This window comes from Aquarana catesbeiana, linkage group LG05 (genome assembly GCF_042186555.1).
Source record: "Aquarana catesbeiana isolate 2022-GZ linkage group LG05, ASM4218655v1, whole genome shotgun sequence".
Classification (NCBI taxonomy): Eukaryota; Metazoa; Chordata; class Amphibia; order Anura; family Ranidae; genus Aquarana; species Aquarana catesbeiana.
The window spans coordinates 633,686,689-633,758,777 of NC_133328.1; the positions used below are offsets into that span (position 1 = coordinate 633,686,689).

The 72,089-nt window shown below is 44.6% G+C and overlaps 1 protein-coding gene across 1 annotated transcript; it reads right to left on the reverse strand.

Annotated features, from left to right (window-relative positions):
• Window positions 1-36,360: 36,360 nt before the first annotated feature.
• LOC141146106 (forkhead activin signal transducer 3-like) lies at window positions 36,361-42,374 on the reverse strand. The gene is made up of 4 exons (XM_073632860.1): window positions 42,096-42,374; window positions 40,441-40,545; window positions 39,587-40,208; window positions 36,361-36,410 (listed from the first exon to the last, which is right to left on the reverse strand). Exons 1-4 carry the CDS (start codon window positions 42,372-42,374, stop codon window positions 36,361-36,363), a joined length of 1,056 nt encoding a protein of 351 aa, XP_073488961.1.
• Between the last annotated feature and the right edge of the window lie 29,715 nt (window positions 42,375-72,089).

Below are 72,089 nucleotides of genomic sequence, written 5' to 3' on the forward strand. Positions count from 1 at the left end.
CCATTGGCGTGGAGAAAAAAAAGCAGAGGTGCCCTGAGCCTGTCCTTGTGCCGTACTCACACAGGTACTTATTGGCAGCCCTCTGCTGCATGTGCAGCCACTGCATCATTGGCAAAGTTGAGTTCCACCTGGTGGGCATGTTTATGCGGTTTATGAACAGGTGGTTTATGGACAGGTGGAATTCCCACTGAATTTCAGCCAACCAAACACTGGCTGTGTATGACCCCCTGAAATGGCTACAGGCTCCTCTGGCCTGCTTTAGAAGATCTTGCAAACCTGGGTAACTGTTTAAGAAACAATGCACCACCTAATGGAGGACATGTGCCAGGCATGGCACATGTGTCAAATGTCCATGTCGCAGGGCGAACAGAAGGTTAGTGCCATTATCTCACACCACCATTCCTGGCTCAAGCTTCCGTGGCGTGGACCACTTCTGGGCCTGCCCCTGCAGAGCTGAAAGAATCTGTGCTCTGGTGTGGCTCCTGTCCCCTAAACACACCAGCTGAGGCACTGCATGGCATCTTTTAGCCTGACTCATTGAATGGCCCCTTGAACGCTTAGGGGTTACTGGTTGTTCATAGGACAATCCAGCATAGGAGGGCATGGAGGAGAAGGAGTGGGTGGAGCTGACAGATCTTGCATCATCACCACCAGCTGTATGGAGATGTGGCGGAAAAACAAGCTCCAGCACTTAGCCCTGTCCTGCTTCCTTCCTTAAACTGGTGGTCAGTGCAGAAGTGTCCCCTTACATTGGTGGTGAGTGCAGAAGTGTCCCCTTACATTGGTGGTCAGTGCAGAAGTGTCCCCTTACATTTGATTTGATTTGATTTGATATGGGATTTGTTATGCGCTGAATGTGCTCCGTTAGGAGCACGTCTAGGTGCACCAAGACCCTAAAATCAAGTAAGATTTCCAAAAGAACGTTAAAAAAGGAGCCTAGGGTGCCCAGTAGGAAAGAGATAGAGTAAAAACAGAGAAGAACCAGGGGGGGGGACTAACCCTCCAGATGGGGGAGGAAAAATGAGCATTCAAAATCCATGTTTTTGTATGATTTCTATTCTTCATCAGATTATCCGTAGGCCTGAATAAAGAGGAAGGTTTTTAAACCCTTCCTGAAACTCAGGAGGGAGGGTAAGGACTTTAGAGACGCTGGAAGGGAGTTCCACAGCTCATTGCCCTTTGTAACCAGGCTTCTGTTGCCAGTAAATTTTAGTCTGTTCATTGTCGGTTCTGTGAGAAGTAAGTTAGCTGATCGGAGTGGTCTTGACGGTACATGGTGAGGGGCCCATTCAGACAAATAAATTGGGCCCAGTTTCCTATTAGGGATGAGCCGAACACCCCCCTGTTCGGTTCGCACCAGAACATGCGAACAGGAAAAAAGTTCGTTCGAACATGCGAACACCGTTAAAGTCTATGGGACACGAACATGAATAATCAAAAGTGCTAATTTTAAAGGCTTATATGCAAGTTATTGTCATAAAAAGTGTTTGGGGACCTGGGTCTTGCCCCAGGGGACATGGATCAATGCAAAAAAAAGTTTTAAAAACGGCCGTTTTTTCAGGAGCAGTGATTTTAATAATGCTTAAAGTCAAACAATAAAAGTGTAATATCCCTTTAAATTTCGTACCTGGGGGGTGTCTATAGTATGCCTGTAAAGGGGCGCATGTTTCCTGTGTTTAGAACAGTCTGACAGCAAAATGACATTTTGAAGGAAAAAACTCATTTAAAACTACCCGCGGCTATTGCATTGCCGACAATACACATAGAAGTTCATTGATAAAAACGGCATGGGAGTTCCCCAAAGGGGAACCCCGAACCAAAATTTAAAAAAAAAAATGACGTGGGAGTCCTCCTAAATTCCATACCAGGCCCTTCAGGTCTGGTATGGATATTAAGGGGAACCCCGGCCAAAATTTAAAAAAAAAATGACGTGGGGTTCCCCCTAAATTCCATACCAGACCCTTCAGATCTGGTATGGATTTTAAGGGGAACCCCGCGCCAAAAAAAAAAAAAAAAACGGCGTGGGGTCCCCCCAAAAATCCATACCAGACCCTTATCCGAGCACGCAACCTGGCAGGCCGCAGGAAAAGAGGGGGGGACGAGAGTGCGGCCCCCCTCCCTCCTGAACCGTACCAGGCCACATGCCCTCAACATTGGGAGGGTGCTTTGGGGTAGCCCCCCAAAACACCTTGTCCCCATGTTGATGAGGACAAGGGCCTCATCCCCACAACCCTGGCCGGTGGTTGTGGGGGTCTGCGGGTGGGGGGCTTATCGGAATCTGGAAGCCCCCTTTAACAAGGTGACCCCCAGATCCCGGCCCCCCCCTGTGTGAAATGGTAAGGGGGTACAAAAGTACCCCTACCATTTCACGAAAAAAGTGTCAAAAATGTTAAAAATGACAAGAGACAGTTTTTGACAATTCCTTTATTTAAATGCTTCTTCTTTCTTCTATCTTCCTTCATCTTCTGGTTCTTCTGGTTCTTCTGGCTCTTCTGGTTCTTCCTCCGGCATTCTCGTCCAGCATCTCCTCCGCGGCGTCTTCTATCTTCTTCTCCTCGGGCCGCTCTGCACCCATGGCATGGGGGGGAGGCTCCCGCTCTTCTCTTCTTCTTTTCTTCTCTTCCTTATTTTCTTCTCCGGGCCGCTCCGCAATCCATGCTGGCATGGAGGGAGGCTCCCGCTGTGTGACGGCGCTCCTCGTCTGACAGTTCTTAAATAACGGGGGGCGGGGCCACCCGGTGACCCCGCCCCCTCTGACGCACGGTGACTTGACGGGACTTCCCTGTGACGTCACGGGGAATGCCACAGGGAAGTCCCGTCAAGTCACCATGCGTCAGAGGGGGGCGGGGTCACCGGGTGGCCCCGCCCCCCGTTATTTAAGAACTGTCAGACGAGGAGCTCCGTCACACAGCGGGAGCCTCCCTCCATGCCAGCATGGATTGCGGAGCGGCCCGGAGAAGAAAATGAAGAAGAGAAGAAAAGAAGAAGAGAAGAGCGGGAGCCTCCCCCCCATGCCATGGGTGCGGAGCGGCCCGAGGAGAAGAAGATAGAAGACACCGCGGAGGAGATGCTGGACGAGAACGCCGGAGGAAGAACCAGAAGAGCCAGAAAAACCAGAAGAACCAGAAGATGAAGGAAGATAGAAGAAAGAAGAAGCATTTAAATAAAGGAATTGTCAAAAACTGTCTCTTGTCATTTTTAACATTTTTGACACTTTTTTCGTGAAATGGTAGGGGTACTTATGTACCCCCTTACCATTTCACACAGGGGGGGGGCGGGATCTGGGGGTCACCTTGTTAAAGGGGGCTTCCAGATTCCGATAAGCCCCCAACCCGCAGACCCCCACAACCACCGGCCAGGGTTGTGGGGATGAGGCCCTTGTCCTCATCAACATGGGGACAAGGTGTTTTGGGGGGCTACCCCAAAGCACCCTCCCAATGTTGAGGGCATGTGGCCTGGTATGGTTCAGGAGGGAGGGGGGCCGCACTCTCACCCCCCCCTCTTTTCCTGCGGCCTGCCAGGTTGCGTGCTCGGATAAGGGTCTGGTATGGATTTTTGGGGGGACCCCACGCCGTTTTTTTTTTTTTTTTTGGCGCGGGGTTCCCCTTAAAATCCCTACCAGACCTGAAGGGTCTGGTATGGAATTTAGGGGGAACCCCACGTCATTTTTTTTTTTAAATTTTGGACGGGGTTCCCCTTAATATCCATACCAGACCTGAAGGGCCTGGTATGGAATTTAGGGGGACTCCCACGTCATTTTTTTTTTTTTTTTTTGGTTCGGGGTTCCCCTTTGGGGAATTCCCATGCCGTTTTTATCAATGAACTTCTATGTGTATTGTCGGCAATGCAATAGCCCCGGGTAGTTTTAAATGAGTTTTTTCCTTCAAAATGTCATTTTGCTGTCAGACTGTTCTAAACACAGGAAACATGCGCCCCTTTACAGGCACACTATAGACACCCCCCAGGTACGAAATTTAAAGGGATATTACACTTTTATTGATTGACTTTAAGCATTATTAAAATCACTGCTCCTGAAAAAACGGCCGTTTTTAAAACTTTTTTTTGCATTGATCCATGTCCCCTGGGGCAGGACCCAGGTCCCCAAACACTTTTTATGACAATAACTTGCATATTAGCCTTTAAAATTAGCACTTTTGATTTCTCCCATAGACTTTTAAAGGGTGTTCCGCGGCATTCGAATTTGCCGCGAACACCCCAAATTGTTCGCTGTTCGGTGAACTTGCGAACAGCCAATGTTCGAGTCGAACATGAGTTCGACTCGAACTCGAAGCTCATCCCTATTTCCTATACATATAGCACATTGCCTTGAATAGTACTCGCTTGGCAATAGGGAGCCAGTGCAGTTTTTCCAGCACGGGAGAGATGTGGTCTGTTCTAGCCCATCCGGAGACCAGGTAAGCAGCTTGATTCTGAATTGCTTGCCATACTTTTTGCCACTTCAATGGAAGTCCAAGAAAAAAGATGTTAGAGCAATCCAACCGGGAATGCACAAGGCCCTGTACAAGAGTTAGCCGGTTTTCGTGCGAAAATAGATCTTTAATTTTCAGGAGTCTCTGTATATAAAAGTTGGAGTTTTTTATACAGAGTTTTGCATGAGGTATAAATGATAGGCAGGGATCAAAGATGATACCTAGGTTCCTGACCTGTTTTGCCGGCATTGGGATGGGGCAGAATGAAGTGGGCCAGGCCAACAGAAAATTGGTGGTTGATTGAGGACCCATCATCATCACCTTGGTCTTCGCTTCATTGAGGCCTAGCTTGTTGTCGGCCATCCATTTTTGTATGTGAAGGAGGCCATTTTTCAGTTGTAGGTGCATATTTGGCCCATTGTCAGCATCAGCCAGGATCTGCATGTCATCTGCGTAGATCTGGCATGCTAATTTGTTGTGTAGCAATAATATCAGCGAGTGGGCCCATATAGCAGTTGAATAGCAGGGGCGACAAGGACTCCATAGAGAAGTGGTTCCATTGACGAGCTGCAAGCGTTCATCCGCACTTGATGGGTCCTATCCGTGAGAAAGGAGTTGATCCAACGGAGGACAGTGCCACTACATCCAAAAAGGTATTCCATGTGATCTCCCAGGATTTGATGGTCGATAGTGTCAAAGGCTGCGGAGAGGTTGAGTAGCACCAAGGCTGCCCACCTCGCCGCATCCTTTACCCTTAACAGGCGTTCGCATATGTCGAGTGCGGACAGTTCAGTGCTACGTCCCGGCCTAAATCCCGACTGGGAGTCATGGAACAGGTCGTTACCTTCAAAGAAGCTTTGCATTTGTTGAAAGACGACCTGTTCCAGGATCTTTGCCAGAAAGGGAAGATGAGATATAATTTCAGATATCTCTGAAATTAGTGAGCAAAGAAGGGTCGAGTGTGCTCTTCTTCAACAAGGGGGAGACAATGGCATGCTTCAGTCATGTTGGAACGGCCCCTATTGATAGATTCACTGTCCTTGTAATTTCTGTGGCCAATGTATCTGCATTTTTCTTCATAAACCATGCAGGACAGATGTCATTCGGAGAGCTTGACGGTTTAAGCTTGGACAAAATATTGGATATCTCTGCCACTGCAGTGGATGCAAATGAGCTAAAAGCTGGAGGAGTTCTTATTAGTGCCGGAGGGTCAAAGTCATCAGGCAAGATTTTGTCCTGGTTACGGATTTTTAAAAATTTTTTTCCCCAAAGGAAGACTGAAGCGAAGAGCATAATTCCATAGGTGGGACAGTCTTAGAATAAAATTTTTCCGGTTCAAATATGTCCCTAACCAATGAGAATAATTCCCGAGGCTTGTTCGAGGCTTGCATTATTTGATCGTTATAATAGGATCTTTTATGGCGTTTTACAGCCTTTGTGTAGCCTCCACAATAGACCACGATACGCCATTTTGTCCCGGGGCAGATTTGACTTAAGCCACTTTCTTTACAACATTCATCTTTTATTCTTAAGTAAGTTGAGACTAGGGGCGTACCAAGGGCTTGACTTAGAAAGTCTTGGGCGCCTATTTACTGTTGTCAATGGGGCCAAAATGTCCAGACTTGCCTTGATTCTTAATTCAAATTCATCATGGGATCTTTCCAGCCTTTCAATCTCGGTTTCTAAATCCGGAATTCCAATTTCTCTCTCTTCATTTACTAGGAGTGGCTGTCCCTGATGGTAGTCGTAGCATGTTTTAAAGTCTTCGACTGTTGTATTTTTTAGTTTCCGAAATGGATCAGATTTTGTCATACAATTTCCTTTGGGGATTTTTATTGGTGCAGTCAGTGTATAAGTGCCCATTATTACATTGGAGGACAGTGTAGAGGTGACCCCTTAACATTGGTGATCCGTGTAGAAGTGACCCCTTAACACTGGTGGTCAGTGTAGAAGAACCCCCTTACATTGGTGGTCAGTGTAGAAGTGACCCCTTACATTGGTGATCGGTGTAGAGGTGACACCCTTACATTGGTGGTCAGTATAGAAGTGACCCCGTACATTGGTGGTTATTGTAGAAGAACCCCCTTACATTGGTGATCGGTGTAGAGGTGAAACTCTTACATTGGTGGTCGGTATAGAAGTGACCCCTTACATTGGTGGTCAATGTAGAAGAGTCCCCTTGCATTAGTGGTCAGTGTAGAAGTGACCCCTTACATTGGTGGTCAGTGTAGAAGTGACCCCTTACATTGGTGGTCAGTGTAGAAGTGACCTCTTACATTGGTGGTCAGTGTAGAAGTGACCCCCTACATTGGTGGTCAGTGTAGAAATGTCCCCTAACATTGGTGGTCAGTGTAGAAGTGACCCCTTACATTGGTGGTCAGAGTAGAAGTGACCCCTTACATTGGTGGTCAGTGTAGAAGTGACCCTTAACATTGTTGGTCAGAGTAGAAGTGACCCCTTACATTGGTGGTCAGTGTAGAAGTGACCCCTTACATTGGTGGTCAGTGTAGAAGTGACCCCTTACATTTGTGATCCGTGTAGAAGTGCCCCTTAACATTGGTGGTCAGTGTAGAAGTGACCCCTTACATTGGTGGTCATTGTAGAAGAACCCCCTTACATTGGTGATTGGTGTAGAGGTGACACCCTTACATTGGTGGTCGGTATAGAAGTGACCCCTTACATTGGTGGTCAATGTAGAAGAGTCCCCTTACATTAGTGGTCAGTGTAGAAGTGACCCCTTTCATTGGTGGTCAGTGTAGAAGTGACCCCTTACATTGGTGGTCAGTGTAGAAGTGACACCTTACATTTGTGGTCAGTGTAGAAGTGTCCCCTTACATTGGTCAACATAGAAGTGTCTCCTTACATTGGTGGTCAGGGTAGAAGTGACCCCTTACATTGGTGGTCAGTGTAGTAGAACCCCCTACATTGATGTTCATGTGGGGGTGACCCCTTATATTGGTGGTCAGTGTAGAAGTGACCCTTTACATTGGTGGTCAACATTGACATGTCCGCTTACATTCGTGGTTAGTGTAGAGGTGACCCCTTACATTGGTGGTCATTGTAGAAGTGTCCCCTTACATTGGTGGTCGGTGTAGAAGTGACCCCTTACATTGGTGATCAGTGTAGAAGTGTCCCCTTACATTGGTGGTGAGTGTAGAAGACCCCCCTACATTGATGTTCGTGTGGGGGTGACCCCTTACATTGGTGGTCAGTGTAGAAGCGACCTTTTACATTGGTGGTCAACATAGACATGTCCGCTTACATTGGTGGTCAGTGTAGAGGTGTCCCCTTACATTGGTGGTCGGTATAGAAGTGACCCCTTACATTTGTGGTCAATGTAGAAGAGTCCCCTTACATTAGTGGTCAGTGTAAAAGTGACTACTTACATTGGTGGTCAGTGTAGAAGTGACCCTTTACATTGGTGGTCAACATAGACATGTCCACTTACATTCGTGGTTAGTGTGGAGGTGACCCCTTACATTGGTGGTCAGTGTAAAAGTGACCCCTTACATTGGTGATCAGTGTAGAAGTGTCTCCTTACATTGGTGGTTAGTGTAGAAGTGTTCCCTTACATTGGTGGTCAGTGTAGAAGTGACCCCTAACATTGGTGGTCAGTGTAGAAATGACCCCTAACATTGGTGGTCAGTGTAGAAGTGTCCCCTTACATTGGTGGTCAGTGTAGAAGTGTCCCCATACATTGATGGTTAGTGTAGAAGTGTTCCCTTACATTGGTGGTCAGTGTAGACGTGACCCCTAACATTGGTGGTCAGTGTAGAAGTGACCCCTAACATTGGTGGTCAGTGTAGAAGTGACCCTTTACATCGGTGGTCAACATAGACATGTCCGCTTACATTGGTGGTCAGTGTAGAGGTGACCCTTTACATTGGTGGTCAACATAGACATGTCCACTTACATTCGTGGTTAGTGTGGAGGTGACCCCTTACATTGGTGGTCAGTGTAAAAGTGACTCCTTACATTGGTGATCAGTGAAGAAGTGTCTCCTTACATTGGTGGTTTGTGTAGAAGTGTTCCCTTACATTGGTGGTCAGTGTAGAAAAGACCCCTAACATTGGTGGTCAGTGTAGAAGTGACCCCTAACATTGGTGGTCAGTGTAGAAGTGTCCCCTTACATTGGTGGTCAGTGTAGAAGTGTCCCCATACATTGATGGTTAGTGTAGAAGTTTTCCCTTACATTGGTGGTCAGTGTAGATGTGACCCCTAACATTGGTGGTCAGTGTAGAAGTGACCCCTAACATTGGTGGTCAGTGTAGAAGTGACCCTTTACATTGGTGGTCAACATAGACATGTCCGCTTACATTGGTGGTCAGTGTAGAGGTGACCCCCTTACATTGGTGGTCAATGTAGAAGTGACCCCTTTCATTGGTGGTCAGTGTAGAAGTGACCCCTTACATTGGTGGTCGGTGAAGAAGTGACCCCTAACATTGGTGGTCAGTGTAGAAGTGACCCCTTACATTGGTAGTCAGTGTAGTAGTGACCATTTACATCAGTGGTCAGTGTAGAAGTGACCCCTTACATTGGTGGTCAGTGTAGAAGTGACCCCTTACATTGGTCAACATAGAAGTGTCTCCTTACATTGGTGGTCAGTGTAGAAGTGTCACCTTACATTGGTGGTCAGAGTAGAAGTGACCTCTTACATTGGTGGTCGGTGTAGAAGTGACCCCTAACATTGGTGGTCAGTGTAGAAGTGACCCCTAACATTGGTGGTCAGTGTAGAAGTGACCCCTAACATTGGTGGTCAGTGTAGAAGTGTCCCCTTACATTGGTGGTCAGTGTAGAAGTGTCCCCATACATTGATGGTTAGTGTAGAAGTGTTCCCTTACATTGGTGGTCAGTGTAGACGTGACCCCTAAAATTGGTGGTCAGTGTAGAAGTGACCCCTAACATTGGTGGTCAGTGTAGAAGTGACCCTTTACATTGGTGGTCAACATAGACATGTCTGCTTACATTGGTGGTCAGTGTAGAGGTGACCCTTTACATTGGTGGTCAACATAGACATGTCCACTTACATTCATGGTTAGTGTGGAGGTGACCCCTTACATTGGTGGTCAGTGTAAAAGTGACCCCTTACATTGGTGATCAGTGTAGAAGTGTCTCCTTACATTGGTGGTTAGTGTAGAAGTGTTCCCTTACATTGGTGGTCAGTGTAGAAGTGACCCCTAACATTGGTGGTCAGTGTAGAAGTGACCCCTAACATTGGTGGTCAGTGTAAAAGTGACCCCTTACATTGGTGATCAGTGTAGAAGTGACCCTTTACATTGGTGTTCAACATAGACATGTCCGCTGACATTGGTGGTCAGTGTAGAGGTGACCCCTTACATTGGTGGTCAATGTAGAAGTGACCCCTTTCATTGGTGGTCAGTGTAGAAGTGACCCCTTACATTGGTGGTCGGTGTAGAAGTGACCCCTAACAATGGTGGTCAGTGTAGAAGTGACCCCTTACATTGGTAGTCAGTGTAGTAGTGACCATTTACATCGGTGGTCAGTGTAGAAGTGACCCCTTACATTGGTGGTCAGTGTAGAAGTGACCCCTTACATTGGTCAACATAGAAGTGTCTCCTTACATTGGTGGTCAGTGTAGAAGTGTCACCTTACATTGGTGGTCAGAGTAGAAGTGACCCCTTACATTGGTGGTCGGTGTAGAAGTGAGCCCTAACATTGGTGGTCAGTGTAGAAGTGACCCCTTACATTGGTAGTCAGTGTAGTAGTGACCATTTACATCGGTGGTCAGTGTAGAATTGACCCCTTACATTGGTGGTCAGTGTAGAAGTGACCCCTTACATTGGTGGTCAGTGTAGAAGTGACCCTTTACATTGGTGGTCAACATAGACATGTCTGCTTACATTTGTGGTCAGTGTAGAAGTGACCCCTTACATTGGTGATCAGTGTAGAAGTGTCCCCTTACATTGGTGGTCAGTGTAGAAGTGACCCCTTACATTTGTGGTCGATGTAGAAGTGACTCCTAACTTTGGTGGTCAGTGTAGAAGTGACCCCTAACATTGGTGGTCAGTGTAGAAGTGACCCTTTACATTGGTGGTCAACATAGACATGTCTGCTTACATTTGTGGTCAGTGTAGAAGTGACCCCTTACATTGGTGATCAGTGTAGAAGTGTCCCCTTACATTGGTGGTCAGTGTAGAAGTGACCCCTTACATTTGTGGTCGATGTAGAAGTGACTCCTAACTTTGGTGGTCAGTGTAGAAGTGACCCCTAACATTGGTGGTCAGTGTAGAAGTGACCCTTTACATTGGTGGTCAACATAGACATGTCTGCTTACATTGGTGGTCAGTGTAGAAGTGTCCCCTTGCATTGCTCAATATAGAAGTGTCTCCTTACATTGGTGGTCAGTGTAGAAGACCCCCCTACATTAATGTTCGATTGAGGGTAACCGCTTATATTGGTGGTCAGTTTAGAAGTGACCCTTTACATTGGTGGTCAACATAGACATGTCCGCTTACATTGGTGGTCAGGGTAGAGGTGACTCCTTACATTGGTGGTCAGTGTAGAAGTGACCCTTTACATTGGTGGTCAACATAGATATGTCCGCTTACATTCGTGGTTAGTGTAGAAGTGTCCCCTTACATTGGTGGTCAGTGTAGAAGTGTCCCCTTACATTGGTGGTCAGTGTAGAAGTGACCCCTTACATTTGTGGTCGGTGTAAAAGTGACCCCTAACATTGGTGGTCAGTGTAGAAGTGTCCCTTTACATTGGTGGTCAACATAGACATGACCGCTTACATTGGTGGTTAGTGTAGAGGTGACCCCTTACATTGGTGGTCAGTGTAGAAGTGACCCCTTACATTGGTGGTCATTGTAGAAGAACCCCCTTACATTGGTGATCGGTGTAGAGGTGACACCCTTACATTGGTGGTCAGTGTAGAGGTGTCCCCTTACATTGGTGGTCGGTATAGAAGTGACCCCTTACATTGGTGGTCAGTGTAAAAGTGACCCCTTACATTGGTGGTCGGTGTAGAAGTGACCCCTTACATTGGTGGTCAGTGTAGAAGTGACCCCTTACATTGGTGGTCAGTGTAGAAGTGACCCCTTACATTGGTGAGCAGTGTAGAAGACCCCCCTACATTGATGTTTGTGTGGGGGTGTTCCCTTACATTTGTGGTCAGTGTAGAAGCGACTTTTTACATTGGTGGTCAACATAGACATGTCCGCTTACATTGGTGGTAAGTGAAGAGGTGACCCCTTACATTGGTGGTCATTGTAGAAGAACCCCCCTACATTGGCGATCGGTGTAGAGATGACACCCTTACATTGGTGGTCAGTGTAGAGGTGACCCCTTATATTGGTGGTCAATGTAGAAAAGTTCCCTTACATTAGTGGTCAGTGTAGAAGTGTCCCCTAACATTGGTGGTCGGTGTAGAAGTGACCCCTTACATTGGTGGTCAGTGTAGAAGTGACCCCTTATATTGGTGATCAGTGTAGAAATGTCCCCTTACATTGGTGGCCAGTGTAGAAGTGTCCCCTTACATTAATGGTCATGTAGAAGTGACCCCTTACATTGGTGGCCAGTGTAGAAGTGACCCCTTACATTGGTGGTCCATGTAGAAGTGACCCCTTACATTGGAGGTCAGTGTAGAAGTGACCCCTTACATTGGTGGTCGGTGTAGAAGTGACCCCTTACATTGGTGGTTGGTGTAGAAGTGACCCCTTACATTGGTGGTCAGTGTAGAAGTGACCCCTTACATTGGTGGTCGTGTAGAAGTGACCCCTTACATTGGTGGTCGGTGTAGAAGTGTCCCCTTACATTGGTCAACATAGAAGTGTCTCCTTACATTGGTGGTCAGAGTAGAAGTGACCCCTTACATTGGTGATCACTGTAGAAGTGACCCCTTACATTGGTGATTGGTGTAGTAGTGACCCCTTACATTGGTGGTCAGTAGGGATGAGCCGAACACCCCCCGGTTCGGTTCGCACCAGAACCCGCGAACGGACCGAAAGTTCGCACGAACGTTAGAACCCCATTGACGTCTATGGGACTCGAATGTTCGAAATCAAAAGTGCTCATTTTAAAGGCTAATTTGCATGGTATTGTCCTAAAAAGGGTTTGGGGACCTGGGTCCTACCCCAGGGGACATGTATCAATGCAAAAAAAACTTTTAAAAACGGCCGTTTTTTCGGGAGCAGTGATTTTAATGATGCTTAAAGTAAAAAAAAAAAGTGAAATATTCCTTTAAATATCGTACCTGGGGGGTGTCTATAGTATGCCTGTAAAGTGACGCGTGTTTCCCATGTTTAGAACAGTCCCTGCACCAAATGTCATTTTTAAAGGAAAAAATCTCATTTAAAACTGCTTGCGGGTTTAATGTCATGTCGGGTCATGGCAATATGGATGAAAATCAGTGAGACAAACGGCATGGGTACCCCCCAGTCCATTACCAGGCCCTTTGGGTCTTGTATGGATATTAAGGGGAACCCCGCACCCAAATTAAAATAAGGAAAGGTGTGGGGCCACCAGGCCCTATATACTCTGAACAGCAGTATACAGGCGGTGCAAACAAGACAGGGACTGTAGGTTTGTTGTTAAGTAGAATCTGTTTGTAATTTTGAACATTTTTAACGTGTTTAGCTCCAGCCAAAAAATCTTTTCTAAGCTTTTTGGAAAACATAGGGAAGGGTTATCACCCCTGTGACATTTGTTTTGCTGTCTTTCCTCCTCTTCAGAAGATTTCACCTCACTTTTTTGTCCCAATGAAAAATGTTTTTTGAAAATTTGGGTTTTTTTGTGGAACAAGGATTGGAAAGCATCAGTGGAAAGGAGAAATTGTTTTCCCATATTAACTCTTACAGGAGAGAATTTCCCTTCCTAGGGGTAGATTTCATCTCACTTCCTGTTGTCTCCTTCCGTTTGCAAGTAGGAGTCGTTTGTAAGTTAGATGTTTGAAAGTAGGGTCCTGCCCTATATACTCAGCAGAAATTTGGGCCTTAGGTATTGCTGTGGCCACAACACTGTAAGCCCTCACAGGGCCCTGCTGTGAAATATTAGATCAAGAATTGTAATTACATGCCCCTGTTGAACAGGAGCTGAAAAATTAGGCCTTAGGCACTGGTGCTGGTGCCACAACACTGCAACCCCTCACAGACACTCTAGTTGGAACGCAGGAACGAGCCCTGCTGCAAAGTATTGCTTCAAAAATTGTAATTACACGCCCCTGTTAGACAGGGGCAGAAAAATTGGGCCTTAGGCACTGGTGCTGGTGCCACAACACTGCAACCCCTCACAGACACTCTAGTTGGAACGCAGGAACGAGCCCTGCTGCAAAGTATTGCTTCAAAAATTGTAATTACACGCCCCTGTTAGACAGGGGCAGAAAAATTGGGCCTTAGGCACTGGTGCTAGTGCCACAACACTGCAACCCCTCACAGACACTCTAGTTGGAACGCAGGAACGAGCCCTGCTGCAAAGTATTGCATCAAAAATTGTAATTACACGCCCCTGTTAGACGGGGCAGAAAAATTGGGCCTTAGGCACTGGTGCTGGTGCCACAACACTGCAACCCCTCACAGACACTCTAGTTGGAATGCAGGAACGAGCCCTGCTGCAAAGTATTACATCAAAAATTGTAATTACACGCCCCTGTTAAACAGGGGCTGAAAAATTGTGCCTTAGGCACTGGTGGTGGCGCCCAGAACCAAAAATGTTCTTACAAGCTATCAGCGTGATGATTGAGGAGGAAGAGGATAATTACTCAGGGATAGTCACTCAGCATCAGCATAGGCAGTCTTTGAAGGGATCTGAGATTTCAAAAAAAATTATTCGGTTACATCAGCATCAGGTGCTTGGTAGCTGGTGGTGATCCAAGACTCATTCATTTTTATGAAGGTCAGCCGATCGACCGAGTCGGTGGACAGACGCACCCTGTGATCGGTTACCACGCCTCCAGCAGCACTGAATGTGCGTTCTGAAAGAACGCTGGATGCAGGACAGGCCAGTAGCTCAATTGCATACTGTGCAAGCTCTGGCCAGTGATCCATCCTCAAGACCCAGTAACCCAGAGGATTTTCGGTGGGAAAGGTGTCCAAGTCTGATCTTGCCCCTAGGTATTCCTGCACCATGTAAAACAGACGCTGGCGATGGTTGCTGGAACCGATCATACCTTGGGGCTGCGGACCAAAAAATTGTCTGAACGCATCGGTCAGACGGCCACCTTCTCCACCGCTCCTTCTTTGACTGACCGAAGCCTCAGCAACACGTTGTCCAGAAACAGGTGTTTGTAACCTCCCAGTCTCTGGGAACGCGTTGCACAGACCTTTCTGCAAGGCCTCCCGAAGATGTTTCATCCTCTGCTCCCTCTGCGATGGCAAGATAAGGTCCGCAACCTTACCCTTGTAACGTGGATCAAGGAGGGTTGCCAGCCAGTATTGGTCCTTCTCCTTGATACCACGAATACGAGGATCCTTACGCAGGCTTTGCAGGATCAGGGAGGCCATGCAGCGTAGGTTTGCTGAGGCATTCGGTCCGGAGTCCTCTGGGTCACTAAGGACAACAACGTCCGCAGCCACCTCCTCCCAGCCACGTACAAGTCCATGTGTTCCTTGGGACTGATCCCTTAAAGACTGCTGCTGATGCTGAGTGCCAGGCTCCACCTCCATACTGACACAATCTTCCTCCTCCTCCTCCTCCTCCTCGTCCTCTTCCTGTGTGATCGGCGGGCATGCAGGAACACTGTCTGGATAAAGGGGGCCTTGAGAGCTAAGGAAGTCCTCCTCTTCCTGCCTCTGTTCTGCCTCAAGTGCCCTGTCCATTATTCCACGCAGCGTGTGCTCCAACAGGTGGACAAGGGGGACAGTGTCACTGATGCATGCACTGTCAGTGCTCACCATCCTCGTGGCCTCCTCGAATGGTGACAGGACAGTGCATGCATCCCTGATCATGGCCCACTGGCGTGGGGAAAAAAAACCAAGCTCCCCTGACCCTGTCCTGGTGCCATAGTCGCACAGGTACTCATTGATGGCCCTCTGCTGCGTGTGCAGCCGCTGCAGCATGGCCAACGTTGAGTTCCACCTGGTGGGCATGTCACAGATTAGGCGGTTCTTGGGCAGGTTAAACTCCTTTTGGAGGTCCGTCAGCCGAGCACTGGCATTATATGACCGGCGGAAATGCACACAGACTTTCCTGGCCTGCCTCAGGACATCCTGCAAGCCCGGGTACCTGCCCAAGAACCGCTGCACCACCAAGTTAAGGACGTGAGCCAAACAGGGCACATGGGTCATTTGTCCCTGTCGGAGGGCAGAGAGGAGGTTGGTGCCATTGTCGCAAACCACCATTCCTGCCTTAAGTTGGCGTAGCGTCAACCACCTCTGAACCTGCCCCTGCAGAGCTGACAGAACCTCTGCCCCAGTGTGGCTCCTGTCCCCCAAGCACACCAGCTCAAGCACCGCATGGCATCTTTTGGCCTGCGTACTTGCGTAGCCCCTTGAACGCCTACGGAGCACCGCTGGTTCCGAGGAAGAGGCCATGGAGGAAGAAGAAGAGGAGGGGGTGGTGGAGAGAGGTGTGTCACAATCAGCATTTTGGAGGTGTGGTGGCGGAACAACCTCCAACACTACTGCACCTTGTCCTGCATCCTTCCCAGCTGCCAGCAGAGTCACCCAATGCGCCGTGAAACTTAGGTAACGTCCCTGTCCATGCCTGCTGGACCATGAGTCAGCGGTAATATGCACCTTACCGCTGACCGCCCTGTCCAGCGAGGCATGGACATTGCCTTCCACATGCCGGTAGAGAGCCGGAATCGCCTTCCGTGAGAAAAAGTGGCGTTTGGGTACCTGCCACTGAGGAACCGCACATTCCACAAACTCACGGAAGGGGGCAGAGTCTACCAACTGAAAAGGCAGCAGTTGAAGTGCTAGCAATTTTGCCAAGCTAGCATTCAACCGCTGGGCATGTGGATGGCTGGGAGCAAACTTCTTTCGGCGGTGCAGCAGCTGGGGCAGGGAAATTTGCCTGGTACAATCTGACGTCGGTGTACCAAAAGCAGATTGCCCACAAGTACTTGACTGTGACACACCTAATTCTACACCTTCATTCCTCTCACTGCAGGTCTCAGAGAGGACTGAAGGTCTAGTGGGGTTGGAAATCTCAGCTGATGAGGAGCAAGGAGAGATCCTCTTTGTTCTTTGGTGTGGGTCTTTTAGATACGCTTGCCAACGAACTGCATGGCAGGTCAACATATGTCTGGTCAAGCATGTGGTACCCAAGCGGGAGATGTTTTGGCCACGCGAGATACGTTTGAGACATATGTTGCAAATAGCAGCGGTGCGATCTGATGCACTCGTCTCAAAAAAGGCCCACACCAAAGAACTTTTTGAATAACGCGCAGAGACTGCAGCGCCCTGCACATGTGGAGCTTTGGGGTGTGATGCAGTCAATGTGCTGCCCTTAGGCTCGCCCCTGGAGGGCATCCTGCCTCGTTGGTGATGTGCCGCCGCCTCCTCCTCCTCCTCCTCCTCCTCCTCTCTCCTATCAGGCACCCACGTTGAGTCAGTGACCTCATCATCCCCTCCCTCCTCATCACTGGAGCAAACCTGGCAGTATGCTGCAGCAGGGGGAGCATGACTGCCAGATTGCTGTCCTTCTTGGGCACCCCCTCTGTCCGTGCTCATGTTACTGCCTTCATCGAGCTCAGTATCGTCATCAGAGCCTTCCAAACGCTGGGCATCCTCCTGGAGCATGTACCCAACACTGTGGTCAAACAGTTCGAGGGAATCCTCATGAGGACATGGTGGAGCTAGGGAAGGAGTCACTGATGACATTGAGCTGAGGGAAGAGGCCGCTGCTTTGCCAGACAAAGCACCCTGGGCATGGGTGAGAGAGGATGAGGAGGATGAGGACGGCTTGGTCATCCACTCGACCAAGTCTTCCGCATGTTGCGGCTCAACACGGCCAGCTGCCGAATAAAAGGCCAAGCGTGTCCCATGGCCACGTGCTGATGAGGATGCACCGTCTCCATGACCAGCACTAGACACAGAGCCTGCTTGCCCTCTCTTATTGGCTTGTGACTGTCTGCCTCTCCTTCTTGGCCTTCCAGACATACTAATGGCCTGTAGCTGCACTAAGCTGGGATAGAACACCTGTAATTTTCTTCAGGTAGCTTTATATACTGTAACCAGACAAGCCTGCCTGTCAGTAGGAAGATAACAGGAACGGATCTAGCTGAACACTGTGAGCAGGACGCACTGTACTAAATGTAAATAGTCTAGCTGCCTGACCGTGGTACTAATAGGATCAAATAGAACACCTGTAATTTTCTTCAGGTAGCTTTATATACTGTAACCAGACAAGCCTGCCTGTCAATAGGAAGATAACAGGAACGGATCTAGCTGAACACTGTGAGCAGGACGCACTGCACTAAATGTAAATAGCAGGAACGGCTCTAGCTGAACACTGTGAGCAGGACGCACTGCACTAAATGTAAATAGCAGGAACGGATCTAGCTGAACACTGTGAGCAGGACGCACTGCACTAAATGTAAATAACAGGAACGGATCTAGCTGAACACTGTGAGCAGGACGCACTGCACTAAATGTAAATAGTCTAGAAGATAACAGGAACGGATCTAGCTGAACACTGTGAGCAGGACGCACTGCACTAAATGTAAATAGCAGAATGGATCTAGCTGAACACTGTGAGCAGGACGCACTGCACTAAATGTAAATAGCAGGAACGGATCTAGCTGAACACTGTGAGCAGGACGCACTGCACTAAATGTAAATAGCAGGAACGGATCTAGCTGAACACTGTGAGCAGGACGCACTGCACTAAATGTAAATAACAGGAACGGATCTAGCTGAACACTGTGAGCAGGACGCACTGCACTAAATGTAAATAGCAGGAACGGATCTAGCTGAACACTGTGAGCAGGACGCACTGCACTAAATGTAAATAGCAGGAACGGATCTAGCTGAACACTGTGAGCAGGACGCACTGCACTAAATGTAAATAGCAGGAACGGATCTAGCTGAACACTGTGAGCAGGACGCACTGTACTAAATGTAAATTGCAGGAATGGATCTAGCTGAACACTGTGAGCAGGACGCACTGCACTAAATGTAAATAGTCTAGAAGATAACAGGAACGGATCTAGCTGAACACTGTGAGCAGGACGCACTGCACTAAATGTAAATAGCAGGAACTGATCTAGCTGAACACTGTGAGCAGGACGCACTGCACTAAATGTAAATAGTCTAGATAGAAGATAACAGGAACGGATCTAGCTAAACTGAATACAGTGTATATATATATATGCAACACCTGGGATGCATATATATACACAATACACTGTAAGTGCAGCTAACTGACTGACTGTTCTGCCTAATCTAGCTAACTCAAATCAAATGACACTGTCTCTCTCTCTCTCTATCTCTCAGCACACCGGAACACACACTACACAGGGCCGCCGTGCAGGCGGCCTTATATAGTGTGGGGTGTGTACTAAATCCCCTGAGCCATAATTGGCCAAAGCCACCCTGGCTTTGGCCAATTACAGCTCTCTCTACTGACGGCGCTGTGATTGGCCAAGCATGCGGGTCATAGTGCATGCTTGGCCAATCATCAGCCAGCAATGCACTGCGATGCCACAGTGAATTATGGGCCGTGACGCGCCACACGAATTTAGCGCGAACGGCCCATATCGTTCGCAATTCGGCGAACGATCGAACAGCCGATGTTCGAGTCGAACATGGGTTCGACTCGAACACGAAGCTCATCCCTAGTGGTCAGTGTAGAAGTGACCCTTTACATTGGTGGCCAACATAGACATGTCCGCTTACATTGGTGGTCAGGGTAGAGGTGACCCCTTACATTGGTGGTCAGTGTAGAAGTGACCCTTTACATTGGTGGTCAGTGACAAAGTTCCACGCATGTTCGGAATCAAGCAGAAGAGCCGCACTGGCTATTGAACTTCATTTTTCTCGGCTTGTCGTACGTGTTGTACATCACCGCGTTCTTGACGTTCGGAATTTCCGACAACATTTGTGTGACCGTGTGTATGCAAGACAAGTTTGAGCTAACATCCGTCTGAAAAAAAAAAACATGGATTTTGTTGTCGGAATGTGCGATTGCGTGTACGTAGCATTATTCTTCCCAAAGGTATTCCATCGGGTTGAGGTCAGGACTCTGTGCAGGCCAGTCAAGTTCCTCCACCCCAAACTCGCTCATCCATGTCTTTATGGACCTTGCTTTGTGCACTGGTCCAAATCATTTGGTGGAGGGGGATTATGGGTTGGGATTGTTTTTCAGGGGTTGGGCTTGTCCCTTCCAGTGAAGGAAACTCTTAACCACTTCAGCCCCGGAAGGATTTACCCCCATCCTGACAAGAGCACTTTTTACAATTTGGCACTGCGTCACTTTAACTGCTAATTGCACGGTCATGCAAAGCTGTACCCAAACGAGATTTGCGTCCTTTTGTTCCCACAAATAGAGTTTTCGTTTAATGGTATTTGATCACCTCTGCGGTTTTTATTTTTTGCACTATGAATGATAAAAGACTGAAAATTTTGAAAAAAACTATATTTTCTACTTTTTGTTATAAAAATATCCAATAAACTCAATTTTAGTCATACATTTAGTCCAAAATGTATTCGGCTACAAGTCTTTCTTAAAAAAATGTCAATAAGTGTATATTTATTGGTTTGCGCAAAAGTTATAGGGTCTACAAACTAGGGTACATTTTCTGGAATTTACACAGCTTTTAGTTTATGACTGCCTATCTCATTTCTTGAGGTGCTAAAATGGCAGGGCAGTACAAAACCCCCCAAATGACCCAATTTTGGAAAGTAGACACCCCAAGGAAATTGCTGAGAGGCATGTTGAGCCCATTGAATATTAATTTTTTTTGTCCCAAATGATTGAATAATGACAAAAAAAATGTACAAAAAGTTGTCACTAAATGATATATTTCTCACACAGGCCATGGACATATGTGGAACTGTACCCCAAAATACATTCAGCTGCTTCTCCTGATTATGAGGATACCACATGTGTGGGACTTTTTGGGAGCCTAGCCGCGTACGGGGCCCAGAAAACCAAATACCACCTTCAGGATTTCTAAGGGCGTAAATTTTTTATTTTACTCCTCACTACCTATCACAGTTTTGAAGGCTATAAAATGCCCAGATGGCACAAAACCCCCCCAAATGACGCCATTTTGGAAAGTAGACAACCTAAGCTATTTGCTGAGAGGCATGTTGAGTCCATGGAATATTTTATATTTTGCCACAAGTTGCGGGAAAATGACAAACTTTTTTTTTTGCACAAAGTTGTCACTAAATGATATATTGCTCACACATGCCATGGGCATATGTGGAATTGCACCCCAAAATACATTCTGTTGCTTCTTCTGAGTATGGGGATACCACATGTGTGGGACTTTTTGGGAGCCTAGCTGTGTACGGGACCCCGAAAACCAATCACCGCCTTCAGAATTCCTAAGGGCGTAAATTTTTGACATGCCTCTCAGCAAATTGCTTGGGGTGTCTACTTTCCTAAAATGGGGTCTTTTGGGGGCGGTTTGAACTGTCCTGGCATTTTATGCACAACATTTAGAAGCTTATGTCACACATCACCCACTCTTCTAACCACTTGAAGACAAAGCCCTTTCTGACACAATTTGTTTACATAAAAAGAAAATATTTTTTTGTAAGAAAATTACTTTGAACCCCCAAACATTATATATATATATTTTTTAAAGCAAAGGCCCTACAGATTAAAATGGTGGGTGTTTCATTTTTTTCACATAGTATTTGTGCAGCAATTTTTCAAATGCATTTTTTGGGGAAAAAACACACTTTTTTTATTTTAATGCACTAAAACCTGAAATGCTTTAAAATTGCGCACAAACGTGCAGTGGCGACAAACTACATACATTTTTAAAAGCCTTTACAGGTTACCACTTTAGATTTACAGAGGAGGTCTAGTGATAAAATTACTGCTCTCGATCTGACCTTTGCGGTGATACCTCACATGCATGGTGCAATTGCTGTTTACATTTGATGCCAGACCAACGCTTGCGTTCACCTTTGCGCGAAAGCAGGGGGGGCAGGGGTGCTTTTTTTCTTTTTTTTTTTTTGCTTTTTTATCTTATTTTTAAACAGTTCCTTTAAAAATTGTTTTAATAATTTTATTGTTATGTCAGGGAATGTAAATATCCCCTATGATAGCAATAGGTAGTGACAGGTACTCTTTTTTGAAAAAAATGGGGTCTATTAGACCCTAGATCTCTCCTCTGCCCTCAGAGCATCTGACCACACCAAGATCAGTGTGATAAAACACTTTCCCAATTTCCCAATGGCGCTGTTTACATCCGGTGAATCTAAGTCATGAAATGCTCGTAGCTTCCGGTTTCTTAGGCCATAGAGATGATTGGAGCCATTATGTTCTCTGATCAGCTGATCTACCTCTGATCGAGGTAGATCTATTCGCTTCCAAGGCAAATGCAAAATCACCGATATTTTTTTCCCTGGACCCTACAGATGGCAACAGCGGGGTAGATGCTTTCAACCAAAGCTGGGAATGGCAACTGTGTTATGCATTCCCTCCAACTGCCATAATCCCAAAGGTAATTCAAAAAATCAAGGCAGAGAAAACAAGGGTGATACTAATAGCACCGCACTGGCCCCAGAGAGCATGGTTCAGTCACTTGAAAAACCTCAGCATACAACCTCAGCTGACACTGAGGGACCGGCCGGATCTGCTGTCACAGGGCCCGGTCAACCACCCGAACCACAAGATCCTGAAGCTTTCGGCTTGGTTACTGAAAGGGTAAGACTTCAGAACAAAGGGCTGTCAGACAAGGTGATCAATCCATCTTAAACAGCAGGAAGCCTGTAACTAGGGCTATCTATGAGAAAGTAAGGAAAAAGTTTGTCTCTTGGTACAGAAACAAACCGATCTCCAACAAAGGGATAATCCCAACAATTTTGGATTTCCTACAAGATGGTGCAGACAAAAACATCTCTCCAGGCACATTGAAGGTACAAGTTGCAGCGCTCTCCTCGGTCATGGATACCAGACTAGCAGAGGATCCGCTGATAAGGCGATTCCTAATAGTACTTAAAAGAGCTAGACTAGCCAAAATGTACAGAACTCCCACTTGGGACATGGCCACAGTACTAAAGGGCTTTCTTTCCCCTCCATTTGAACCAATGGAAAAAAGCTCAGACAGAAACCTCACGTTAAAGACTGCACTCCTTCTGGCCCTGGTATCCGCCAGAAGAGTGAGCGAAATCCAAGCTCTGTATATAATAGAACCATACTGCCTAATACATTTAGACAAATTAATTCTCTCTCCAGATCTGGCCTTTCTACCCAAGGTCTCTTCAACGTTCCATAGAACCCAAAACATCTTACAATAAACTAGATGTAAGAAACACGCTCATAACGTATCTCGAAAGAACGAAGGAGTGGCGTAGAACGACCTCCCTTTTCATCCTTTATGCAGAAGTCAACAAAGGGAAACAAGTTTCCAAGAGTACCATCAGCAGATGGATAAGGATGGCCATACAGATGACCTATGAGGCACGGAATCTCACTCCACCAAGTTTAATCAGAGCACACTAGAGCCTGGGCAACCTCGGTCACAGAGAAGGCAGGGGCAACTCCAAGGCAGATCTGCAGGGCAGCGACATGGTCGAGCTTCAATACCTTCGCAAAGCACTACCGTATAAGACAGCTGTCCGACCAAGACCAAGCATTTGGTCGCAAGGTGCTCCAGTCTCTATTCCCACCCTAGTAAGTATTGCTTGATACATCCTCTCAGATGCTGCCCTGGAAGACGATTCGAGAAAACAGAGTTAGGTACCTGGTAACTCTTTTTCTAAGAAGTCTTCCAGGGCAGCACTAGTTCTCACACTTGAAATGACTAATACCAGGTACGGCGGGGGAGCTTTTGAGCTTACTGGGAATTCCTTCGGTGCTTTAATACAACTGAGGCACGCAGGTAAGGCTGTGAAATTTATAATGGTGGACTAATGTGTTTCCTGTTTTAGGGAGGAGGAGCCTATCTCTCGGATGCTGCCCTGGAAGACTTCTTAGAAAAAGAGTTACCAGGTACCTAACTCTGTTTTTGTGTTTTTTTTGTTTTTTTTACACTTTTTTCTGTAACTGTAACTTTTATAACTGTAACCGGTTCCAGGTTCAGGTCTCTCAAAATGCGATGGCATCTTGGGAGACCCTGTGAAAGTGTGCCTAGTCTGTGCAATGCTGTACCCTACGCTAATACTCAACTAGTGTATGGTAGCGTTCAAAACATTCACCAATGCATAGACCAGGATTGTCAGGACAGGAGGGACAATAATAGCGGGTGTCACGCCTATATCCACGCTTGCTGCAGACACAACATCTTTTTTGGGGGGTTCGCTGGGTAGGGGTACTCGGGAGGACATAAAGAAAATGCCTCTCATGCAGCCGACTGCATTTGGTTGGGGATGTGAATGGGGGAAGTACGGGTGCTGCAGAAGTGGTGGGTTCCCAATTAGGATTGGCGAATGCAGCAGGAAGGGCATTATGGGCACGACGGGCCTGTGTTTGTCTTCTTCTTGGTGGCAGCAGGACACTACTTGTGCTTGCCACCTCACCAGATTGAACTGCATTTATGGGATTCGCCGCGTCATCAAGTGTTACTGCAGTGCTGGTTTGACTACGACCGGGGTGTACTAGGCCGCTGGTGCTTGCCAGTTCACCAAAACGCTACCAAAAAAACTGTTAGCGATCGCAGGGATCAGGCCTGACTCTGCGAATGCTGCAGTTATGTGTTTAGTGTTTTGTAAGTGACAGTGATCGATCGATACTGCACTTGGGTGGGCTGGGCTGGGCAGAGGGGCAAAACGCAGGTGCTAGCAGGTATCTGGGCTTATCCCGCTAACACTGCATTTTTGGGAACCCTAAACTGCTGGGGACGCTAGTATAGATCTGATCAGATCAGATATTGATCCGTTCAGATACTATACCACTAAGGGAGGTGTACGGTGCGTGTGTGGGTGTTAGTGCTACTGGCGCTAACCTGACACTGCCTGGGGTGACGCAGACCCTATATGACCCTAAAACATAAGTTATATCACCGCCGGGCGATCAGGGGGCTAAACCTTAGGTAATAAACGGCGGGTGCCCTGACACTATAAAAAATAAACTAACTAACCAGCGTCACCCATAACAGTTATACGGTGATCACTGGTGAAAGGGTTAACTAGGGGGCAATCAAGGGGTTAAAACCTTTATTAGATAGTATATGGGGGTCCCTGACGCTATAAAACGCTGACGGCGAACCTATATATTTACCTTCCTAACTAGCGTCACCAGTGACACTAATACAGCGATCAGAAAAACGATTGCTTAGTGACACTGGCGATGGGGGGTGATCAAGGGGTTAAAACTTGGTTAGGGGGGTACCCTAGACCTAAAGGGGTCCTAACACAAACTTCCCTACCACTTATAACTGTCACAAACTGACACCAATGCAGTAATCAGAAAAAAAAACTGCTATTGGTGTCACTGTGACAAGGGGGGGTGATCAGGGGGTGATCGGGGGGTGATGGCTGGTGAAATGTGTGCTTAGTGTGTTTTACTGTATGTGTGGTGTTGGTGCACTTACTCAGATGTCTTCTCTCCTCGGCGCCGGAACGGAAAATACCGACCCGAGGAGAGATGACATCACTTCCTCTGCCGCTATTTACATTACAGCAGCAGAGGAAGATTCTCATTAGTTGGGAGCGATCGCGAGGGGGTGGCCACGAATGAGTGGTCTCCCCTCAGCCTGGATCGCTCCCCTAACAAAGCCGACCGCCTCGGGCACTGGGGTACCAGTTATGTTTTGCCTGCCCATGCCATTCTGCCGCAGAAAATATGTGCATTAGGCGGTTGGCAAGTGGTTAAGGAGTCAGCATATGAAGACATTTTGTACAATTTCATGCTCCCAACTTTGTGGGAACAGTTTGAGGATGGCCCCTTCCTGTTCCAACATGACTGCACACCAGTGCACAAAGCAAGGTCCATAAAGACATGGATGAGCAAGTTTGGGGTGGAGGAACTTGACTGGCCTGCACAGAGTCCTGACCTCAACCTGCTAGAACACCTTTGGGATGAATTAGAGCAGAGACTGTGAGCCAGGTCTTCTCATCCAACATCAATACCTGACCTCACAAATGCGCTTTTGGAAGAATGGTCAAACATTCCCATAGACATACTCCTAAACCTTGTGGACAGCCTTCCCAGAAGAGTTGAAGCTGTTATAGCTGCAAAGGGTGAGCCAACTCAATACTGTGTTTCCCCGAAAATAAGACTACCCTGAAAATAAGACATAGCGTTATTTTCCAGGAGGGCTGCAATATAAGCCCTACCCAGAAAATAAGCCCTAGTTTAAAATGCTTGTGAAATCCTATAATCTACTCTATTACAGTAGTATATAATATACAATGTGTGTGCTTCTGTAATATAATTGCGGGGAAAAGAGCTCTGGTGGGTCACAGAAGAGCAGATCAACGCTATAATGAAGGTATTTGGCACAATTATATTACAGATACACACACATTGTACATTATATACTACTTAAATAGAGTGGAATATAGGATTTACAAGCATTTTAACTTGGTTCACACTGGGGATTCCTGTCAGGCAGGGAGAGAGGGGGAGAGAAGACCGCACATTATATGGTAAAACCTACCCTGAAAATAAGCCCTACTGTGTCTTTTGTTGCCAAAATTAATATAAGACCCGGGCTTATTTTCGGGGGAAACACGGTATTGAACCCTATGAACTAAGACTGGGATGCCATTAAAGTTCATGTGTGTGTGTGTAAAGGCAGGTGTCCCAATACTTTTGCTTATGTAGTGTATTTGTGGCTGTGGATTGCAGTCCGATGTCCTGTGCATTTCGGTTCACCGGTTCAGGTGTGATGCAGGTGCACATTTTTCCCTGAATTCGCACCTGAACCGGATCCAAAAACGCACAAGCCCCTTTTCAAAACCGCACTGAAGCCACCACCGGACATGTGTGTACCGGCTCCATTGAAAGCCGGTCACACTCACATGTTATGTGAATTGGATACGGTTAAAAACACATCCAATTGGCATATATGTGAACCCAGCCTTAGAGTATATACACTTACTCCCATGATTTACTCCACCCGAATCCACCCATAATTTTACATTCTCAAAGCAGATAGATTGAAAAGGGTCACTTTTCCTAAAGTAGCGATTTTGTTTTCAAGTTTTATAATATTAAAGTATAACTATATCCAAAAAGGGAAATTCTTCCTCATAAATCTCTATCACAATTAAATGAAAGTGCCAGCCTTAGGACCCCCCCTGTAGGCTGACAACGCCCTTTGTAGCATTTTCACCACCGCACCTTTGGACTTTTGTCACTGCTGATAACCCTCCTCCTCACTGTCCATCAGTGCAGGACACGTATCTAATGGGGCACCCTGTGCCTGGAAGAAGGGATTGATCTTGGATCCTTTCCTCCTGAAGGTTGACAACACTATTTTTTTAAAGTGATTTTTCATGCAGCGTTGTCATGACAGGAGCCACTGTAACCACTTGGACTGTTGTCACTGCTGATAACCTTCCTCCTCACTGCCTATCAGCGCAGGACAAGTAACCAATGAGGTGCCCTGTGTCTGGAAGAAGGGATCTAGCCTGGATCCTTCCTCCTGCAAGTTGATAATGTTGTTGGGTCTAAAGTGATGCTTGTGCAGCGTTATCACCACAGGGGTCACTGTAACCACTTGGACTGCTTGTCACCCTTGTCCTCACTGCCCATCAATTCAGAACAAGTTTCCTATGGGGCGCCTATGTCTGGAAGAAGGGATCTAGCTTAGATCATTAGATCCAGCATTGTCACCACAGGAGCCACTATAACCCAGTGCCATCTTAATAGCATCATGGGCCCCTGGGCAAAGTAATGCATTGGGGCCCCAACAATGAAGATGGTGACCTGCAGTGTGCTACATGTGCCGTGGCAAGCAGTGGGCATGGCTAAATTATGCTACATATTTGGCGCGGCTTTTTAGGCTGATTAGAACTTTTAGTTAAATTTTGACCTATTTTTTTAAAACATTTTTTTTAAATAATTGTTTACATTTTTTCATAAGACTGTTGTCTTGCTGGTGAGATATCAGGGGTGTAAAAAGACCCCAGGAGTCTCACTTTTGATACAATGAAAGGGACTGAGGAAACATATTTCCCAGTTGGGAATGAGTTGGTGCATTTAACTAAAGGGATCTTGGGGGACTCTGAGGGAGCAAAATAGATTGAAAAGGCTCTAAGGCAGGGGTAGGAAACCTTAGACAGATGGAGATCTACTTGAACAACACTGATGAAGTCAAAGATCACCGGGCACAGTGTCCTGTTGTTGGGGCCGGTTCACACCAGAACGTGGTGCCAGCGCATGCACTACTTTTTTGTGCAGTCTGATGCGATTTGCAGGCAGGGCTGGATTTACATCTCAGGAGCCTATAGGCAGGGAATTCTGAAGCACCCCACCAAACAAAAATAAAAAGACAGTAAGCAGGGTTAAGGAGTGCATGATGCTCAGAATACAGGGTTAAGGAGTGTGTTGCTCTCAGAATGCAGGGATCAGGAGTGTCTTATGCTCAGAATTTAATATAAAAAATATAAATACCAATATGATATTATGTCATATTATATCTATAAGTAGAACAATTCCATTATGTTAAGATGACAGATCTGAGCATTTTGCAGGAAAAAATGTTTTTGATAAAAAACACACTCAGTAGGACTCCATATAACATGGGAGGTCAATAACTGATAATAGATTTTCAAACATGCATCTCAAAAATGCTTGGGGCAAACATAAATCTATACTAAAAAAACTTAAAATATAGATATACTGTAGATATAAATGAAAAAAGTGGGGCAGACTTGATGGAGCACTTGGTCTTTTTTTTCTGTCCTCACTCTTCTATGTGTCTGTGTGTCTAGATATTAATTAATGAATTAATACTAAATGGGTAAAAACTACGAATACATATTAATTGATTATTATTAATAATCAATTAATAATGAGTTAATGACTTATTAAATGTTGGTATAATGATTGATGGGGTCAGTACTGAAGCTGCTTTATTGCTCTTGCTGTTTGCAGAACTTTTTTTTAACTAGTTTGACACCCCAACAACGAAACTGCTATTCTAATGCCCCGTACACACGGTCGGACATTGATCGGACATTCCGACAACAAAATCCTCGGATTTTTTCCTACAGATGTTGGCTCAAACTTGTTTTGCCTACACACGGTCGCACAAAGTTGTCGGAATTTCCGATCGACAACCACGCGGTGACGTCAAGCACGTACGACGAGACTAGAAAAGGCCGGTTCAGAACCAAGCGCGGCACCCTTTGGGCTCCTTTTGCTAATCTCGTGTTAGTAAAAGTTTGGTGAGAGACGATTCGTGCTTTTTCAAACTCGTGGCTTTCAGATCGTTTTCTGACGTTCAGTTTCTGCTTGTGGGTTTGTATCTGCTCTTCAGTGCGTGGCGTCAGTTCGTATCGGAGTTTTCTGTGTGATCTTGTCCGCTCGTTGCTGTTTTTCAGGTCGCTCTTCACAGGCCTTGCTGTTCTTCAGTGCGTTCTGTTACTTCGTTCTGAGCAGCCGACCGTTTTCTAGCCATGTTTAGTATGCGTACTCCTCGTACAGTTTGTGCTGTGCGGGGGCTTGGTGTTGGGGTCCTGACCTTGACACAAGTCCAGTCCATGAACAGGGCGAGGAGGAGTTCATGGACCAAGAATTGGTTGCTTCAGCGTGACCAGTTCTCTCATATGCCTTTGCTCCGTGAGATCCGTGAGAATAATCTTGATGATTTCAGGAACTTTCTCAGGATGATGGACCCCGTATTTCACCGTTTGTTGGCTTCACTGACCCCCTATATCAGCAGGCAGGATACCTGCATGAGGCAAGCCATCACTCTGGAGCAGAGGTTGGTCGCTACCCTGCGGTATTTGGCGACAGGGAGAAGTCTGCAGGACCTCAAGTTCTCGACAGGCATCTCCCCCCAGGCTCTTCTTTGTGGACATTTACTGCTTGTGTTTGTTTGAGCTGACCCTGACAGAAATGTGTGGAGTGCAGAAAATATCGTGATTGTGTAACCTTATACAAAGCACTGTTGGCTGTTATTTACTAAATGCAAAGACACTTTTCACTACAAGTGCACTTGCAACTGCACTGAAACTGCACTTGTAGTGCAAAGAGGATTTGCCCTTAGTAAATAACCCCCATTTTCTCATAAAACAACAATTACATCACCCCAAAAGTGTTGTAGCGTTGAGACAATAATCCACACATTCTTGATGAACAATCTTTTTAATACCAGCACAATCACATGTGCATTTACCAAAGGTTTTTCTGACAAACCGACATGTTTGTTGTATAACATATTTTGTGGTGTCATTATCCAAAATCAAAATGTGCATTTTATAGAAAACAGGCCTGTGTAAAACCAACAAGAAAGACACAAATCTTGATCTTACAAAGTTCACATTTGGTAGAACTGGAAGGCAATATCAGACATGAGTATTTAGGAACTGTGTTTGATATTGCGTCCAGATGGGGGGAAATCACCCCTGGAAAAGCCAAATTTGGAAAATGCACACCAATTTCACAATGTCAACATGTGCTAGCTGCCATCACGGGGGATGAAGGGATGTGTTTTGGGGGAGAAAGCCCTTCCTCACCGTTACTTTATAATTGAGGAAGGGGTTGCACCCCCAAAACGCGTCCATTGATCTCCCGTGATGGCAGATAGCACATGTTGACACACTGTGTGCATCCTCCAAATTTGGCTTTGGGAAAAATCACAAAAACATTTCGCACATTGTAGCAGACAAAAGAAGAAAGTGATTTGGAGGGGCTTTAAACTCGCTCCAAAACATCAATGATGTTTTTATATTTTGGAATAACATCATTGATGTTTTGCTTGATGTTTTCCAATTGTAAATTACACCCCATGATCTCCCCGATCAGGATCTGGGCACTTTCTGATGTGAAAGGATCTTCATCCACACCCTCACGATCACCTAAAAAGAAAGGAAACCCAAAATAAATTAGGTCTAAAAAAATGCCGCCATCCATCTCTTATCTGAGCCTGTGGTTGCAGACACTCACCTGTTGTGGTGACTAGTTCCACCACATCTTCTTCCTCCTGCTCATCTTGTGTTGGTATTTCCCCTTCTTCCAGAGGGGGGGGGGCTCTGGTCTCCTCACATGAGGGGTGTCCTCCGAGTCTTTTCTCCCCTATGTAAAACAAAAATGGTATACTTAGCACACAGATATTTGATGGCAGAACTATAAAGATGAAACATTGCTTGGAAGTAGGGTACAATTATCTATTTTAGCCGAGTTCCAAGATGTCGCTTTTTTAGTGTCCTTTGTCAAGCTGCAATACTTTACCTGTTTGGTACAAGCTTCACAGATGGAGACCCCCCCTATAGTATACACTGGAGCACCTGTGTGCCCCCCCTAATAAAAATGGTGTTCTTGTGTCCCACACTAGTGCTCCAGTGTCCAGATGTGTAAACAGCTGCTCAGTGTCCTCTCCTTACACACAATCTAGTTTGCATTTCATTCTAGTAACAAAGCCATCTACACAACCCAATTCTTTGAAGACAAGTATAGGGCCTCAAAATGGTGGCCAAATGCATATGGGCTAAACAATGGTATTTTATAGTCCGAAAAAAAAAAATGTGTGATCCGAACGAATAATGTGCCCATGAACATGAAAGTTGCCATTTTAAACTGTACAACAGTTCCTAAAAGCACATGGAGCAGCACGAACGTAATAAACATAAAGAATAGGAACACAGCACAACTACTTACTTTTTTGCAGCACTCTCCGGATCTTTCTGTACTGCTCATGTTCTCGTAATTTGAGGTCCGACCACCGTTTCCTGAGCTGATCTTTCGATCGTCGTACCCCGAATTTCCGGTGCAGACTCCTGACCACTTTCGCCATGATCTTGGCCTTTCGGACATTGGGGTTGGGGTAAGGCCCATACTTTCCATCATAGTCGGCCCTCTTCAGGATGTCCACCATCTCCAACATCTCCCCAAAGGACATATTTGAGTCCTTCAATCTCCTTCTGGATCGGGACGTTTCAGGCTCCAGCCTTTCCTCCTCCTCCTCGTTGCTGTACTTAGCACTATCCTGCTGTCTCTCCACCATGTGCTCTTCCTCCACTGCGCCGAACGAAAAGGGGCGGGGAATAGAATAGAAAGAACGTCAGGGGCGGGCGGAGTTATACGCATGCGCAGTGTGTATAAATCGTAACGTGCGCTTCTTACGTACGATCTGTGAGTGGAGGAAGGAGCATCGGAGACGCCGATCGTGCTAACGAAGGTAGGATCTAAACTTGGCCCTATACTGCTTCGAAATTGAAGCCTATATTGTAACAAGATTAGGGGAGTTTGGCCTGACCTTAGGGTTTGTCATGTGTTGTGTCTTGCAGAGAAAATGGATGGGTTCAACGACCACAATTTCCTGCCCCTGTTCATAGACAAGTACAGGGAGCTGCCCTGTCTGTGGCAAGTCAGACACCCCCACTATAATCACAAACAGAAGAGGCAGGCAGCGCTGGAGAAACTGCTGGAGTTGGTGAAGCCGGTGGTCCCCACAGCAACCATCCCCTATTTAAAAGCTAAAATTGGTGGCCTGAGGAGCACGTATCTTAGGGAGTGCAAGAAGGTCACAGATTCCCAGAGGTCCGGAGCTGCAGCAGATGACGTTTATGTCCCCAGGCTGTGGTACTATGAGAGACTGCGATTTCTGTCAGACCACACTGAAGTCAGGGAATCCCTCTCCACTCTTCCTTCCACTCTTCCTTCCACCCCAGCCGAGGCTTCCGATGTCCAACCTGGGCCTTCCAGCCAGGAAGAAGTGGAGGAGCCCAGCTGGAGTCAGGTATAGCATTCTTCTACTGATTTCTGGGCAATAAATAAATGATGTTTCCTAGATGTTATTATTGATCACTAATTGCTGATTAAAAAAAGTGTTTTACATATCAATAGACAGTAGTGGGCAAAAATAATTGGGACAAGAATGAAAAATGCTGGGCTCAGAAGGATAGTCTGTTATATTTGTTAACATTGAATTTGCAGCAGTCAGGAGGTGAAAATTGTGTGTGATTGATGAAAACAATACTAAAACTATGTCCCTTTTTCATACACAGGAAGACCTCAGCCAGGACGAGGCTGTGGAATGTGGCAGTCAGGAGGAGGCGGGGATTAGTGGCAGCCAGGAGGAGGCGGGGATTAGTGGCAGCCAGGAGGAGGCGGGGCTAAGTGGCAGCCAAGAGAAGCCTGGGACAAGTCGCAGCCTGACTGAGTCTCAGGTTCCTCCCCTCCGCCTGCCATATAAACGAGCCAGGAAGGCCACTCCGAGTCCCGTGCAGGATTCAGCATACAGGCTGATCCAGGAGGCTTCAGCGTCCCTCAGAGCCTTCCCCAGTCCTGAAGAGGCCTTTGCCTGCATGGCTGCCACCAAATTGCAGGGCATGCAGGAGGGCCAACGCAGGCTCTGTGAGGACCTGCTTTATAAAGTCCTTCGTAAGGGGGAGAGTGGGGAACTGACACACAAGACGGATGTCATGGAGAGGGACGATCCTCCTCCTCCTCCTCCTCCTCCTCCTGCTGCCACAACTCCACCACCACAGCCACAGCGTGGAAGGAAGCGTGGAAAGAAGACCACAGAGTGATGACCCTGGGTTCAGTCTGGTCTGACAGAAGATGCAGTCTCCCGTATGACCACAGCCTGGGGACACAGATGTCATCTGCTGCTTTCCGGATCTCTGGGACTTCTGGACCAGACTGCACTCCCTTAGATAAGGACTCCTCAGGCCACCAATTTTGCTTTTAAATAATTGATGTCTGCCCTGGGGGTACAAGGCTTCGCCCACTTCTGCAGTTTCTCCAGCGTTGCCTCCCTCTTTGTTTATAGTTGTGACCCCTTAATAAAATATTTTTAGGTAAATTCTACTCTCCTGTGTGTGTTTTCATCCAAAAAGGACAGTTTGTTGGTGAGTATTCAGGTACGTTTCTAAAGTACAATGTTAAATTAAGGGACAACACCAAACAATCTCCTACAGATTAAATAGAACAACATATCAATGGTGTTGTGGGAACTTGTCACAAAAAACACACAAACATTTTCGGGAGTACAAATCAAAATCACCAAAAAAAAAAAAAGAGAAACACAAAAAAAGATTCTACATTAAAGTAAAGAAAAAAAAAAAACAAATATGTTGTCAGATGTGAGAAATCAAAATATATTGAGGGAATCCCGATAAATAGTAACGAAAGAAGTTTGTGAGAAGTGCGTGTGAATATGAGCATCAAAACGACTTAATTCTTGTCACATTATAAAGAAGAAGAGAGTGCGCTGTATTAAACCATTTTTTACATTGCAGCATGACGAAAGTGCTGTATCCATTGCGAACGCTAAGTTTACCAGAACGAGCTGTCCCGTGTTGGAATTTTGTTCTGAGCATGCGTGGCACTTTGTGCGTCGGAACAGGCCACACACGGTCGGAATTGACGCGATCGGATTTTGTTGTCGGAAAATGTTATCTCCTGCTGTCCAACTTTGTGTGTCGGAAAAGCCCACACACGGTCGGAATTTCCGACAACACGCTCCGATCGGACATTTTCCATCGGAAAATCCGACCGTGTGTACGGGGCATAAATCTATGATAGACATGCTGTGAAATTATTTTTTTATACTGATGAAAATATGGTGGAAAAAGGATATGGTGCAGGGATGCAAATCTGGAGAATAATATACCCAGTTATGTTAAATACATTAGGGGAGATTTAGGCTGGGTTCACATAAATGCGAATTGGATGCGCTTTACAACGCATCCAATTTGCATGAGTCTGTGTCGCACTGATTTGAACAGAGTGATTGCTGGCAATAGGATGTGACTTGTCATGCGATTTGACCTGTCACTCTAATGTGAACAGGGGCTGACTGTTGACTGACTCACTACCTCTTCTGAAAGTCTGTTCCAAGTCTTTCTAAGATTAGTGTAGAACTTTCTTTCACCTGGTTTGAGGACATGTCCCCGTGTTCTTAAACTTGGCTTCATATTGAAAATCCTGCCCTCCTGAACCTTATTCACCCCTTTTATATGTTTAAAGGCTGTCATATCCATCCTTTCCCTTCTTTCTTCCAGACTGTAAGTTCCTGAAGTCTCTCCTGATATGTTTCATCCCTCAGACCATTCACCATTTTGTTATTCATCTCTGGATTCATTATAGGGCAGGTTGGGTGATATGTGGCTGGTTGGGTGGTATAGGGCAGTTTGGGGTGTTATAGGGCATGTTGGGGTGAAATAGGGCAGGCTGGGGTGGTATAGGACAGGTTGGGGGGTATAGGGCAGGTTGGGTGACATAGGGCAGGTTGGGGTGATATAGGGTAGGTTGGGGTGGTATACGGTAGGTTGGGGTGATATAGGGCAGGTTGGGCTGGTATAGCAGTTTGGGGTAGTATAGGGCAATTTGAGGTGATATAGGGCAGTTTGGGGAGGTATAGGGCAGGTTGGGGTGATATAGGGCAGGTTGGGGGGTATAGGGCAGGTTGGGTGATATAGGGCAGGTTGGGGTGATATAGGGTAGGTTGGGGTGGTATATGGTAGGTTGGGCTGATATAGGGCAGGTTGGGCTGGTATAGGGCAGTTTGGGGTAGTATAGGGCAATTTGAGGTGATATAGGGCAGTTTGGGGAGGTATAGGGCAGGTTGGGGAAGTATAGGGCAGGTTGGGCGGGTATATGGCAGTTTGGGGTGGTATAGGGCAGTTTGAGGTGATATAGGGCAGATTGAGGTGAAATAGGGAAGGTTGGGGTGGTATAGGGCAGTTCGGGGAGGTATAGGGCAGGTTGGGGAGGTATAGGGCAGGTTGGGCTGGTATAGGGCAGTTTGGGGTGGTATAGGGCAGTTTGAGGTGATATAGGGCAGATTGAGGTGAAATAGGGCAGGTTGGGGGTATAGGGCAGGTTGGGGTGGTATAGGGCAGTTTGGGATGGTATAGGGCAGTTTGGGGTGGTATAGGGCAGGTTGGGGTGGTATAGGGCAGGTTGGGGTGATGTAGGGCAGGTTTGGGTGGTGTAGGGCAGGTTTGGGTGGTGTAGGGCAGGTTGGGGTGATATATGGCAGTTTGGGGTGGTTTATGGCAGTTTGGGGTGGTATAGGGCAGGTTGGGGTGGTATAGGGCAGGTTGGGAAGGTATAGGGCAGGTTGGGGAGGTATAAGGGAGTTTGGGGTGATATAGGGCAGTTTGGGGAGGTATAGGGCAGTTTTGGAAGGTATAGGGCAGTTTGTGGTGGTATAGGGCAGGTTGTCGTGGTATAGGGCAGGTTGGGAGGTATAGGGCAGGTTGGGAGGTATAGGGCAGGTTGGGGAGGTATAGGGCAGTTTGGGAAGGTATAGGGCAGTTTGTGATGGTATAGGGCAGGTTGTGGTGGTATAGGGCAGGTTGGGAGGTATAGGGTAGGTTGGGGAGGTATAGGGCAGTTTGAAGGAACTTACAGCATAGCTGCAGAGATGAAGACACTCGGGGGCTGCTGTGTCTTTGCCTCTTCTTCTCCTTCAGCCGCGGGAGTGAATAAGTGTGTGGGAGGAGTGGAGGAGGCTGCCACACCCCCCAGCTCTGCCCCCAACTGCAGCTGAAGGAGATATTGAAGATCCCCGAGGGTTAGCTTCACTGACTGGGGAGTGTTATAGGCAGCCTCCCTCACACGGCTACATGTCCCGCTCTCACCGCTCCGCTGCAGCTCTGCAAGTGCATACAATATAGTGCACTGTGTAGTGGCGGCCCCGGTGTCACCTTTCTGGCAGGTGTCACCCAGTGCGGGCCACACCCAACCTTGCCCCCCCATAGCGATGCCACTGCTCCCATTATCACTAGACATGAGCCGAGGAATTCCAAATACAACCAATACACCCGCAGGAATCTTTATAAAGATGGAAATTGTTATTTCATTACAAATCTCATATATAAAACATTTGTGTTTTGATGCCTTCTGTCACATTCTCCATAACCTAAAATAAATTAAAAATGGTGCCGGGATGGTGGGAAGTTGGGAACCCTTTATAATGGGGACAGCAAGTGTGTAAAATCTGGAGATACAAGACCCTGTCAGGGCAATTAATTCACCAGCATTAGACATATACTATAAAATCTGAAAAAATAGGGGATTGGCGCTGTTCACTGGTAAAAAATAATAAATAAACTATAAACAGACTCCTAACACAAGGGAAACATTACACCACAATTCTGGGTGAGTGAAATGTGCAACACAGAGAGAGGACAAACACAGTGTTGCCCACTACAAAATGGTGTATATACTAGTGAAGCTGAATGGTGTTAGATGAAAAATAAAATCAAAAAGAGGACTACTAACATATGGTGTGCATAAAAATATTAGTGTTCAAAGAAAATAATGAAAAACATGAAAAAATGAAAAAATGAAAAAGTCCAAGCATCCAAAAAATTCCAAAAAATGCCAAAACATGCGGTGTATATTAAATATATTGTTCAGTGTACATAAAAAGTTCTTGTGCAGCAAGCTAGTGCATCTTCAAATGGTTCCAGGTAAGTCCGTCCCAATATATGTATACTGTCCTGTGTGGAGCCCCCTCTAGTGCCCCCACTCACCGGAGCTCCCAACCCCTGCAGGGGTAATGGGCATGTAGATGTAAATCCGATGATCCAAGCGGTCGGTGTCCCCTTCACCACCTGCTTTCCATTTGTGTCACCAGATCGCTTTCAAAAGGCATCCACCCGGACAAAATACCATGTGCAGGGAGAAGAGAAGAGCCTCATAGTGTGATTCCAAATATGACTTTATTAAGCTCAAGCTTACAACAAACGAAAAAAACAAAAAAACGAAAAGCTAAAATCAAACAGCACTCTGCCGGCTGGCTCCATGTCAGAAGCCGCAGACAGTGCAGTGTTAGCGGCGTACGTTCCACAGCCGACTGCAGTGAAAGACACAAACAGAAGGAAAAAAGGACGTATGCGTACCAAGAGGCCACGCTTTATGCGTTTCGTCATCAAGACGTCATCTGAGGTGCGCCTTGATGATGAAACACATAAGGTGTGGCCTCTTTGTACGCATACGTCCTTTTTTCCTTCTGTTTGTGTCTTTCACTTCCGGTTTCAGCAGTCGGCTGTGGAACGCACGCCGCTAACACTGCACTGTCTGCGGCTTCTGATGTGGAGCCAGCCGGCAGAATGCTGTTTGATTTTAGCTTTTCGTTTTTTCGTTTTTTTTGTTTGTTGTAAGCTTGAGCTTAATAAAGTCATATTTGGAATCACACTATGAGGCTCTTCTCTTCTCCCTGCACATGGTATTTTGTCCGGGTGGATGCCTTTTGAAAGCGATCTGGTGACACAAGTGGAAATCAGGTGGTGAAGGGGACACCGACCGCTTGGATCATCGGATTTACATCTACATGCCCATTACCCCTGCATGGGTTGGGCGCTCCGGTGAGTGGGGGCACTAGAGGGGGCTCCACACAGGACAGTATACATATATTGGGACGGACTTACCTGGAACCATTTGAAGATGCACTAGCTTGCTGCACAAGTACTTTTTATGTACACTGAACAATATATTTAATATACACGGCATGTTTTGGCATTTTTTGGAATTTTTTGGATGCTTGGACTTTTTCATTTTTTCATTTTTTCATGTTTTTCATTATTTTCTTTGAACACTAATATTTTTATGCACACCATATGTTAGTAGTCCTCTTTTTGATTTTATTTTTCATCTAACACCATTCAGCTTCACTAGTATATACACCATTTTGTAGTGGGCAACACTGTGTTTGTCCTCTCTCTAGGGTATAATTCACTTATACCCTTCATTGAATATTTTCTTTGGATCTTGTAAAAAAAATGTTTATACACCTGACTGATCATTCACTTATATTATTGCTTGGAGTTTTATTTATTATTTCATGCATTATTTTATATAATATTTCACCTTAGGCAGATTGCACATTTTGTGACAATTTTTAGCACGTATATTTATTTACAAATACTATATTACACTGTGTTGCACTTTTCACTCACCCAGAGTCTGTTTATAGTTTATTTATTATTTTTTACCAGTGGACAGCGCCAATCCCCTATTTTTTCAGATTTTATAGCAATTGGATCACACCTAGATGCTTTCTTTATCTGGGGGGCTGCAGTTTGGTCACAAGCCCGTCCTAAGCGCGGAATACCACTATATATATTAGACAAATACTGAAATGTAACTTTTGGGTGGCCTGACCCTTTAAGAACTATACTATACAGTTGATATATACATTTTTCAGACTATTTTACTAGTTCTTATCTTGATACCCATGGGGAGATAATTAAAACATTGATGCCAAATTTCAGTAAAACAAAAATTTAAATTTATTTCAAGTGAATATAATCAGACAAGATACAAAATGATTGTCATATATACATGTGATTCAATTCCAATGCCTTTGGACTGTATGTCATGTTTGGTGCCACCTCCGCTGGGCCACATGCCAAGTTGAGTGCCAACAAGTGTTAATTTTGGCAGCAAATTTCAGTTTAGTTTTAATCTTAGTCTTTTGACTAAAAGGCCATTTCAGTTTTAGTCGTATTTTAGCCATCTGAATTATTTTAGTCAACTAAAATAGTGTTATTTTAGTCGACTAAATTACCACTGGTGCCAATGTCATCAGGTAAGCATTCAAGTGCAGCTAGTCCTTGGGACAAAAGTGAACGGCCCAAAACCAGCCTTATCTCAGCATCTGGCCAATCAGTAACCGTTGGGTCCACACTCTGGGTACACCCCGACCTGAGATAAATGTCGCCCATATGCACCACCCTGAGATAAATGCTGCCCGTAAGCACCACCCTGAGATAAATGCTGGCCATAAGCACCACCCTGAGATAAATGCTGCCCGTAAGCACCATCCTGAGATAAATGCTGCCCGTAAGCACCACCTTGAGATAAATGCTGACCGTAAGCACCACCCTGAGATAAATGCTGCCCGTAAGCACCACCCTGAGATAAATGCTGCCCGTAAGCACCACCCTGAGATAAAAGCTGCCCGTAAGCACCACCCTGAGATAAATGCTGCCCATAAGCACCACCTTGAGATAATTGCTGCCCATATATGTTTTGAGGTGACATGTAGCTCCCGTGTGGGGGATACATGGGGACGTCAAAGATTGTTGTATTGGGAGGGAAATCTGACAGGGAATTCCTGGCTTCAGAGGGTCTAGGCTGGGGAGACATTTGAGGTATCGCATTGGGAGGGTAGACATCCCTCTGCACCGCACAGGTGGATCTTGAGTATGGGGAAGGCATGTAATTACGTAGAGAGAGTGCAAAGTTGGGATAAAGCTGCAGAGGGTGTATGCTAGGAGGGGCCACCACATTAGGGGCCACGCATTTTGTGTATGATGTTGGAAGGTTCCATAAGATCTCTGGGAAAGTTGAGGCGGGATGTACACTAGGGGGTTGAGTTGGTACTGAGGACTGAGCCTCTGCTTCTGCTCTGACCGCAGTATTTTCTATTGGAGGATGAGGGTTGTGAAAAGCGGAAGGTCTGTAGGGCTTTCCATTCAGGATATAAGGAGCCAGGTCATGAGGGTAGGCTTCCTGGCGGGTGACCGCCGTGTTTTGCAGCTTTGTGGCTTCGGCGGGAATCCGGCTCACATTCACCGTCCAGTAGTTGCCTTTAGCCGTCGGCTTCAATGGATCTTTCAGGATCTGCAAAAGAGGGAGAAGATGTTAGAGGCGTAAACCAGCAAAGCAGATTCACACAATTCTTTTACAGGTCAGAGTAACAAAACCCTGTGACCTATTTATAATGAGCAGAAAAGTCATTTCTCAGAATCTGCACCTATTTTTGAAAATGTTTTTTTTTTTACTTGGCTGCAGTATGTAGAGAGCCTTAGGAGCCCATCACTGCCATCACATCCTAGGAGCAACAAGTCCTTACCTTTCTGAAGCAATCATTGGAGGAGAGGTTATGTCGAATAGAGTCCCTCCAGCCCTTATAATCCCCCTTGAAGAAAGGGAAGAGGATGCTGATCTCATGGAGAATCTGCCAATTAAAAAAAGTATAGTTGTAAGTGAATGAACATGACCGTAAACCAAGATACATAATACATCTTACATTATATAAGTATAACCAGGAGACCTGTACTGAGATACTTAGGAGGACATCACTGTAGACCTCCTGTCCATTTGTGGTATAAGGCTTCCTAAATTAAGCATGTAGAAAGTGATGTCAGGGTATAGACAGAACACTTTGTGCATGCTTGTATTGAATTGGGGAGGCAGCTAGCACTTTCTGAAGTCTGGTGTTGGGAGCCAAATGTATGTATGTATGGGAGAAAGGGACATCAATGTCCTGGGGGGATTTTTGGGTTACCATTGAGATCCCAGCACAAAACTTGGAAGAAAAAGATGACCTGAAGGCAAAACTTTTTTTTGGACATTGTGGATGGAGTGGAGGTTTTTTAATTTTTTTGTGTCCCCATTGAGGAAATTAATCTCTTCCCTTTCCTTCAAGTAAGATGAAACCTCCCCAAAGGGAGGCAAATCCCAAGTTAAACATTTGCCACAGGAACAATTGTCTTCATTGAAAGGCTTCCCCTGTTTTGTTTACAGCCCAATATTTTGGCTTTTCCAATCACTTTCATACTTTGGGGGGTCTCATGGTAAATCTCCCCAGCTGGGACACAGACAGCAATAAAGACTAAAATAAAATGCAAAAGCACCCCTCTCTATAATATCATTCACTATTACAAAACGTATTTCCACAAAGCACGGGCTAAGCCCAATAAGAGCAATAATAATGAAGGCCTTAGCTGCACTATCCTTACATATATTATTCACATATGTTCAATTTATTATATCAATTGTATCAGATGTATTCTCAAAACACAATATGAAAAAAGCAAAAAAAAGGAAGAAAAAATAAAGTAAAAATATTAAAAAAACACAAATTTGAAAAAAAGCACACACAAATGAAATTACATAAAACAAAAAATGCAAACAATAAAAATTTAAAAAAAAAATCCTTTTTTTCTGAACGTTTATGTGATTCTATTTTTTTCTTAATATTTTCTTTTCGTATTTTGTAAAAAAAAGTTGGTATAATTGAACAGCTGTGAATGATATACATAAGGGCAGCATAAGGCTTATTGCTCCATACAAAAACAACAAAAATCTGACCCACTTCATCAAAAAAAAAGAAAAAAAAAGTTTTGGCTTTCGACCATTTTTTTTATTTAAAAAAATTTGAGGAGGAAAATAAAACATTTTTTTTTCCGTAATTCAGCCTGTAGTCATAAGAGTTTTATATGTTGCAAATATAACAGGCAGCCAGGGGCCTAAATTAAAAATAAAAATATAACTAAACAATAAAACATTGACAATTCACCCAACTTCTTGAACTTCTAATTTTGATAAATATTGGTATAATTTTTTCAGCCTTCATAGGCCTAACAGAAACAAATAATTTTGCGCTGAAAATAAAGAATATCCCTCTGACAAATCCTTTATCTGAGCTAGTCTCAGTGTCACCCCCTCCCTCTGCCCTTAGCTGCCCTAAAGCCCCAGGAAGCCCCATAATGGAAGGTTGGTTACCTGGGACAGTTTGAGCTTCTTCTTGGGGGAAGTCTGGATGACCAGGGCGATCATGGCCAAGTAGGAGTAGGGTGGTTTGGCATAGCGTTGATAATTCTTCTTCTTGCTCTTTTTGCTCTTTTTGCTCTTCTTGCTGAGCTGATCAGTGGTGTCGGGCTTTTTGGGGCCTCCGTTGGCCTCCCCAGGACAGTTCTCTACTTTGGCCAGGATCCTGTCTATGCTGTGTGGCTCAGGGACTTGGTTGTAGAGGGGGTCCCAGGAATGTTGTGGGCAATCCATGGCTTGTCAGGTGTGTTGTGTGTATGGGGGCAGCCAGGTATACATAGTGCTGGGATCCCCACCCTGGGCTTTATAATGTAAATGCACCTGTAATCATAAGAGGCGACACCTCCCTTACTGCAGAGGGCCCCTCACCATCCATTTGAATAAGTTTCTAGGAAGTTTCAGGGCTGAGATGTTGGGGGGCATTGTTATGTATATGTTGTGTTGACTATAAGCTGATGGAGCATATATCATATGCTTATGAGGTGAATATTACGTTCATATACTAAGATTCTCTTGTATATACAATTTTTATTTTTACCTGTGGATATAGATTTATTTGTATATACTTTTATGTCACATGTATAATTTAGATTTTTTTACTAATTCAAAAATATATTTGTTTTATCTTTTAATTTTCCTACATTTTGCATAAAATTTTAGACACGTTTACCAATCTCAGAATGGCTTTTCTTAGGGTACATCGGGCATAAATAGCTTAATACTGCTTGTTATCCATTAGAACCACTCAAAGTGTCCAAACTTGAATTTGATGGTTTTATTATTCGAAATATTCTTACAACGTTTGGCTGTCAAAATAGTTTTATTTTATGTCTAATTTATTTAAATAACTTTATCCAGTTAACATTTACAAGTACATTGAATTTTAGAAGTTATTTTTTTTTATTACACCTAGAAAGACATATTTGCTGAGGGATCTTATCTAAGGAGCACATACTGTGTTAAATTACAACTGCTTTTTTTAGCATAAATTTACTTTTTTTTCTGTTTGTTTATTTCTTAATTGAAATCAGTGTTTTAAATTTGCTGCACGTTGGTGTCCCTGTTATTCCAGATGGTTTTCAGCATTTTTTCCTTAATAGTGGCCATTTTCTAGGCATTCACTCTATTTAGGAGCTTGTAGAAGCAAATTGAAGGGGATTATATTTAATATAAAAAATATAAATACCTATATGATATTATATCTATATAAGCAGAACAATTTTGTTATGTTAAGATGACAGATCTGAGCAATTTGCAGGAAAAAATGTCTTTGATAAAAAACACACTCAGTAGGACTCCATATAACATGGGAGGTCTATAACTGATAATAGAGTTTCAAACATGCATCTCAAAAATGCTTGGGGCAAACATAAATCTATACTAAAAAAATAAAAATATAGATATACTGTAGATATAAATTAAAAAAATGGTGCCGACTTGATGGAGCACTTGGTCTTTTTTTTCTGTCCTCACTCTTCTATGTGTCTGTGTGTGTCTAGATGTAATATTAAATGGGTAAAAACTTTGAATACATATTAATTGATTATTATTAATAATTAATAATCAATTAATAATGAAGAGTTAATGACTTATTAAATGTTGGTATAATGATTGATGGGGTCAGTACTGAAGCTGCTTTATTGCTCTTGCTGTTTGCAGATTTTTTTTTTACTAGTATGACACCCCAACAACGAAACTGCTATTCTAAATCTATGATAGACATGCTTAGAAATTATTTTTTTATACTGATGAAAATATGGTGGAAAAAGGATATGGCGCAGGGATGCAAATCTAGAGAATTATATACCCACTAATGTTAAATACATTAGGGGGAGATTTAGGCTGGGTTCACATATATGTGAATTGGATGCGTTTTACACCACATCCAATATGCATGAGTCGGCGTCGCACTGATTTGAACAGAGTGATGGCTGGAAATAGGATGTGACTTGTTATGCGATTTGACCTGTCGCTCTAATGTGAACAGGGGCTGACTGTTGACTGACTCGCTACCTCTTCTGAAAGTCTGTTCCAATCTTTCTAATGCCGCGTACACACGAGTGGACTTTACGGCAGACTTTGCCCGGCGGACGGGATTTCGTCGGACAATTCGATCGTGTGTGGGCTTCAGCGGACTTTGTTTGCTCAAAAGTTGGACGGATTTGAAACATGTTTTAAATCTATTCGTCGAATCGAGTCCGGTCGAAAAGTCTGCTCGTCTTTATGCTAGTTCGATGGATAAAAAGCCACGCTAGGGCAGCTATTGGCTACTGGCTATGAACTTCCTTATTTTAGTCTGGTCGTACGTCATCACGTACGAATTCGACAGACTTTGGTGGATTGTGTGTAGGCAAGTCCGTTCATTCAGAAAGTCCGTCATAAAGTACATCGAAAAGTCCGCCGGGCAAAGTCTGCCATAAAGTCTGACCGTGTGTACGCGGCATAAGATTAGTGTAGAACTTTCTTTCATCTAGTTTGAGGTCATGTCCCCGTGTTCCTAAACTTGGCTTCATATTGAAAATCCTTCCCTCCTGAACCTTATTCACCCCCTTTATGAGTTTGAAGGTTGCCATATCCATCCTTTCCCTTCTTTCCTCCAGACTGTAAGTTCCTGAAGTCTCTCCTGATATGTTTCATCCCTCAGACCTTTCACCATTTTGTTGTCCATCTCTGGATTCATTCAATCTCATTAATATCTTCTTGCAAGTGAGGTCTCCAGAACAGGACACACCGAGTTTGACTTACTAAAAAAAGACCAAGTCGACCATTGGGTCTGCCAATTTTTATTTTTTTTTCTAAAACTAGTGCCCACAGAATCTGGTGCAACTGTGATAACCAATCAGCTTCCAGGTTGTATTGTCAAAGCTTAATTGAACAAACTAAATGTTTTATCCCTCAGACCTTTCACCATTTTGTTGCCCATCTCTGGACTGAGTTTGACTTACTAAAAAAAGACCAAGTCGTCCATTGGGTCTGCCAATTTTTTTGATTTACTAAAACTGGTGCACACAGAATCTGGTGCAGCTGTGCATGGTAACCAATCAGCTTCAAGGTTGTATTGTCAAAGCTTAATTGAACAATCTGATTATTTTATTGATCAGACCTTTCACCATTTTGTTGTCCATCTCTGGACTTGTTCTATCATATCAATAGCTTCTTGCATGTGAGGTCTCTAGAACTGGACACACCAAGTTTGACTTACTAAAAAAAGACCAAGTCGTCCATTGGGTCTGCCAATTTTTTTGATTTCCTAAAACTAGTGCACACAGAATCTGGTGCGGCTGTGCATGGTAACAAACATGTCATACTTGCCTCCACTGTGCAGCTCGTTTTGCACAGAGTGGCCCCGAATATCCTCTTCTGGGGTCCCCCGGCGGCTCCTCCCCATATCAGATAACCTCCTAGGAGAAGCAGTTTCCTGAGGGGGTTACCTTGTGGGTGCAGTCCCGAGTCCAGCATTTGCATCCACAGACATGAATGTCATACTCGGCCCCTCCCCCTGCATCATTGGATTTGATTGACAGCAGTGGGAGCCAATGGCTGTGCTGCTATCAATCTATCTAATCAAGAGCCAGGACCCCGTGGAGGGAGGGACAGCGCAGATGAAGGGGCTCATGTAAGTAAAATAGGGGGGCTGGGGGAGCCGCTGACTGCCAGGTGTTTTTTCACCTTAATGCATAGGATGCATTAAGGTGAAAAAACACAAAGCTTTACAAGCCCTTTCATTGAACAAACGGAATGTTTTATCCCTCAGACCTTTCACCATTTTGTTGTCCATCTCTGGGCAGAGTTTGACTTACCCGTCAGACCTTTCACCATTTTGTTGTCCATCTCTGGACTTATTTATTTATTTCATTTATTTCAGGTACTTGTATTGTGCCATCAATTTACACAGCGCTTTACGTATACATTGTACATTCTCATCAGTCCCATCATCATATCAGTGGACTTGTTTTATCACATCAATATCTTCTTGAATGTGAGGTCTCCAGAACTGGACACACCGAGTTTGACTTACTAAGGGCAAACCGGTGTTCACTTTGCAAGGGGTTTTTCCCTTAACTTAGTGAATGTGGTGAAATGCGCTTTACAAAGGAAACCCAACCAGGCAATGAAAATTTTAAAAAAAAACACAGCATTGTTTTCTTGCATATGATTGAATGATGGAAGGCTGCAGAGCTTCACCTCATTTACTAAGCTAAGGTTAAATTCCCTTGCAAAGTCATCGGCCTATTGGCTTTAGTAAACCAAACCCAGTAACTGTAACCAAAACGGCTTTTTAGTAAAAGGGGGAAAAATATGTACTCAAGCTGAATTAAAACCAGAGTATCAAAACTGTTTTTAATTTTTGGACGGAGTGGAAACGGGTTAGAACCAATGTCCATATTTGTTTCTGTCAGTAATAGCAGATTTTCCAAAAACGTAAGCATAAAAAGACAAAACTTTTTAAACATTATTGGATACTGTAGGAAATGGTTAAAATGTCTGCCATTTTTAGATTTCTATTCACTTCCTGTACTATAGACACAATAGGAAATGAGAGGAAATTTCTTCAGAGAAATGGAAATCTATTCTCAAACATGGAAGACCTCCCATGGAATTTTAGGCTGGGTTCACACCATTGTGATGTGGGTCCCTCAATAATGGAGCACAACTCCTTCCATTAACACTAATGATGGGGCGCAATTCCTCCCATTGACACCAATGATGGAGCACAATTATTTCCATTGACACCTAAGAGAGCATTGTTTACTCCCACTGGACACCAGAACATTTTTATTCCCAATGGCCCTAGTCCAACCCCCTTCTGTCTGAAGGACAGTAAACCGGCCCTTTGTTTGGAAAGTTTGGAGACCCCCTGTACTAGAGTGGTTGGAGACCGAAGTCATGCTATAGGAGACCATCAGAGACTAGGCAAATGTTGCAAGAGACCACTGGACTTTACTACAGTTATGGAACCCTTTACAAATCAGTGCTCCCTGTACTGACTGCTGGGGGTAAGGGCTGCACTACAAGCATCGGAGGGCCACAGGTTGGACACCAGGGAGTTAGAAGAATCTTATAAAAAATGATATATAGAATGAGTGTCCAACACAGATCTGCCCCTACTCAACATTGCAACAATGTAAATGTCATCAAGTCAATGTGTGTGTATGGAGAGTAATGTTGGTTCCAAATATAATTATTTTTTACTCAAAATTACAATACCAGCTGGGAAATACCAATGTCCAGTATAGAATAGGTTCTTGTATATGTGAGTCCATTCTGTGCTGGATAAATATGGCCTTTAGATTCACTTCTTCTGGTTGGATTAGTAATTTGACAACGAAGATAAACTATCAAAGTGTTTTATGGGAATATTGACCATGAATCTTATAAGACAGTCACGGTTCGTGTCCCCAAAACATCTGACCGTATCATCTTTGTAATATCAACTTTACAGAAAAAAGAAGCAATGTAATATGAGGACCTACCTAATCTATCCAATGGATTTGTATCCAATCAGGCAGGCCCTTACACTACATCATGGGTGCTCAACTGGTGGCCCCCCAGCTGTTGTGGAAGTCCCATGAGGCACTGCAAAGCTGATGCCTACAAGCATGACTCCCAAAGGCAGAGGCATGATGGGCATTATAGTTTAGCAACAGCTGGAGGGCCACAGGTTGAGTACCCATGCACTACATAGTTGTTGGTAGATCTAAAGGAGATTTTACAATCAGATTCCCGCACATGGTCAGCTTTAAGGTCACCAAACATGTTACAGTTTGACCATACAAACTTTGCCCAATCAACTTTAGATTTACCAGAACTATATAAGAACCTACCTAATCTACCCAATCAATTCCTATCTAATCAGGCCGGCCCTTACACTAGATAATTGTTGGTGGATCTAAAAGTCATTGAAGATTGTAACAAATGTGTTGATTCTTAATGTGAGTATTCTCAGTTCACCATCACACAAGAACAAGAAATATCGATGGCTAATGTGACAATCGTGACATTATTAGGTTCCATGCACACTGGACTTAAAAAACGTTGATTCTACAGGCATTTGGCTTTTTTTCACCTGCCTCTAGAAGCACCTCTATTGTGTTCTATGTGTCTTTGCACATTATGACTACTACAGGCGTTTTCTGTCAGAGACGTTCAGAGGCAGGAAAAAAAACCTTCTCTATCGCATTTTCTAGGGAAGTTTAGGAGCTGTAAAAACGTCAATCTCTCCTAAACTCCTCTTATCTCTTCTGAACGTCAAGTTTAAACGTTTTTTAGTAAAAAAAAAAAAAAAAGGAGTGTTGCTGCTGTACATCATTTCTTGGCTTTTGCAGAGGGACGTGTAGTGTAAAAAACGCCTGTAAACAAAATGCTCTTAAACTCTCATAGACTCACCTAAACTTTGTACAATATGCTTTCAATTTGCGTCTTTTAGGGTTATCAGTCCCATGACACATATGAAAGTGACTTCCCATTTCTTGCCTGGAGGAGTCTCACTTCTCAAGCTGAACCCTGTTTACAGTGATTAGCACATGATAGAAGCCTTAAGTAACCCATCAGGCCCCCATTGTTCTCCTCATATGTCCCACCAACCCTTCATCCCCCGTGTGACTCCAACCTTCATCTACATCTCAACAGCCCCAACAATGGTGAGCGATCTCAGTGTACATTACACCCTTCCAAACATCACAACCTCCCATTGTCAGGAGACACGAGCCCAGGAATTCCCACTACAAGGAATACACCCGCAGGAATCTTTCTAAAGATGGAAATTGTTATTTCGTTACAAATCTCATATATAAGAAAAATGTGCATTTCTCTTGTTATAACCTATAAATTGTCAGCAATATATATTCTATGTGTGAAGAAAACTCAATAGCTGCCCTCATGTTGTAAACGCTGCACAAACTGTTGGCACTATATAAATCCTGTATAATAATAATAATAATAATAATAGATGTTATTAAACAAATACAATATAGAGAAGAACATTAGTGGAGCTCACCGCTAATCATCTGAATGAAATTAAATCACTAATAAGCTATCAATCTCCCAATCATATACAGGGGTCTCCGAACTTTTCACTACAAGAGACAATATCCATGGCCCCAAAAATGTATTATATCTAATAAACATAAGTTCTAGGCTGTGTTTACATATATGCAAAGTGAATGTGTTTTAAACCGCGTCCAATTCGCTCTCGATGGAGCCGGTACACACATTTCTGGGGCTGACGAGGTGGTGTTTCAAAAAGGGTCCTGTGCATTTCTGGGTCTGGTTCAGGTGCAAATTCAGCAGTGAAGGTCAGGCACTGATGTTGGATGAGAAGGCCTGGCTCACAGTCTCCACTCTAATGCCCCGTACACACGGTCGGACTTTGTTCGGACATTCCGACAACAAAATCCATGGATTATTTTCTGACGGATGTTGGCTCAAACTTGTCTTGCATACACACGGTCACACAAAGTTGTCAGAAAATCCGATCATTCTGAACGCGGTGACGTAAAACACGTACATCGGGACTATAAACGGGGCAGTGGCCAATAGCTTTCATCTCTTTATTTATTCTGAGCATGCGTGGCACTTTGTCCGTCGAATTTGTGTACACACGATCGGAATTTCCGACAATGGATTTTGTTATCGAAAAATTTTATCTCCTGCTCTCAAACTTTGTGTGTTGGAAAATCCAATGGAAAATGTCCGATGGAGCCCACACACGGTCGGAATTTCCGACGGAAAATGTTTGATTGGAGCTTAGATATAAAAAGTGTAGCGCTAAAATTAGAACTTCTATGTGTGAAGATTAAGAGAGGGGAAGCTATTTCACACTTGTGTGAAAAATAACCACATCCAATCTTAGAACTAGAGAAATTAAAGCAAATTAGTGAAAAAAATTCTAGGTGTATAATCTTATGTCATAACCTATATAGGACATAAAACGCTCTTTCTTTAGTGGTAAGAAAAGCATGAACAATCAAAAAAATTGTGAATTGAAAGTAGTGAGATATAAATAACAGACATAGTAGTGATATTAAAATGTCCACACTTCTGGTAAGGGGTGTAGCCACCGGTTAAAGCCTAAAAATTAAATTGTCTAGTCCAAATGATACATAATGCAGGTGAAGCAAATTCAGTACAATGCAGGTGATATACTGGTATCTTCTCAGTAATAATCCAAATCAGAGTAAGGGATAGAGTACTCTTACTGACTTTGGTGGACTCACAGGCCCTTGGCGGTGAGTCAAACAAGCTTGCAGCGTGGTGTGGGTGGCTGGGTACAGCAAGGAGACCCGACGCGTTTCATCTGAAAAGACTTCGGCTGGGGTATGTGCCATCCCGCCACCACCACGCTTTTATACATATACTAAGATAATAACCCATAAACAGCTGTTACAGCGTCGTGCGCTCTGACTTCCTGGATTCCTAACGTGCGTTTTTTATTCAAGATCATGTGTTTCCACAAATTACCAATCGGACCACGAGTCCGCCTCTACCAACCAAGCCTCAGTGTGGATGCCCTATCCAAGTGCGCTCTCACTGGGTGGGAGTGTACACTCCCCAGTTATCCGCCCACACACGGTCGGAATTTCCGACGGAAAATGTTTGATTGGAGCTTGTTGTCGGAAAATCCAACCATGTGTAGGCTCCATCGGACATTTTCCATTGGAATTTCCGACACACAAAATTTGAGATCTGGATCTCAAATTTTCCGACAACAAAATCCGTTGTCGGAGATTCCGATCGTGTGTACACAATTCCGACGCACAAAGTTCCACGCATGTTTGGAACCAAGCAGAAGAGCCGCACTGGCTATTTAACTTAATTTTTCTCAGCTTGTCGTACATGTTGTACGTCACCGCGTTCTTGACGTTCGGAATTTCCGACAAGATTTGTGTGACCGTGTGTATGCAAGACAAATTTGAGCCAACGTCCGTCAGAAAAAAAATCATGGATTTTGTTGTTGGAATGTGCGATCGCGTGTACGTGGCATTATTCTTACCAAAGGTATTCCATCGGGTTGAGGTCAGGACTCTGTGCAGGTCAGTCAAGTTCCTCCACCCCAAACTCGATCATCCATGTCTTGATGGACCTTGCTTTGTGCACTGGTCCAAATCATTTGGTGGAGGGGGGATTATGGTGTGGGGTTGTTTTTCAGGGGTTGGGCTTGTCCCCTTAGTTCCAGTGAAGGGAACTCTTACGGTGTCAGCATACCAAGACATTTTGGACAATTTCATGCTCCCAACTTTGTGGGGATAGTTTGGGGATTACCCCTTCCTGTTCCAACATGAGTGCACACTAGTGCACAAAGCAAGGTCCATAAAGACATGGATGAGCGAGTTTGGGGTGGAGGAAATTGACTGGCCTGCACAGAGTCCTGACCTCAACCCGCTAGAACACCTTTGGGATGAATTAGAGCAGAGACTGTGAGACAGGTCTTCTCATCCAACATCAATACCTGACCTCACAAATGCGCTTTTGGAATAATGGTCAAACATTCCCATAGACACACTCCTAAACCTTGTAGACAGCCTTCCCAGATGAGTTGAAGCTGTTATAGCTGTAAAGGGTGGGCCAACTCAATACTGTTTTCCCCCGAAAATAAGACCTACCCTGAAAATAAGACCTAGCGTTATTTTCCAGGAGGGCTGCAATATAAGCCCTACCCAGAAAATAAGCCCTAGTTTAAAATGCTTGTGAAATCCTATAATCTACTCTATTACAGTAGTATATAATGTACGATGTGTGTGCTTCTGTAATATAATTGCAGGGAAAAGAGCTCCGGTGGGTCACAGAAGAGCAGAACGACGCTATAATGAAGGTATTTGGCACAATTATATTACAGAAACACACACATTGTACATTATATACTACTTTAATAGAGTGGAATATAGGATTTACAAGCATTTTAACTTGGTTCACACTGGGGATTCCTGTCAGGCAGGGAGAGAGAGAGGGGGAGAGAAGACAGCACATTACATGGTAAGACCTACCCCAAAAATAAGCCCTACTGTGTCTTTTGTTGGCAAAATTAATATAAGACCCGGGCTTATTTTTGGGGAAACACGGTATTGAACCCTATGAACTAAGACTGGGATGCCATTAAAGTTCATGTGTGTGTAAAGGCAGGCGTGCCAATACTTTTGCTCATATAGTGTATTTGTGGCTGTGGATTGCAGTCCGATGTCCTGTGCATTTCGGTTCACCGGTTCAGGTGTGATGCAGGTGCAAATTTTTCCCTGAATTCGCACCTGAACCGGACCCAAAAACGCACAAGACCCTTTTCAAAACTGCACTGAAGCCACCACCGGACATGTGTGTACCGGCTCCATTGAAAGCCGGTCACACTCACATGTTATGTGAATTGGATACGGTTAAAAACACATCCAATTGGCATATATGTGAACCCAGCCTTAGAGTATATACACTTACTCCCATGATTTACTCCACCCAAATCCTAATTTGACATTCTCAAAGCAGAGAGATTGAAAGGGTCACTTTTCCTAAAGTAGCAATTTTGTTCTTCGGCCCTTTTTAGCATTCTAGCATTTTTTGACCACTTTTCTTGCTTTCTTTCACTTTTCCAGTTTTATAATATTAAAGTATAACTATATCCAAAAAGGGAAATTCTTCCTCATAAATCTCTTTTAAATTACAATTTAAATGAAAGTGGCAGCCTTAGGACCTTCCCCCCTGTAGGCTGACAACGCCCTTTGCAGAGTTGTCACCACTGCATGTTTGGACTGCTCGTCACTGCTGATAACCTTCCTCCTCACTGCCCATCAGTGCAGAACACGTATCTAATGGGGCACCCTGTGCCTGGAAGAAGGGATTGAGCTTGGATTTCCTCTTACAGGTTGACCATGCTATTTTTTTTAAGTGATTTTTCATGCAGCGTTGTCACGTCAGGAGCCACTGTAACCACTTGGACTGTTGTCACTGCTGATAACCTTCCTCCTCACTGCCTATCAGTGCAGGACAAGTAATCAATGAGGTGCCCTGTGTCTGGAAGAAGGGATCTAGCCTGGATCCTTCCTCCTGCAAGTTGACAATGCTGTTGGGTCTAAAGTGATGCTTGTGCAGCGTTGTCACCACAGGGGTCACTGTAACTACTTGGACTGCTTGTCACCCTTGTCCTCATTGCCCATCAGTTCAGAATATGTTTCCTATGGGGTGCCTATGCCTGGAAGAAGGGATCTAGCTTAGATCCAGTTTAGATCCTTAAATCCAGTGTTGTCACCACAGGAGCCACTATAACCCAGTGCCATCTTAATAACATTAGGGGCCCCTGGGCAAAGTAATGCATTGCTGCCCCAACAATGAAGATGGTGATCTGCAGCATGCTACGCGTGCCGTGGCAAACATTGGGTGTGGCTAAATTATGCTACATATTGGGCAAGGCTTTTTAGGCTGATTAGAACTTTTAGTTTGATTTTGACCTATTTTTTTAAACCATATTTTTTTTAAAATAATTGCTTACATTTTTTTCATAACGCTATTGTCTTTGGTGAGATATCAGGGGTGTAAACAGACCCCGGAAGTCTTACTTTTGATACAATGAAAGGGACTGAGGAAACATATTTCCCAGTTGGGAATGAGTTGGTGCATGGGACTAAAGGGATCTTGGGGGGCTCTGAGGGAGCAAAAGGGATTGAAAAGGCTCTAAGGCAGGGGTAGGCAACCTTAGACAGATGGAGATCTACTTGAACAACACTGATGAAGTCAAAGATCACCGGGCACAGTGTCCTGTTGTTGGGGCCGGTTCACACCAGAACGTGGTGCCAGTGCATGCACTACTGTTTTTGCAGTCTGATGTGATTTGCAAGGCTGGATTTAAATCTCAGGAGAATATAGGCAGGGAATTCTGAAGCACCCCACCAAACAAAAATAAAAAGACAGTAAGCAGGGTTAAGAAGTGCATGATACTCAGAATGCAGGGTTAAGGCGTGCTCTGCGCTCAGAATGCAGGGTTAAGCAGTGCATTATGCTCAAAATGCAGTGTTAAGGTTTGTGTTGCGCTCAGAATGCAGGGTTAAGTAGTGCATTGTGCTGAGAATGCAAGATTAAGGAGAGTGTTGCTCTGAGAATGCAGGAATCAGGAGTGCTTGCTCTCAGAATGCAGGGATCAGGAGTGCTTGCTCTCAGAATGCAGGGATCAGGAGTGCTTGCTCTCAGAATGCAGGGATTGGGAGTGCTTGCTCTCAGAATGCAGGGATCAGGAGTGCTTGCTCTCAGAATGCAGGGATAAGGAGTGTGTTTTGCTCAGAATGCAGGGATCGGTAGTGTGTTTTGCTCAGAATGCAGGGATCGGTAGTGTGTTTTGCTCAGAATACAGGGATCGGGAGTGTGTTATGCTCAGAATACAGGGACCGGGAGTGTGTTTTGCTCAGAATGCAGGGATCAGGAGTGTGTTTTGCTCAGAATGCAGGGATCAGGGGTGTGTTTTGCTCAGAATGCAGGGATCAGGTGTGTGTTATGCTCAGAGTGCAGGGATCGGTAGTGTGTTATGCTCAGAGTGCAGGGATCGGTAGTGTGTTTTGCTCAGAATGCAGGGATCGGTAGTGTGTTTTGCTCAGAATGCAGGGATCGGTAGTGTGTTATGCTCAGAATGCAGGGATCGGGAGTGTGTTTTGCTCAGAATGCAGGGATCGGTAGTGTGTTATGCTCAGAATGCAGGGATCGGGAGTGTGTTTTGCTCAGAATGCAGGGATCGGGAGTATGTTTTGCTCAGAATACAGGGATCGGAAGTGTGTTTTGCTCAGAATGCAGGGATCGGGAGTGTGTCATGCTCAGAATACAGGGATCGGGAGTGTGTTATGCTCAGAATACAGGGATCGGGAGTGTGTTACGCTATGGGCAGTTTAAATAGCTGCAGACAATGTGTTAGGCTGCAGGACAGTTGGAAGAGATAAAAAGTGAGCAGGCATAGAAAGGGTGCAAGACAGTCCACACGTTTATCTGTCTTGCACAGTGGCAGTGCGTCCATAAGGGACCCTCTCTCCAGCCACCCCTTCTATGACCAATGGATAGATTGATGCATTGCATCAATCTATCCATGGCCACTGGTGCCACCCCCTATTCAGGCACCTGGCCCCTTTTCGGGCACCGGGCACCTGAATTACAGTGGCGGGGGGTATTTTTGAAGCACGTGATTGGAGCCATAGGCTCTAATAGGCGTCAAAAAAGGTGATCACTGCTTGGCGCTCACAGTTTACCCAGGTGTGTTAGAACAGCAAATGAATATTCCCTGTCCTAACACTGAACTGCTTCTCTGCCAGTCAGGTGCTTGGGTCTGTTACCTGGCTGAAACGATAGGCGATTGGACCCCAGACGGGAGGAGAGGACAGGAAGAGACACATGAAGGCACCGCTCGGAGGACAGCGCTCGGAGGACAATGCTCACGGCCATCACCTGCTGCCCCACCAAGACAGGGTAAGTGCCAGGCAGACAGTGAGTGAGGGGGTCACAGTGGTGCCATTGTATGGCACAGTGGCAGTATTCGATGGGCAGTGTGGCAGCATTTGATGGGCACAGTGGCAGCATGCGATGGGCACAGTGGCAGCATTTGATGGCACAGTGGCAGCATTTGATGGGCACAGTGGCAGCGTTTGATGGGCACAGTGGCAGCTTTTGATGGGCACAGTGGCAGCATTTGATGGGCACAGTGGCTGCGTTTGGGCACAGTGGCTGCAATTGATGGTTTTTTTTCAGTGTTTTTCAGTTTGTTTGCGCCCCCCAAAAATTATGAGCACAAGCTGCCACTGGTCTTGCACCCTTTCTATCTCTTCCAAATGCCCAGAGCAGAGAGCGGAGGCTCCAGTGTTGTTTATAGTGCAGATTTATAGAAAGGAGAGGACATAGAGTTATCAGGGGAGAGGGGAGGAGGATTGGATCGTGTGAAAGTGTTCAACTTACAGCAAACTGAAAGTGTAGATAAAGGGAGAAGCAGAGGGTGACCTGTTTGTAGCAGAAATAATTGAAAGAAACTCATCTGGAAAGAAGGTGGAGTGAGCCGTGGCAGGAGAGCGAGTGAAGAGGAGAGGGATTAATGTGTTGCAATCAGTAGGAGAGATAAGGCAAAGCTGGGGGAGTATTTGCACCCTAGTGCCAGCAGCATCTCTGTAGGTCTGGGCCCATCCTGGGCCCATCCTGATGGGGCCCCATGTGCACCTGGGGCCCCTGGGCAGTGCCCAGGTGTGCCCACTGGATAAGACGGCCCTGCTATAACCACTTGGGCTGCTTGTCACCCTTGTCCTTACTGCTCATCAGTGCAGAACAAGCTTCCTATGGGGTGCCTATGTCTGGAAGAAGGGATCTAGCTTAGATCCTTAGATCCAGCATTCTCACCACAGGAGCCATATAAGCTATAACCACTTTGACTGCTTGTCACCCTTGTCCTCACTGCCCATAAGTGCAGAACAAGTTTCCTACGGGGCTCCTATGTCTGGAAGAAGGGACCTAGGTTAGATCCTTTCTCCTGGCTCTGGCAGATGTCTTCCCACATAGAGGAAGATAATATAAAAAAAATAAATAAGGGAATTGAATCCTCAGAAAGCTAATTTTTGGCCATAGAAAAACTGTAATTATAGAAAAAATAGCAGCAAAGAACCAAGAAGTACTTCACATTGTGGTGTTTGCTTGGAAGAAATATGAAAAAGCTTCTAATGCTTCCTACAGATGACAAGGTAGAGGCCAACCAATTGTTCCACCAAATACTCATGGTATAAAAAAATAAAGCCAGTGTCTATATGTGGGGGGAGCCTAGCTGATATCCCCATCTAGAAAGAACCCCACTGGCTGATTGACTCTCCCCAATCTGATCCAAGCAAAGATGTCCAGAAATATCATATCAATCCCTGAGCTGATCATGGTTGGCTAGATAGGAGGAACGTTCTTTGATAGACACCTTTGTTGAATAAAAGGGAACATATTTTTTTAGCTTTGGATGGAGTGGGGAAGAGTTAGACTCCCTGTTGATTTTTTTTAGCTATCTGTGCCGAGGAAATGCACTCCTTTATTAGTCCCGGTGACCATTGTCAGTGATGGAAATGATAAAGAAAACAAAAACACCCCCGGAATTCCCTCATCAATTAAAATACCTCCTCGTCTAAAATATAAGGACATCTTCATAGAAACCCAAAGCTCACCAAAAGGTCACATGAAGAGGATCACTATGGTATGGTATGTGATACTTTATTATTAAATAAGTAAGGTAAAAAATGGACACAAAAGAATTCAAAAACCCACTTCCAATGTCAATGTTGTCAAATCAACTTGCCCTTGCATCCCATCTCTTACTAGTTCCAGCAAAACAAGTGCTAATGGCTACTGTTCTACACAAGTCCTTATTCCCCCGTCCTTCATCCCCCCTGTGGCTTCACCCCAGGAGGTTAAAGTTGACTTTCCCTATGTAAATGTTTTCCTAATAATAATGGCCAATTGTAAAGCCCAAGACTTGCATGTACAACTGTCCATATGGTACAACAAAGCCCACAGATCACAAATGTTTCCTTTTGTAATAAGCTATTGAGCAACTCACAGTAAATATCTAAGCCATTTGTTATAGCCAAGGGAGGGCCACTTTACAAACTCCATGAAATATACTGTAGTTACAGGACACCTGAGGCCAACTTGTAGTACAAAGACATCAGACATACCCTTGAAGATTGTCTATCTACTTGAGGACAAAGTCTTTTCTGGCACTTTTTTATTTACAAGTTTAAATCAGTATTTTTTGCTAGAAAATGACTTATAACCCTCGAATGTTTTATATATATATATATTTATTTATTTATTTAGCAGAGACTCTAGGGAATATCAATATCAATCTGCATACACTGTCGTGTCTCCCTCCATAACACAGAGGCAGTGTGAACACTGTGGAGACACGGCTCGGCCATCCCTCTGTATGTCCACCCCTCCCCCCTCACTGACACCCTTGTCAGCACCAGACTGTTTTCCCTCCTCCCTACCGGATTGCTACAGGTATCTGCCAGGAATACTGAACTACATTAGATTGTGTTGTGCTCAGTCATCTCCACTCCTGCCTGTCTGGATCTGATGGAGTGTCAGCCACACTGGAACTGCTGTGACCTACAGTCCCACACCATCATCTTCTCAGCCCAGATTATGGATCTGAATACTACTCCTCTTTCCTTCATGTGAGTGGATATTATTGTTTTAATAAATTGTTTTATGATATATACTCAGAGGTGCCCCTATTCCTTGTGTTTTTTTTTTTTACTCTAGGGAATGAAATGGCGATCATTACAATTTTTATGTTACACGGTATTTGCGCAGCATTTTTTCAAACGCAGTTTAAAAAAATACACTTTAATGAAAAAAAAACAATATATACCCTAATTTTTTTTGAAAAAGATGGTGTTACGCCGAGTAAATAGATACCTAACATGTCACGCTTTAAAGTTGAGCACACTCATGGAATGGCAACAAACTATGGTATGTAAAAATTTCCATGGGCGATGCTTTAACATTTTTTACAGGTTACCGGCGACATTTTTTACAGGTTATTAGTTTAGAGCTACAAAGGAGATCTAGCGCTTGGATTATTGCTCTCACTCTAATGTTCACAGGGATATCTCACATGTGTGGTGCGAACACCGTTTACATATGCCTATACAACCTATGAATGCGTTCGCTTCTGTGCGCGAACACGGAAGGATGGGGGAACTTTATTTTTTTTTTTTTTCTTATTTGTTTTATTTTTTTTTTCAAATTTTTATCATGTTTATTTCTATTACAAGGAATGTAAACATTGCAAACATAAACACATTGTTAGGGTTGTACCAATACCACTTTTTTAAGAGTACAAGTACCAATAGTTTTTTTTCAAGTACTCGCCGATACCGATTACCGTTTTTTTTACAGTGGCACTAAAAGGCAGCTCTGATTGGCATAACTGATGGGCACAGATTGGCCTCACTGCAACTTTTAAATATAAAATAGAAATTAATAAAATTTCATACCGCGCTCAATAAACCAAATCACGTGATATAAATTACTCATATAAACATATGCATGTGACAAATGATATAAATGAACTTTGTAAATACAACAATGAAATTATAACGAAATTATAATGAACCGCCACCAAACGATTTTTCAATCCAGTGAACGGTGAAAATACAATTCTGGGAATGGGATAGGTGCCATCCTCCACCAATCTAGGCAAACATCCTACTCACCGGATAGATCTGACACTCATGACAGGTGTCAAATAAGCAGAGAATGTATATCATGATGTCCCCACCCAGTATAGGCGTCTCTCCCCAACGATATGGCCAAAACGAGATTTTTAGATCTGAAAAGGAAAGAAAAGCTCCTCATAGTGTAGCTTGTAGCCGTTTATTTGAAAAATGTACTCATTAAAAACACATTAAAGTACCCGTTAAAAACACATAAAATGGAGCCGGTACACCAAGTTGCGCTCCACCTGCGCTCCAACCACGATGGCGGAAGTGACGTATCACGTACATAATCCGACGCGTTTTGTCAGCACGTCTGATGGCTCCAGTACATTTTTCAAATAAACGGCTTCAAGCTACACTATGAGCAGCTTTTCTTTCTTTTTCTGCATATGTTTATGTTCTGCATATGTTTAATATGAGTAATTTATATCCCATCATTTGGTTTATTGAGCATGGTATGAAATTTATTAATTTCTATTTTCACATTTGACCTTATGGTTACACTACGGGCTGCTCACTTAATTGATTTTTACATTTTAATTTTTATTTTGTTCGTTCCAGAGTGTGCGCAGCTAAGAAGCTATACCTTTTTTTAACTATTTTAAATAATATAGTTTGTTTTTCCAAGACAAATATGCTGGTGTTCCGTCAGAATCGGTGACCCATCAGATAAGGTACCGAAAGTGATGTTCCGTCAGAACACTGCGACCCCCATCTTGGTACCCTGTACTCGGCCGCAGTAAGCCTGCAGTCAGAAGGCAGCAGCGGATATCTTGTTACACCCAGCCAAGTCTTGAATTTCAGACTTATTTTAGCAGTAAACTGAGCTTATATGGTTCAAATACAGTATTTTATAACCCGTGAGATTATTTTGATGTTGAATTTTAAAAGCAGCAGTGTTCTGCCAGATTACCAAACCTGTCAGATCAGCAGGCTTGCCGCTGCTTTTCAAATTCAATATCAAAACATGTCTCATGGATTTTAAAATACTGTATTTCACTATATGAGCAGGGTGCACCAAGATGGTCACTGCGGTGTTCTGATGGAACGTCACTTTCATTACCAAATCTGGAACACCAGCATATTTGTCTTAGGAAAACATAGCGGCTGCGCCCCTGCCCCAGACCAGCTTACCTGCCAGCTGCCAGTGTGTTAAATGTTGAAGCTGACGCCCTCTGTCTTCTCTTTGCCCACAGAGTTCCGGGAATGAGCAAGTGACGCTGTTCTATCAGAATAGCGCTACCCATCAGATCGTGTTACGGAAGTGATGTTCCGACCAAAAGATACTTACTGCGCATGCTCTATGCGTTCCAACATGCATTCTACGGCGCTTTGCGTTCCAAACACTTTATGATCTGAAGGGTAGCGGCAAGCTGATAAAACAGCTCAGCATTTAAATAAAGGAATTGTCAAAAACTGTCTCTTGTCATTTTTAACATTTTTGACAGTTTTTTTTGTGAAATGGTAGGGTACCCCCCTACCATTTCACACAGGGGGCAGGGCCAGGATCTGGGTGTCCCCTTGTTAAAGGGGGCTTCCAGATTCCAATAAGCCTCCTGCCCGCAGACCCCCACAACCACCAGGCAAGGGTTGTGGGGAGGAGGCCCTTGTCCCCATCAACATGGGGATAAGGTGTTTTGGGGGGCTACCTCAAAGCACCCTCCCAATGTTGAGGGCATGTGGCCTGGTAGGGTTCAGGAAGGAGGAGGCTGCTCTCTTGTCCCCCCTTCTTTTACTGCGGCTTGCCAGGTTGCGTGCTCGGATAAGGGTCTGGTATGGATTTTTGGGGGACCCCACGTCATTTTTAAAAAAAATTTTGGCGCAGGGTTCCCCTTAGACCCTTCAGATCTGGTATAGATTTTGAGGGGCCGAGGTTCCCCTTAATATCCATACCAGACCTGAAGGGCCTGGTATGGAATTTAGGGGGACCCCCCGTGTCATTTTTTTTTTAAATTTTGGTTCGGGGTTCCCCTGTGGGGGATTCCCATGCCGTTTTTATCAATGAACTTTTCTGTGTATTGTCGGACCGGCAATTCATTAATAGCCACGAGTAGTTTTAAATGACTTTTTTTCCTTTGAAATGTCATTTTGCTGTCAGACTGTTCTAAACACGGGAAACATGCGCCCCTTTACAGGCATACTATAGACACCCCCCAGGTACGAAATTTAAAGGAATATTACACTTTTATTGTTTCACTTTAAGCATTATTAAAATCACTGCTCCCAAAAAAACTGCCGTTTTTAAAACTTTTTTTTGCACTGATACATGTCCCCTGGGACAGGACCCAGGTCCCCAAACACTTTTTATGACAATACCATGCATATAAGCCTTTAAAATTAGCACTTTTGATTTCTCCCATAGACTTTTAAAGGGTGTTCCGCCGCTTTCGAATTGCTGTGAACACCCCAAATTGTTCGCTGTTCGGAGAACTGGCGAACAGCCGATGTTCGAGTCGAACATGAGTTTGATTCAAACTCAAAGCTCATCCCTAGCCAGCAGTAGGAAGGTGGCGGAGGCCATGTTGGTACACCTCAAACTGCTCAGCGCTCAACCTTTAGGCTTTCAAAATAAAACATCCAAATAGCATCACAGATGTCAATATACTATATTTCTTTATATACGCTCACTTTATTGCTAAAAAAGTTCAAGACCTAGCTGGGTGTAGTAAGATGTCCGCTGCTGCTGTTGTCAAACAACCTGATGGGCTCTGTTGGTAGTGGAGTGGAGAAGTGTGTAGAATGTATAGCGCACTGTGGAGCGCATGCGCAGTAAGTATTTTTTGGTCGGAACGTCACTTCCGTTACACAATCTGATGGGTAGCGGTATTCTGATAGAACAACGCCTCCAACTCCCTCGCACGATGTCTTCTTTGTTCCTGGAGGAGAGCTGAAGATCTGGAGGTATCAGGTTAAGCATCGGATCATTTTCACAAGTGCAAGTACTTGTGCAAATGCTCGGTATCGGCAACCAATACCAATACTAGTGTCGTTATCAGTGCAACCCTACACCTTGTAATAGAAATACTGATAAAGGTCCTCGTTATAGAGAGATCTGGGGTCAAAAAGACCTTTAAAAGCAAAAGATCAGTCTATCGCACATATTTTTTGCACAAATATGACCATTAATATGCTGATGTCTAATGATTTATTACACTATGGATACACTTGCACAGGCGCACTACAATGCCAACACAAGAGGGGGATGAGCGAGCCTACCCGGCTTGCCCGCTTCATTATGCTGTGCCTATGGCTAGGCTGAAGTGCCTGACGTGGAATGTACATGGACTGGGTGATAAACTGAAACGCACCGCAGTGTTTTCATTCCTTAAAAATCAAAGGGCTGATGTGATTATACTAGTGTAGACCCATGTACAGGGACACCTACAGCTAGCGCTGCAGCGCCCCTGGATTGGTTGGGCTTACTATGCCACCCATACCTCATACTCCAGGGGTGTCTCAGTGCTGGTGGCTAAGTCAGTACCATTTGAGATACAATCTATGGTGTTAGACCCCCAGGGCAGATATGTGCTATTGCATGCCAAAATAGCGGGTGACCCCATATTAATACTTGCTTGGTATATTCCCTCGCCCTTTAATTCCACCATTGTCAGTGAGGGATTCTGTTTTATGGCTAAATACCTGGGTGTACCGGCAATATGGCTAGGAGACTTTAATATGGTGACCAATCCCTCCCTTGAGCGCCTGGGACAGGGCTCACAACCACCCCTACTAGATCATGATACTAGGTTTAGCAGACTAATGACAAGTTTTGACTTGGTGGACACCTGGCGACACCTCTACCCAAAGCGCCAAACCTACTCCTGCTTCTCTAGTTCCCATTCTTCCATGTCCTGTATACACCATGTGTGGATATCCGCCAATCTAACTCCCAGGCTACATAATGCTGGATTTGGCCCCAGACTACTCTCTGACCATTCTTCCTTTTGGGTTGAACTGACATCTTATGTCGACCTCCCCCTCCCCCCGAATTGGAGGCTAAAGCCCTTTTGGTTAAACATACTCCCTGACACAGATAGGTTAGTCCTGGAATGGGGATTCTTTTTTCAAAATAACACTGGCACTTCCACTCCACTGAGTGAGTGGGAATCGTTTAAAAAACATGCTAGAATGCTGCTCACTGAATGTATATCCAGGTTTAGGAGAAATTCTAAACTTACCTATACTCAAGCTATAGCACAACTAGCGGAAACAGAAACTGACTATGTGACATCCTCTACACCAGCCACACTGGCACAGCTGAAGCTGCAAACCAGGGCGGTTGATCAGATGTGTCAGGAGCGGGCTAGATATAAGATGTTCTTCAGTAAACCAAAGGCTTTCGAGCATGGGGAACGCCCAGGTAAGCTATTGGCTTATCTGGCACACCTTGACTCCAGACCCACAGTGTTTATCACCCTGAAATCAGCTACGGCGGGTAATATTACAGATCCTGCATTGATAGTTAAGGAATTCGAAAGATTCTTTAAGGAAGTATACACATCCGAGGTAAATTACCCCATACAAGACCTCAAAAATCTGTTTGATGCCCTTACACTACCTAAATTAAATGCAGAACAAGTTGAGATGCTTGAGGCCCCTTTATCCGCAGATGACATTAAACTCGCTATCTCCCAGTTTGCCAATGCCAAGGCTCCGATGGATCGCCAATTGAATTTTATGCTCGTTTTTCAGAAACCCTTATCCCTAGACTTCTCACCTTATACCAAGCAATATTTAAGGCTAACGCTCTCCATGAATACATGCGTGAATCATATAGGCCTATTTCACTCCTACAAAAAGACATCAAAATATTGGCCAAAATCCTAGCCCTGCGTCTAAATAAGGTTATCCTCTCCCTCATACACCCTGACCTAACAGGCTTTATGCCAGCCAAAAACACTGCATTTAACACCAGACGCCTCTTCAGGAACGTCCAGGCCTCTCACCAGCAAATAGGATCTAGAGTAGTTGTCTCCCTTGATGCAGCCAAGGCATTCGACTCGGTGGAATGGCAGTACCTATGGCATTGACTACATAGCTTCGGGTTTGGTCCTAACTTTGTTAAGTGGCTCACTGTTTTATATAATGCACCTCAGGCTGGAGTTGTGGCTAACGGATGAACCTCTGCTGCCTTCCCACTTTCACGGTGGACGCGGCAGGGATGTCCCATTTCATCTCAACTGTATGCGCTGGCAGTGGAACCCCTGGCAGTGGCGCTTAGAGAATATCCACGGTATAGCTTCAGGCACAATGGAGGAAAGGGTGGGTCAGACTCGGGTCCCTCCCTCCAAACAGCCCTGCAGGTTATCGAGAATTTTGGCAGGTTCTCTGGGCTCAAAATGAACTGGGACAAGTCCCAAATTCTTCCCATTGATATATTCCCCCCAACAAAAGAACAGGATGACTTACCTATAGTAAGAGTGAGCACTCTTAAACACTTGGGTATACAGATCTCCAGGTCACTGACAGACTTCATCCCCCAAAATGTGGAACCCCTAGTCCCATTCATTAAATCTAAGATTCAAACACGGACCAGATTACCGGTGGGTGTGATGGGTCGTATAGGCCTGGTCAAAATGATACTTTTACCAAAAATCTTATATGTGATATGGCATTCCCCAATATACATTCCCCTCAAATACTTTAAAATTATGGACACGCTTCTACAATCTTTTATATGGGGACCAGGTAGACACAAACTCTCATGGAAGACAATACAGTGCCCAACGTCACTGGGGGGCCTTGCTGTTCCTGATGTTGGGACCTAAAACTTAGCCTCACAACTATCACATTTCTATCACATAGACAAATCAGATAGACATAGGTATCTGGCCTCAGTATCCAAACAGACGGACTCACGCTTCCCACACCCCTTCTGTGACATACTGAAAGGGCTCATCGCTCCAAACTCTCATTCCAGCACAAGAGGATTTGGGATCTGGTGAGCTCTAGGCTGGATTATCCAGTATTTCATGATAACACCCCTCTATGGTCTTCCACCACCTGCACCTCGTAATTCTGCTTGACACATTATATGCCTGTGCAATTTACCCCTTGGATTATGTACTGTTAATATGCAAAGGTACAATATACATGGTCTTTAACCACTTCAGCCCCAGAAGGATTTACCCCCCTTCCTGACCAGAGCACTTTTTACATTTATTTGGCACTGCGTCGCTTTAACTGCTAATTGCGCGGTCATGCAATGCTGTACCCAAACAAAATTTGTGTCCTTTTCTTCCCATAAATAGAGCTTTATTTTGATGGTATTTGATCACCTCTGCGGTTTTTATTTTTTGCGCTATAAACGGAAAAAGACCGAAAAATTTGAAAAAAATTATATTTTCTACTTTTTGTTATAAAAAAAATCCAATAAACTCAATTTTAGTCATACATTTAGGCCAAAAGGTTTTCGGCCACATGTCTTTGGTAAAAAAAATGTCAATAAGTGTATATTTATTAGTTTGCGCAAAAGTTATAGCATCTACAAACTAGGGTACATTTTCTGGAATTTACACAGCTTTTAGTTTATGACTGCCTATGTCATTTCTTGAGGTGCTAAAATGGCAGGGCAGTACAAAACCCCCCCAAATGACGCTATTTTGGAAAGTAGACACCCCAAGGAAATTGCTGAGAGGCATGTTGAACCCATTGAATATTATTTTTTTTTGTCCCAAGTGATTGAATAATGACAAAAAAAAATGTACAAAAAGTTGTCACTAAATGATATATTGCTCACACAGGCCATGGGCATATGTGGAATTGCACCCCAAAATACATTCTGATGATTCTCCTGAGTATGGGGATACCACATGTGTGGGACTTTTTGGGAGCCTAGCCGCGTACGTAAAACCAAGCACCGCCTTCAGGATTTCTAAGGGCGTAAAGTTTTGATTTCACTCCTCACTACCTATCACAGTTTTGAAGGCCATAAAATGCCCAGATGGCACAAACCCCCCCAAATGACCCCATTTTGGAAAGTAGACACCCCAAGCTATTTGCTGAGAGGCATGTTGAGTCCATGGAATATTTTATATTTTGACACAAGTTGCGGGAAAGTGACAATTTTTTTTTTTGCACTACGTTGTCACTAAATGATATATTGTTCAAACGTGCCATGGGCATATGTGGAATTACACCCTAAAGTACATTCAGCTGCTTCTACTGAGTATGGGGATACCACATGTGTGGGACTTTTTGGGAGCCTAGCTGCATACGGGCCCCGAAAACCAATCACCGCCTTCAGGATTTCTAAGGGCGTACATTTTTGATTCACTCCTCACTACCTATCACAGTTTTGAAGGCCATAAAATGCCAAGATAGCACAACCCCCACCAAATGACCCCATTTTGGAAAGTAGACATCCCAAGCTATTTTCTGAGAGGCATGGTGAGTATTTTGCAGCTCTCATTTGTTTTTTAAAATGAAGAAAGACAAGAACATTTTTTTTTATCAATTTTCAAAACTTTGTGACAAAAAGTGAGGTCTGCAAAATACTCACCATACCTCTCAGCAAATAGCTTGGGGTGTCTACTTTCCAAAATGTGGTAATTTGGGGGGGGGTTTGTGCCACCTGGGCATTCCATGGCCTCCGAAACTGTGATAGGCAGTGAAGAGTGAAATCAAAAATTTACGCCCTTAGAAAGCCTGAAGGCGGTGCTTGGTTTTCAGGGTCCCGTACGCGGCTAGGCTCCCAAAAAGTCTCACACATGTGGTATCCCCGTACTCAGGAGAAGCAACAAAATATATTTTGGGGTGTAATTTCACATATTCCCATGGCATGTTTGAGCAATATATCATTTAGTGACAACATTGTTCAAAAAGAAAAATTGGGCTTTTTCCCGCAACTTGTGTCACAATATATAATATTCCATGGACTCGACATGCCTCTCAGCAAATAGCTTGGGGTGTCTACTTTCCAGAATGGGGTCATTTGGGGGGGTTTTGAACTGTCCTGGCATTTTATACACAACATTTAGAAGCTTATGTCACACATCACCCACTCTTCTAACCACTTGAAGACAAAGCCCTTTCTGACACTTTTTGTTTACATGAAAAAATTATTTTTTTTGCAAGAAAATTACTTTGAACCCCAAACATTATATATTTTTTTAAAGCAAATACCCTACAGATTAAAATGGTGGGTGTTTAATTTTTTTTTCACACAGTATTTGCGCAGTGATTTTTCAAAAAGCATTTTTTGGGAAAAAACACACTTTTTTAAATTATAATGCACTAAAATACACTATATTGCCCAAATGTTTGATGAAATAAAAAAGATGATCTTAGGAGGAGTACATGGATACCAAACATGACATGCTTTAAAATTGCGCACAAACGTGCAGTGGCGACAAAACTAAATACATTTTTAAGAGCCTTTACAGGTTACCATTTTAGATTTATAGAGGAGGTCTAGTGCTAAAATTACTGCCCCCGATCTGACGTTCGCGGTGATACCTCACATGCATGGTGCAATTGCTGTTTACATTTGACGCCAGACCAAAGCTTGTGTTCGCCTTTGCGCGAGAGCAGGGGGGGACAGGGGTGCTTTTTTTTTTTTTGCTTTTTTTTTTTGCTTTTTTATCTTATTTATAAATTGTTCCTTTCATTTTTTTAAAAATATTTTTATTGTTATCTCAGGGAATGTAAACATCCCCTATGATAGCAATAGGTAGTGACAGGTATTCTTTTTTTGAAAAAATTGGGGTCTACGTTGCTGGTCCTTGTTGGGCATATATTGTAAACTTTTTTTTCATGCAGCCTGTGGGCTGAACGAAAAAAAGAGATTGGTCGGTGGGTATGTCCACCATTAGAATACCTCCCTTCATCCACCCACTTCTAATGATGGGCATACGTGCACCATTTATATATGCCGAAGCATGGGGGCATCCTCCCGCAAAAGTTAGGAGCAAATAGCTCCTCCGCCCTCTGCTGCCCCCACGCTTCGGCATATATGCTGAAGTATGTAACTGTGGTTGTGCAATCACCTCCAACAGCGCTGGAGTCACGGCTTTATATATCGTGGAAGCAAACGCTGTAGCTGGCAAGATAAATAAATCCGCGCTGCAACTGAATGGCGTACCTACTAAGCAAATGATGGTTAACAATAAAACAAAGTAACATTACAGTATAACAGTAAGACTTACCATACCTGCAAAGCAATACAAAAAAAATAGTAAAAAATAAAACATTTAACGCAACCTGTGCTTAAAATATATATATGCCAAAGCATGGTGGCATCCTCCCACAAAAGGCAGGAGCAAATCGCTCCTCCGCCCACTGCTGCCCCCACGCTTCGGCATATATGCTGAAGTATGTAACTGTGCTGGTGAAATCACCTCCGACAGCGCTGGAGTCACGGCTTTATGTATCGTGGGAGCAAACGCTGTTGCTGTCAAGATAAATAAATACGCTCTGCAGCTGAATGGCGTACCTGAAAGCAAAAAAATGGTTAACAATAAAACACAGTAAACAGTAAAGTATAAAAAAAAGCATACCTATAAAGCAAACATGATAAAAACATAATAACAATAAAACATTGCAGAATAGAATACAGTTAAAAAGAGCAGAACAATAGAGAGAGAATAGAGAGAGAGAGAACAATAAAACGACAACTATTTTGTTTTTTATTTTATATTTTTTTTTTTGTTTTATTTTTTTACTTTTTTTTACACTTTTTTTGTAACTAACTTAACTGTAACCGTTTCCAGGTTTGGGTCTCTCAAAATGCGATGGCATCTTGGGAGACCCTGTGAAAGTGTTTTCTAGTCTGTGCAATGCTGTACCCTACGCTAATACTCAACTAGTGTATGGTAGCATTCAAAACATTCACCAATGCATAGACCAGGATTGTCAGGACAAGAGGGACAATAATAGAGGGTGTCATGCCTAAATCTGCGCTTGCTGCAGACACGACATCTTTTTTGGGGGGCTCGTTGGGTAGGGGTACTCGGGAGGACATAAGGAAAATGCCTCTCATGCAGCCGGCTTATTGCATTTGGTTGGGGAAAGTGAGGTGGAGCACCGTCTGGAAACAGAAGGGCTCTGACAATCTCTTCCTGGAATTTAAGGAAGGATCTAGTCCATCCTGAAGCTCTGTATAGCACATAAGCATTCAGCAAAGCCAATTGTAATAAATAAACAGACACTTTTTTGTACCAGCGTCTGGCCTTATGGTCAACTAGGTACGGCGCCAACTGGTCGTTGAGGTCCACCCCTCCCATGTTAAGGTTATATTCATGGACACAGAGGGGTTTCTCCACAACACCAGTCGCCGTAGTAATTTGGACCGTCGTGTCTGCATGAAGGGAGGTGAGAACGAAAACATTCTTATTATCCCTCAATACCGAGCAAATTATTACACTGCAAGCAGGCTCTCTCCCCCAGCCTAAGACGGGAATCTACAAGCCGCTGGGGAAAGCCCCGGCGATTAGGCCGCACGGTGCCACATGCTCCAATCTGATGATCAAAAAGGTGACTAAAAAGTGGCACGCTCGTGTAATAATTGTCCACGTACAAGTGGTACCCCTTTCCAAATAAGGGTGACACCAAGTCCCACACAATCTTGCCAGCGCTTCCTATGTAGTCAGGGCAGTTTGTCGGCTCTACGTGACTATCTTTGCCCTCGTAAAACATAAAATTACATGTATAGCCTGTGGCCCTGTCACAGAGCTTATACATCTTGACCCCGTATCTGGCACGCTTGCTGGGAAGATATTGTTTGAATGACAAGCGGCCAGAAAACTTAATTAGGGACTCATCAACGCAGACAACTTAATGGGGAGTAAACAAGTCTTCAAAATGTTGGTTGAAGTGATTTATGAGGGGCTGAATTTTATAGAGCCGATCATATTCAGGGTCTCCAAGAGGACGACAGAGTTCATTGTCATTGAAGTGCATTAACCGTAAGATCTTGCTCGTATCGTGCCCTGGTCATGGAGACAGAGAACACGGGCATATGGTGATTTGGGTCAGTGGACCAATATGACCGCAACTCACTCTTTTTGGTTTTGCCCATGTTGAGGGAAAGGCCCAGAAAGAGCTTAAATTCAGAGACCGTAATTGGTCTCCAATCTCTGGCAAGGGAGGACTGGGGAATAGTGGCGATGTGTTGACCAGCGTATAAATTGCTTTGGTCCACAATAGATCTATAGAGATCTTCGGTGAAAAACAGCGAATAAAAATCAAGTGACGTAAAATCAACTGTTTCCACCTGAATTCCGGGTTGGCCAGTGAATGGGGGAAGTACAGGCGCTGCAGAAGTGGTGGGTTCCCAATTAGGATTGGCGAATGCAGCAGGAAGGGCACTATGGGCACGACGGGCCTGTGTTCGTCTTCTTGGTGGCAGCGGGACACTACTTGTGCTTGCCACCTTGACAGCTTGAACTGCACTTATGGGACTCGCCACGTCACCACGTGATACTGCAGTGCTGGATTGACTATGACCAGGGTGTACTAGGCCGCTGGTGCTTGCCAGTTCACCAGAAGGAATAGCGGCACTAGTACTGCTCTGCTCCATACGAGGGACCTGCGGTTCTTGCACATCAAGGACAGAAGAAGTTCGGGGTCTGGTACGCCTGACCTTGGCAGGGACCACAACTCCATCATCAGAGCTATCTGTCATGGAGCCGCTGTCCTCTACAGGATCGTATTCTGAGCCTGAATCTGACAGATGAGTGACTTCCTCTTCACTATCTGTCATGCTCAGAAACGTGTAGGCCTCTTCACTAGTGTACCTTCGATTTGCCATTTTGGGCTCTAAATTTAGTGGTACACTAGTAAGACTCACAGGCAAAAAAGCTCCTGACTGTTAGCGACTGTATCAAAACGCTACCAACAAAAACTGTTAGCGATCGCAGGGATCAGGCCTGACTCTGTGAATGCTGCAGTTATGCGTTTAGTGTTTTGTAAGTGACAGTAATCGATTGATACTGCACTTGGGTGGGCTGGGCAGGGCTGGGCCAAGGGGCAAAACGCAGGTGCTAGCAGGTATCTGGGCTGATCCCGCTAACACTGCGTTTTTGGGAACCCTAAACTGCTGGGGACGCTAGATCTGATCTGATCAGATATTGATCCGTTCAGACACTATACCACTAAGGGAGGTGTATGCTGCATGCATGGGTGTTAGCGGTACTGGCGCTAACCTGATCTGACCCTAAAACTTAACTTGTATCAGCGATTAGGGGGTTAAACCTTTATTAGGTAATAAACGGCAGGTGCCCTGAAACTATAAAAAACAAACTAACCAGCGTCACCCGTAACAGTTATACGGTGATCACTGGTGAAATGGTTAACTAGGGGGCAATCAGGGGGTTAAAACCTTAATAGGTAGTATATGGGGGTCCCTGTTGCTATAAAACACTGACGGCGAACCTATATACTTACCTCCCTAAGTAGCGTCACCTATGACACTAATACAGCGATCCGAAAAACGATCGCTTCGTGACACTGGCGATGGGGGGTGATCAAGGGGTTAAAACTTTATTAGGGGGTGTTAGGGGGGTATCCTAGACCTAAAGGGGGCCTAACACTAACTGCCCTACCACTTATAACTGTCACAAACTGACACCAATGCAAACAAAAAAAACTACTATTGATGTCACTGTGACAGGGGGTACAGGGGGGTACTGGGGGGTGATGGGGGGTGAAAAGTGTGCCTAGTTTGTTCTACTGTTAGTGTAGTGTTGGTGCAACTCACATTGATGACTTCTCTCCACGGCGCCAGAACGAAAAGACCGGCTCGAGGAGAGAT

What these genes read in the sequence shown, in the direction of transcription:
- LOC141146106 (XM_073632860.1), bottom strand. Translation starts at nt 42,374, where the DNA reads ATGGATTGCCCACAACATTCCTGGGACCCCCTCTACAACCAAGTCCCT. An exon ending in CCAATGATTGCTTCAGAAAG is followed by an intron (nt 40,209 to 40,440) that starts GTAAGGACTTGT and finishes CCTCTTTTGCAG; the next exon opens with ATCCTGAAAGATCCATTGAA. An exon ending in TGGGCAGCAATTATCTCAAG is followed by an intron (nt 36,411 to 39,586) that starts GTGGTGCTTATG and finishes ATCTTTATAAAG; the next exon opens with ATTCCTGCGGGTGTATTGGT.